Here is a 72089-nt window from a genome sequence, read left to right as displayed (position 1 = left end):
AGGAAGAGGTCGCGTAACTCCTCCCAGGAGGCCACAGAAGCCGCTGGCAAGTGGAGCAGCCACATACGCGGGACGCCGGTGAGGGCCATGGGCAGCCAGTTTGCCATGACCTTGTCGTCGCCTTCGGCCTTGAGGACGGCTTCTTCGTATGCTAGCAGGAAGGCCTGCGGGTCGGCCGTGCCGTCATAGCACGGTGGTATGTCCGGCTTGAACTTGTGCGGCCACTACACCCGCCGTAAGGCGGGGGCCAGGGCTCGGAGCCCCCCGGTCTCCGTGCTGGCGTCGACAGCTGGAGCGGGCGGTGCGTTGGCTGCCATGAGGGCAGAGCGTGGTGTTGATGGGGAACGAGTCGACGGAAGGGAGAGCTCCGATGCACCCCTACCTGGCGCGCCAAATGTCGGATGTTGGGTTCCGGCAGACCCTTGAGGTTCGAACACTTGGGTGCGCACGAAGATCTCTCCCCTACCGATCTACGCTCGATCGCCTCGTGAGATCTAGTCTAGAAACGATGAACAACTCAAGGAACACGAGATTTATACTGGTTCAGGCCACCATTGTGGTGTAATACCCTACTCCAGTGTGTGGTGTGGTGGATTGCCTCGGGGGCTGATGATGAACAGTACAAAGGGAGAACAGCCTCGTGAGAGGTGTTCTTGAGCTGGTGCGATGAACTGCTTGGGTGAGCTTGATCGCCTCTCTCTCTCTAGGCTTTCCAAGGTCTGGATCCGCCGCCTCTCTACAGTGGTGGCTAGCTCTATTTATAGAGGCCCTAGGCCTCTTCCCAAATATTGAGCGGGAAGGGCGGCAACAACGGCCATTTTGAAGGGGAACATATAGTACAAGTTATCCTGACTAAAGTTGGTCTTTGGCTGCCAAAAGCACTGGTGATGATGCCGTCTTGGGCTCCACGGTGACCTCCATCCTGCTGCTCCACTGGTCTTGGTCTCGTTGCACTGAAATGGCAACCTTTGCCTGATGCCTCGGTACTCCATGTCTGTGCTTGCCCCCTTTGCACAAAAGAGGAAACAAGGACACTGCACAGGCCAGTGCCCGCCTGGCGCCCGCCTGGTCTCGATCGTCATGGCTTGCGTCACGAGCACATCGCAAGGTACCCTGCCTTGATTTCTCCGCCTCCTCGCGAGCCTGCCCGATGAGGCCGTCCCTGAGGAAGCCTTGCATCGTCCGCCCCGTGAGGCTTGGTCCCTCGCGAGTGTCTTGAGTCTTGTGCTGATGAAGATGGGCCGCGCTGGTCCACCACTCGAGCCACGCCGCGGGCTGCAGGCAGGCAAGTCTGGGGACCCCCGTTCCCAGAACGCCGATAGGCGCGCCCTCCTGCCTCGTGGCCGCCTTGACTGCTTCTTTACATCCACTCCAAGTCTCCTGGATTGTGTTTGTTCCAAAAAGATCGCTCCCAAAGGTTTCATTCCGTTTGGACTCTGTTCTATATTCCTTTTCTCCGAAACACTGAAATAGGCAAAAAAACAGCAATTTGGGCCGGGCCACCGGTTAGTAGGTTAGTCCCAAAAATATTATAAAAGTGTAAAGTAAACCCCATGAACATCCAAAACGGGTAATATAAAAGCATGGAACAATCAAAAATTATAGATACGTTAGAGTCATATCATGTATGTTAAGTGGTTAACTAGTGGTGATTATTACTAATGATGGTGCCACGTCGGCTGTCGCTGGAGTTCGGCTGGCGGCGACCAAAAGCGCGGCGGTAACTTGCCGGACCTGCGCTAGAGGCGGCGGATGGACGTGCGGAGACCACCGGGACATAACCCGTGCTCGCCCGCATCCAGGGGAGCAGGTGGGAGGCTGCGGTGACTGGAGCTCACCGGAAACAAACTCGCGGCGGCGGCCGGAGTTTGGTTGCCCGCGGGATCGGCATGTGGTGCACGGGGAGAATGTCGGTGGGGTGATATGTGCTACTGGGAGCGTGCTGAGCATGATGGAGTGCTCGGACATGAGCTCCAGTGACTAGCGCGGCGGCGGCGACATGATCGGTGGGGATAAGGTCGCGGGCACGACAGCCAGTAGGGCCATGGCGCAGGAAAACCCGCTAGGGAAGAGGGGAAATGAGGCGGAGCTCACAACGCTCTTGATGAGAAGGTAGTGGCTTGGGGTAGACGTCGGAGAGGACGGGCGATCACCGGCGATCTCGGGCGGCCGAGGTTGAAGACGGCGATGGCGACAGTGATGCAGGTTGTTCGGAGATGCTTGGCTCGGCGGAGAGCTTCAGCGCGAGGAGGCAGAGCTCGGGGACTCGACCGAGGGTCGATGGAATGGTTGTGGCTATGGCAACGACGAGCCGGTGATGACACCGCTCGGCCATGGCAAAGAACAGACGAGGGAGAGGCGAGGGGGAGAGTGAGGGGGGTCGACCAGATCGGGACGACAGCAGCGACATCACCCAGTGCATCGCGCTGGCACGGGAGGATAGACATGTAGTTCGCGTGGCATGCAGAGCGCGCGCACGCGTTTGGCACGCGCCTCACCTACTGGCACGAGGTGGACGGCAGCTAGCACAGGCCAGTGGGTTGGGCCGGCTAGAGGAGTTGGGCCAGGTAAGTAGGCTGCCAGGTAAACTCTCTCTCTCTCTCTCTCTCCCTGTTTTTCCATTTCTGGTTTTGTTTTCTATTTATTTATTTCTGTTTTGATTTAGTTCCTAAAGCAAATCATTTTTGTAGCTTCTGAAAATTATCATGTGGCCTGATACAAAATATTCAGAGCCACTCACAAGTTTTCAGAATTATTGTAGTTATAAAAGTATTTATAGGAATTTATATCTCCAATTCAAATAAGTATTGGTTTAATTCAAAGACCAAAAATGTCCTGGAAAAATGTGGATCATCTTTGGTTAAGGTTTTTACCTTTTTCCGTAAATCATGGACATTTTTAACGGCATTTTGGGTTCATTGAAAATATTTTTGGTTGAACCTATTTGAATTACTTTGGTGCTAGGGTTTGGTCATCCCCCATTTCAAGTTTCAATTAATTTTGCACATGGTGCAAGATGCTAATGCAACTAATTGCAATCAATTCTAGGGCTATGACAACTCACCCCCACTAAACAAGAATCTCGTCCCGAGATTCAAGACGTGAGGTAAGAAGACAGAGGGGACACAAAGCTGGCACAATCTTCACGATCCAGGTTGCACTTCATAAGAACGTTGATTCGATCATCATCTTTGTCTCGATGTCTTGCTCTGAGAACTCCATCCAACATGACAACGAGATGAAAGGAAAAACTCTAGAAGAATTGGTCTTCTCGAAGATCGAGCAACTGACGATCAACTCACAGAATGAGACATGGAACACCTCTTGAGCTGAGACACGAAACACATATGAGGAGCGATGGAAAAAACCGATGATGAAGGTTCATGTTGGTAGGCAACAATTCCATGCTTGAATAAGATGGAGCATGGTTTCAAGATAGCGATGAAATAATTGCTATCAGTGTTCTGGGAACGGGGGTCCCCAAAATTGCCTGCCTGCAGCCTGCGGAGTGGCTCGTGGTGGCCCAGTACGGCCCATCTTCATAAACTCAAGCTCAAGACCCTCGTGAGGGTCCAAGCCTCGCGGGGCAAATGACCCAAGGCTTCCTCAGGAACGGCCTCACCAGGCCGACTCGTGAGGAGGCAAAGAGATCAAGGCAAGGGTACCTCGTGAGGTGCTCGTGACGCAAGCCATGACGATTGAGACCAGGCGGGCGACGGCCTGTGCAGTGTCGTTGTTTCCTCTTTGGTGCAAAGGGGGCAAGCGCAGGCGTGGAATACCGAGGCATCAAGCAATTACCATTTCGGTGCAACGAGACCAAGATCAGCAGAGCGGCAGGACGGAGGTCACCGTGGAGCCCAAGGCGGCGTCATCGCTAGTGCCTTTGGCAGCCGAAGACCAACTTTAGTCAGGTACTTGTACTAGATGTTCCCCTTCAAAATGGCCGTTGTTGGCGCCCTTCCCACTCAATATTTGGGAAGAGGACTAGGGCCTCTATATATAGAGATATCCACCATAGTAGAAGGCATCTAGATCTCACCTACAGCCAACAGAGACGGAGCAATTCCTCTCCAAGCACATCACCACAAGAACACCCCTCGCGAGGCTATTCTTCCTTTGTACTGTTCATCATCAGCCCCTAGGGCAATCCACCACACCACACACTAGATTAGGGTATTACACCACAATGGTGGCCCGAACCAGTATAAACCTTGTGTCCCTTGTGTTGTTCATCGTGTAGCTTAGGTTCGCATAGCGAGTTAGTGACGCTCCAAGCATAGGGATACCTTCCCCCAGCCTTTATGGTTCCGGTTCGAGCCGGACTGGCCACCTACAAGGGTGGGAAGCAGGCGGAGAGCGTCCCCAATCCCTCCAAAGGAGAGCGGGCATGCTTCGTCCCCTACCTAATAAGGGGACTCGGATTTCCCATACATCCGTTTCTGCGGGGGCTCCTGGAGTTCTATGGACTCCAACTTCACCACCTCACACCTGCCTCCATCTTGCACATCGCGGGCTTTGTAGCTCTTTGCGAGCTGTTCTTGGGCATCAAGCCCCATTTTGCGTTGTGGAAGAGATTGTTTTGCCTCGTACACCATTCTCACGAGGGGTCAATATATCAAGTGGGCGGAGCCAAAATATGGCGCATCACCGGGACCGGATAACTATCCGGAACCCCGAAGAAGGCGTCCGAAGACTGGCCTTCGAAGTGGTTCTATATGGAAGACGCCCCGCTGCCGGATCCAGTTCGGATCGGCCTCCCGGAGTTTAGCAACGCTCCTATGAAGAAACGCCTGAGTTGGCGCCCACGGAGCCCTCAACGGGAGGATGATAGGAGCATCCAATATCTGATGGGCCGGATAAGGTTACTGGCCCATTCCGGATTGACCATGATTGGAGTCATGGCCACATGAATTATGCGAGGGGTGCAGCCGCTCCAATATAGGGGCCACCCCATGTGGGATTTCAACGGGGAGAATGACGCCACCCGTCATGGCCGCAAGGGGCCGGGATCGGCCGCCGATCTAGTGAAGATCCTGTCCGGCTTGTACAAGGGGGAGAAGGAGGAGTTCCTCCGCACGAGTCCATTGAATGGATTCTCCATGAATAACCCTCGGAGCTGGGTAAGCGGACGTTTATATATCTGATCCGTGTTTTCAAAGATAAGTGTCTTACTTTATGATTTCGACGCAGGAACTGCGCCGGGATGTGGAGGGCATAGAAAACCTGACTCCACAACCCGAGGATCCGGGAAGATCCCTTGATCCGGCCTCCGGGGAGGATCCGGACATAATGGTGGAACTGATTGACGGGGTGTTCCACCAACTCAGCATAGACAATGCTCTAGTCGCCATTACGGCTGACTACCCCGGTTTATCTCCGGCTTCCTAGGTGAGTACGACCGAAGTCCTGACACCATTACTTTTTTAATGCTTATTTCTGACCTCCGTGTACCAACGGTGCTTCGCAGGAGGTGCCCTTACGGCGGGAAGCCCAGCCCGCGGCAACTGACTAACCAGGGTCAATGCGGCCCAACAGGCGGAAGAGGAGTGCGGCGCGAATCGAAACATCACCGCAAAGGTATGGCGCACCATTATCTTTAAGGGAAAGACTCCTGGGAGGTATATTAATGCTCATGATTCTTCCAGGAGAAAGAGCGCTCGCCGGACTGTGCCCGGAGAGGTTGCCAACCAAGCCTCCGCCAGCCAGGCTCCAACACCTGGTCCGGAGGGGGAGGCGAGCGCAAGGCCCGAGCCGGATGCTCCTCCAACGGAGGATGCCGACAGGTTGTCCGCCACCAGGTCTGAGGTGGAGAGCGCCATGAATCACAGGCGCTGTCGGACGGTTCTTCGTGACGCGTGTTTCTCCCCAGAGGCGTTGAATGCCTTTAATGCGGGAGACGTGCACCTCCGTGTTGCTCAAGATGGTTTAACCAGAGCCATGGAGCAGTATGTGAAAGACATACGGGTGAGAAATTTTAATAGTTATATATGCCAGTAGCCCCCAAGACTTAAAATAGTTAAACTAACTGATTTAAGGATCATTTGTTATGCAGGATCTTACGGAGAAGAATACCCACCTGTCCCAGGAGCTTCAAGAATGCAAGGCCCAACTTGAGGCCGCACTAGCCGCCGCCGGGGGAACCACAGAGACCTCCTCTCGTAATACATATTTCGAAAAGATAAGTAGTTTATGAAGTGCGGCGTGTGCGTTTAGTCTGACAATAATATTGTAGAGGGTGCCGGACTAGATCCGAACAAGCAACATCTGCTGCGCCAGCTGAAGGCCGGTGAGAAAGTGCTTATGAGGGTGCAGCAGGAGAGGAACAAACTCCAATATGCCAACACCCAGCTGGGCAAAGAACTAAAAGATGTTCGGGTCCAGCTGTCTAACTCCGTAAAGGAGAATCGGCGGCTTCGTCGCGGCATTTATAGTAAGTGCTTGAGCAAGCTCTTTTGAAAAGAAGAGTTCGGCGAGGAAGTCGATTGACAGAAATGTGTCTGTAGGTGTGCTCACGGGTCGTCCGGCGGAGGAAATGCCTGGTTCCACGGGTGACCTTCTTCCCGAGCTGCTGCAACTGCACGAACATGTCCTGCAGGTGATGAGCGGCGTCGTTCAGGCCTTATGGCCTTCCGCCTCCCTACGCGAGGGTTTTGGAGGGCTTGCTGAGAAGCTTCAGGGAGTACGGCATCGCTTCCGTCTGTGGAAGATATCGGCCTGCCGTCAAGGCGCCAGGGAGGCCTGGGCCATGGTGAAGACGCGGTACACGAAGGCTGATCCAAACCACATGGCCGAGGTCGGACCTGTGGGGCCCGATGGGAAGGAGATCCCTGTGAGCCTGATGTACGGCCAAGTAGAGTTTGCCGCGAAATATTCCCAACGGGACTGTAAACTAGACAGCCTGTTAGATGGGATTGAAGAGGAGTACAATCAGTCAGTTTGACGATGTAATTGAAAATGACATGTAGAATGCCTTCTAGCCGGATTGTAGACCGTTTGTCTTTGCAGACCTTTTCGCTTCAACCTCGGGACCCAACAGTCCGGAGTGTGTCCGAATACCCTCACGGTTATACAAAAACCGGGGCATGCATGGAGATCAGGCATAGGGGTCATAAGTGCTTTATCAGACAAGTGCCCAACTAGCTATGTTATATTACATGGTTAGTAAGAAACATCTTCCAGGGAGAATAGTTCCGTTAGGGGTTCCTTTCCCTGGGAGGCATGCCCTAAAGTGCATGTCCGGACTGCGAAAAGAGCAGAAAAAGCATCTGGGGGCAGATAAATAAATAAGTAATAAATCATCTTTCAAGTCACCGACCGAATATTCCCTTAAGAACGCTAGCCTTCAGCTTCACCCAGTCTGAGGTACACATCCGGCTGACCCGGCAGTAACAATCGCAGAGGTGCTCCCTTTACCTCCTAGCGGAACAATCGGGAATGTAGGGGTAAGCACAGGAGCCAGGCAACCCAGCTTGGCCAAAACTTAAGTCATATCGATGCATATAATGGTGAGTAAAAGGTACATGCGGAAGTATGACACATGTGTTGGGCATGAAGCCCGTATACATAAGCTTCTGTTAAAGAAGCCCCCAGGTATAACGAGTGCGAGTAGCACATCAAGTGTGTGCGAACAATGCGCAGATCAGCCCTTGAAGGCTTTTACTGAAAGAGGGAGGAAAAAGGAGGGAAACCAAAGACAGCGAAAAAATATGAAAGGTGGACGGAGGAAGGAGACGAACTCTGAGTCCGGCGCTAGGCGTAGAATCTTCGGAGACGGGCTGCGTTCCATGGGTTCGGCTCGAGTCGGTTGTTAGATGCGTTGCGTAGACGGTATGCACCGCCGGTAAGGACTTGGTCGATGATGAAGCGACCTTCCCATTTGGGCTTGAGTTTGTCCTTTTTCTTGTCCGGCAGGCGTAGAACTAGCTCGCCAACATTGTAAGTTTTGGCCCGTACTTCTCTGCTTTGATATCTTCGAGCCTGCTGATGATAGAATGAGGAACGGGATTTTGCCACGTCGCGCTCCTCCTCTAAGGCGTCCAAACTGTCCTGCCGATCCAACTTGGCTTCTCTTTCTTCGTACATGCGCACGCGAGGTGAGTCATGAATTATATCGCAGGGCAAAACTGCCTGTGCGCCGTATACCATAAAAATGGTGTGAATCCGGTAGTGCAGTTTGGCGTGGTCCGCAGCCCCCAGAGTACGGAGTCGAGCTCCTCTACCCAGTGTGTGTTAGATTCCGTGAGGGACCGCACTAATCTGGGTTTAATGCCGCTCATGATTAGATCATTTGCTCGTTCGACTTGACCGTTAGTTTGAGGGTGATAGACTGAAGCGTAGTCGAGCTTGATGCCCATGTTTTTGCACCAGAGTTTAACCTCGTCGGCCGTGAAATTCGTGCTGTTATCAGTGATGATGCTGTGGGGGACGCCAAAATGGTGTACTACCCCGGATATGAAGTCTATCACAGGTCCGGATTCTGCCGTTTTAACCGGCTTGGCCTCTATCCATTTGGTGAATTTGTCCACCATGACCAATAAGTATTTTTGCTTATGGGTTCCCCCTTTAAGGGGTCCAACCATATCAAGCCCCCAGACCACGAACGGCCAAGTGATGGGTATAGTTTTGAGGGCGGTGGGTGGCATGTGGCTTTGATTAGCAAAGAGCTGGCAACCGACACATCGTTGGACTAAGTCCTGAGCATCTGCCCGGGCTGTCGACCAATAAAATCCTGTACGGAAGGCCTTGCCTACAAGGGCCCGGGCTGCGGCGTGGTGCCCGCCGAGTCCGACGTTAATTTCAGCCAGGAGATTTCGCCCTTCCTCTTCGGAGATACACCTTTGAAGGACTCTGGTTGTGCTTTTCTTATAAAGTTCTCCCTCATGGACCTTGTAGGCTTTGGATCGCCGAACTATGCGGCGGGCCTCATTTTGGTCTTCGGGAAGTTCCTCCCTAATTAAGTAGGCTAAGAATGGTTCCATCCGCGGGGCAATTACTGCCATTATTTCGTGGGCTGAAGGTGTTATTTCATTGGCTGAGCCACCGATTGTGTCAGAATGTTCCGTGTTGGGTGGTGCAGTTGGTTCCGGGTTGTTATTTCCGGACTCCTCTTCCGATAATACGGATGACTTAAAGAGCCGCTCTAGGAAGATGTTTGGAGGGACAGCGTCGCGTTTTGCGCCGATGCGTGCCAACACGTCTGCTGCCTGGTTATTATCCCGGGCTACATGGTGGAATTCGAGTCCTTCGAACCGAGCTGACATTTTTAGGATGGCGTTACGGTAGGCTGCCATTTTCGGATCCTTGGCGTCAAAGTCTCCATTTACTTGGGATATTGCGAGGTTTGAATCCCCGTGCACCTCTAGGCGTTGAATACCCATGGAGATTGCCATCCGGAGACCATGTAGAAGGGCCTCGTATTCGGCTGCGTTGTTGGAGTCTGTGTACATTATTTGAAGTACGTATTGGACTGTGTCTCCGGTTGGGGACGTCAAGACGATGCCAGCCCCCAAGCCAGCCAACATTTTGGAGCCGTCGAAATGCATGATCCAATTGGAGTATGCGCCGTACTCTTTAGGGAGTTCGGCTTCGGTCCATTCGGCGATGAAGTCAGCCAAAACTTGCGACTTTATAGCTCGCCGTGGTTTGTAGGTTATGTCAAATGGTAAGAGCTCAATGGCCCATTTTGCAATCCTGCCCGTCGCGTCGCGATTGTTTATAATATCGTTCAGAGGTACTTCGGAGGCCACCATTATGGAACACTCTTGAAAGTAGTGTCGCAGCTTCCGGGATGCCATGAACACCGCGTACGCTATCTTTTGATAATGTGGGTACCGGGACTTGCATGGAGTTAAGACAGTGGTGTCACATCCCCAGTTCAGGCCTTGCTTGTTTTTGCTTTAGCCTCCTTGCATCATGTTTAAATTTTATGAAATTTGAAATGGGGAAGACAGAACCCCCAGAACCCTCTGAATCCAATTAGGGTTTACTAAAAATATTTACAATGAACCTGAAGTGCCCTTCTAAAATGTTCATCATCTTTGCCTTGGTCTTAAACCTCTGACAAAAATGCTGCACAATTTTCTAGGTCATCCTAAGGTCACTGAATTAAATCATAAGTATTTGAATTTGGACATTTAAATTCTATAAAATATTTTAAATGTCCAAATACTCCTAAACTGAAATGTTCCATGTTGGGTATATTCTATACATTGGGCATGCACAGTTTGGTGATTTTTGAAAGTGCCTAGATATTTTTAATAAAGCCGCAAAGATTACAAAAAATAGAAAACAGAAATAAGAGAGAGAGAGAGAGAGAATAACTTACCTGGCACCACCAACCGGCCCAGCTGGCAGCCCACCTGTGCGGCCCAGCCCACCTGGCCCCTCCCCTGTCGTCTTCCTCCTTGCCAGGAGGACGAGCACATGGCCGCAGCGCGCCGGCACGCGCCCCGGCCACCTCCACCCTGCCTGCCTGCGTCCCGACGCCTAGACACCTCCAACGACGCCACGCACCCCCCTGGACCGCTCTCACTCTCTCCTGTGGCGATTTTCCTCTCTGCATCTCCCCCCCCTCCTCTGTTCTCTCCACCGAGAGCCGCCGTCGCCACCGCTCACCATTACCGCGGCCACAGCCACCGCCTCACCTCCCCGACGCGTCCAAAACTTCCGCCTCGACCTACTCTTCCTCCTCACTGCGCCAAGCGACGCCGGGAGCCCTGAAGTGACGCCGACGCCGTCGTCTTCAACCTTCGGCTCCGAGATCGCCGGAGATGCTCCAACGTCGTCCAAGCCTTCCCCGAGCTCGTCGACCCCTCCGTTTGATCCACTGTGAGCTTCCGCTCCGAATCCCCCTCTTCCCCGCCTTGATTTCTTGCTGTAGCCGTCGCCCCCTTGAAGATCGAACCGCGCCGCCGCCTGAGCCCCTCGTCGTCGTGGCCATAGTCACCGTAGCGCCCAACCGAGCACACCCACGTCCTCACCGCACCGCGTAGAAGCCGTAGGTGCCAACCCCGCATCACCACGGCCGTTGTAGCCTCGACCCCGAGCTCAACTGAGCTCCGGCAGCCGCCACGGCCGACGCCGATGAAGATTCCGGCCACCCCAGCTGCCGCCGCCTGTTGCTTTGGATGCTCGATAGCCCAGGCTACGCGTAGATGTCCTCCGCCGGCCATTTGGTCGCCGGAGGAGGAATCCCGATGCCCTCCGCCGTCTCAGCCTCGCCGGCGACTCAACGCCGGTGGTTTAGCCCCGGTTGACCAGGGGATTTGACCTCCCCTGGGTCTATGACATGCGGGCCCCGCCCAGCTAATTAATCTAGCTTAGGTTTAAATTTAATTAGTTTAAACTAGGTTAGTGCTAATTAAACTAGGTTAGTTTAGTTAGTCACTGACACATGGGTCCCATAGGTCAGGTTTGACCTGGACCAGCCATGTTGACTCTGCTGACGTCACCCCAACACACTACTGACGCAATTAATCATTTTCTGGAATAAAAATAATCTAGGAAATTCCAGAAAATAGTTTAAACTTCTAAAAATCATAGAAATTCAACCGTAGCTCAGAATGAAATAATTTATATATGAAAAATTATCAGAAAAATACAATCTATCCATCTGTACCATTTTCATGCATGTTAGAACAACTTATCGCTGCAGATTAGCACAAATCACACAAATGGCATTTTAATATCCACATATGGAGTTTGAATTTGAATCTTGGATTCAAACCAACTTCATTTAATCTGGTTGCTAGTTGCATTAGCTCAAACCACAGCATATTGACATGTCATGATCATGCATCATATTGTGCATTGCATTGATTGTGTTTCTCCTTTGTTTGTTGGTGTTTGTCCCATCTCAGTAGACGACGTACCGACGATGAGTTCGATGACACCGATGAAGAACTATATTATCTTCAGAAGTGCCAGGCAAGCAAAACCCCCCTTGTTAATTCCGATAAAATCCCACTCTCTCGCTCTTGCTCTATTTTATTGCATTAGGACAACAATGATTCATCTGTTACTTGCTGCGGTAGCTGAACCCCTTTATCCTCTGCATGACCTGTCATTCCACAGTAAATAGATGAAACCCACTAGCATGAGTAGGAGTTGTTTGAGCCCTGATGTGCCTACCCATTCATGCTTGTTTGTCATGCCTGCTACTGCTTAGAGTTGAGTCGGGTCTGATTCATCGGGGATGAATTGGAATGTGGTGAACATGTCCTACTGTTGAGAGCTAAGTGTGTGAACACGATTTGGTAAAGGTAGCGGTGAGAGGCCATGTAGGAGTACATGGTGGGTTGTCTCATTGCAGCCGTCCTCAGGAACTGAGTTCTGTGTTTGTGATCCATGAACAGCTACTACCACACATTGGGTTCCGGTAACTCAGCCCCTCTCGGCTTATAAATCAACTTGATCTCTGTCCAGGAGTTGCAATTAGTTTCTGGTGTTTGTAGGTAGTGTTAGTAGTCTACCAAGTGGCACCCGGTACAGGTGGGCTTGGGACAGACTAGGCACAGTGGCACGGTGTACCAAGTGGCACCTGGATGGTGGGCTTGGGAACCCTGCTCACATCGTTTGGGGCCGTGAGCGACACCCCGGCCGGATCTCCTTGCGGATGGAACCCGAATAGGCGATAAACCTGGACGAGAGACTTATGTGGTTAGTCAGGTCGTGGTCGACACCCTCGCTGGGCTTCCGCTTGAAGGTTGCCGAGTACATGTCGTGTAAACAGCGGTAAGTGGTGAGAGCGTGTGTGAAGAAGTACACCCCTGCATGGTTAACATTATCTATTCGAATAGCCGTGTCCGCGGAAAAGGACTTCTGGGTTGCCTGTACAGTTCATAGACAAGTGAAAGTGGATACTCTAAAATATGCAAGATAAGCGTGAGTGCTATGGATGGCGTTCTCGTAGGGAGACGGAAGCGGATCCATAGTGGTGAATTGATATGGTGAATATGTGGACTCGTGTGCGCCACCTCAAAAGAGTTACTTGCAGTCGTAGTTTAGGATAGCCACCGAGTCAAAGCTAGCTTGCTGCAGCTAAACCCCACCATCCCCTTGTTGATAAGGATGCATATGTAGTTAGATTTGATGTAAGTCTTGCTGGGTACATTTGTACTCACATTGCTTAATTTATGTTTTTGAAGAGAGACTTCAGTCTCGCTAGTAGTACCGCGTGGACTTCGACGTTTAGCTTGTTACCTCAGCTACGATCTGGTGCCCTCGGCAGGATCTGGTAGATAGTCAGGCTTCTCAGCCTTTTTCATTTGTAGATGTCTGTACTCAGACATGTTAAGCTTCTGCTTGTGCTTTGACTTGTATGCTCTGATTGTTGGGTCATGAGACCCATGTTTGTAATATCTCGCTCCTCGGAGCCTATTGAATAAAATACTTGAGTCGTAGAGCCATGTTGTGATGCCATGTTGTATTTGCACATATCGAGCATATTGTGTGTATGTTATTGAAATGCTTGGTATGTGTGGGATCTGACTATCTAGTTGTTTATCCTTAGTAGCCTCTCTTACCGGGAAATGTCTCCTAGTGTTTCCACTGAGCCATGGTAGCTTGCTACTACTCCGGAACACTTAGGCTGGCCGGCATGTGTCCTTCTTCGTTCCTGTGTCTGTCCCCTCAGGGAAATGTCACGCGATGAATTCCGGAGTCCTGTTAGCCCGCTACAGCCCGGTTCACCGAAGTCCTGCTAGCCCAGTGCTACAGCCTGGATTCACTCGCTGATGACCGACATGTTCGTTGTTGGGTCATGTATGCATGTCCCTGTAAGTTAGTGCCACTTTGGGTTCACGACTAGCCATGTCAGCGTGGGTTCTTTGTCATATGGATGCTAGCGGCACTATCATATACGTGAGCCAAAAGGCGCAAATGGTCCCGGGCCAGGTAAGGTGGCACCCGTGGGAATACCGTGCGTGAGGCTGCAAAGTGATATGATGTGTTACATGCTAGATCGGTGTGACTTAGGATCGGGGTCCTGACAAGTGGATACGTAGTACACTGGTTTTTGAAGAGGGAATTTGTGCCCTTCTGTTTCTCGTTCGACGACGAGTATCGCGCTGACAACTTGATGTGTTGCCGCGATATATAATAACATCGGTTCGCCCAGGTTGGGCGCGGCCAGGACCGGATTTGTTGCCAATATGGCCTTAATTTCTTCGAGTCCGGCCGTGGCAGCATCCGTCCATTCGAAATGTTCGGTGCGCCGGAGGAGGCGATAGAGGGGCAGTGCCTTTTCTCCCAAACGGGAGATGAAGCGGCTTAGAGCCGCCACGCATCCAGTTAGTTTTTGTATTTGTTTGAGGTCTTGGCTGGGTTTGCTTCAATTCCTCTACCGGATACAATGAAGCCCAAGAGCTTTCCGGCTGGTACGCCGAAAACACATTTTTGTGGGTTGAGCTTAATGTCGTATGCTCAGAGGTTGTCGAATGTAAGCCTCAAATCGTCAACTAGAGTTTCGACGTGTTTGGTCTTAACGACCACATCGCCTATGTATGACTCCACTGTTTTGCCTATCTGGGTAGCCAGACATGTCTGAATCATGCGCTGATATGTGCGCCGGAGTTTTTGAGTCCGAAGGGCATTGTGTTGAAGCAGAATGGTCCGTATGGAGTAATGAATGCCGTTGCGGCCTGGTCTTTTTCCGCCATCTTGATTTGATGGTATCCGGAGTATGCGTCGAGGAAGCACAATGAATCGTGCTCTGCGGTAGCATCGATGATTTGGTCGATGCGGGGGAGGGGGAAAGGATCCTTTGGACAGGCCTTGTTAAGGTCTTTGAAATCGACATAAAGGCGCCATAATTTGTCCTTTTTTGGTACCATTACCAGGTTTGCTAGCCAGTCCGGATGTTTTATATCTTTGATGAATCCGGCTTCTAAGAGTTTGGCTAGCTCCTCTCCCATTGCCTGTCTTTTGGGTTCGGAAAATCGCTGAAGAGCCTGTTTGACTGTCTTGAATCCTTTTAGGATGTTTAGGCTGTGTTCTGCCAGCCTGTGTGGGATTCCTGGCATATCTGAAGGGTGCGAGGCAAAAATGTCCCAATTTTCCTGAAGGAATTCTCGTAGTGCGGCTTCTACATCAGGGTTTAATTGTGCCCCAATGGAGGCCGTCTTTGTGGGGTCCGTTGGATGGACCTGGAATTTGACTATTTCGTCTGCTGGTTTAAAAGAGGTGGACTTAGATCTCTTATCAAGTATCACATCGTCCCTATCCACCATGGAGCGCGGCACAGTGAGTTCCTCTGCCGCTAGGGCTTCGGATAGTGCCTCTAGGGCTAGTGCGGCTGTCTTATTTTCGGCGCGGAGTGCTATATCTGGATCACTGACAAGAGTGATGATTCCATTGGGCCCAGGCATTTTAAGCTTCATGTACCCGTAATGGGGTATAGCTTGGAAAATTGTGAATGCCTCTCGCCCTAACAAGGCGTGATATCCGCTGCCGAATGGGGCCACTTGGAATGTGACCTCCTTGGACCTGTAATTGTCCGGTGAGCCGAACACTACATCTAGTGTGATTTTTCCTGTGCAGCGTACTTCCCGACTAGGGATTATTCCTCTAAAGGTTGTGATGCTTCGCTCAATGCGGCTCCAGTCAATTTCCATTTTTTGGAGGGTTTCCTCGTAGATGAGGTTTAATCTGCTGCCGCCATCCATGAGTACCTTTGTAAGACGAAAGACGTCCACTATCGGACTGAGGACCAATGCGGCTGGTGCTCGGGCTGTTCGGAATTTAGGTTCGTCGCTGGCATTGAAGGTGATAGCCGTGTCGCTCCATGGATTTGTTGTTGCTACTTGGTAGACTTCGGCGAGGCTATGGATTGTTCGTTTCCGCATATTATTTGATGCGAAAGTCTCTAAGACCGTTAATACCGTACTGGTACTGTTGGGCTAGTTACCGGGGGCTAGAAAACCTTCGCCACTTTTGGCCACCTGCTGTAGTGTCCAACATGCTCGAAGGCTATGTGTTGGAGTGGCGCCCTCTGTACTATGGATTTTAAAGGGTCCTTTGAGCCATCCCTCCAGTACGGTTCCGTGCCCTTTAGGGGGTTTTTGCTTTTTGGTTTTTAACCCAGGTGCTTGAGTATGACGCACCCTTTTATTTCGAACTAGGGTTGTGTTCAGGGCCGGATTGTCCCAAAACCTGGTTTCGGTTTTCCAAGCACTCTCCATCGCACAGTATTTTTGTACTATGGTCACCAGGTCGGCGAAGCATGTAACTTCGCGACGACTTATGGCGTTCATGATTCCCTTGTCCATGCAATTGTTGCAGAAAATTGAGATTGCGCTTTCCTCACGATAGTCCTTTATCCTGTCCATAACCAGGAGGAATCTGGCCCAGTAATGATGTACTATTTCATCGGGCTCTTGCCGTATTTGAGATAGATCGCTTATGTTTGGGTGGGCGGGCGGAATTAAATTCGGAACCCCGCCCAATCTGAGGCTCAAAGGCCGAGAAGTTTCCGGATTTGGAAGCTTGGATTGCTGGATGTTATCCAACAAATCTGGTCCGATGCCTGACTTTAGGTTTAGTACTTGATTGACGTCCGTCCCTCCGTGGGAATCCGGCATGGAGGGATCGGGAATCTGGACATAACTGGTCTTTAACATAGAAGAAGAGTCGTCGCGTTGTTCCTCCACCACAACAACGTGGTGGGTAGCCTGGGGAGAGTTAATTTCTCTCTGATCGGTTTTAAGCCCAATCTGATCGTAGTCTGTAGCGACTCCCAGGGCAGCAATGTGATCCAAGAGCTCATTTACAGAGGAGAGCTCCATCGGATCTAGCTGCTCGGCGAATTCCGAGTTGACGTGAAGATCGCTTTTGATGACCTGAGAGGTCATTGTCGGAGCGGCGGCCGAACAGACGGTCATAAGAAAACCGCCCAGCCGGATAGTTTGGCCGGTGGCCAAATCTCCCTTGACGATGGCGCCGTCTATAAAGACGGGAAAAGGCATCCCTCCTGATTGCGACGGCACTGAGGAACTCTCAATGAAAGCACCAATGTCGGTGTCAAAACCAGCGGATCTCGGGTAGGGGGTCCCGAACTGTGCGTCTAGGCGAATGGTAACAGGAGACAAGGGACACGATGTTTTACCCAGGTTCGGGCCCTCTTGATGGAGGTAAAACCCTACGTCCTGCTTGATTGATATTGATGATGTGGGTATTACAAGAGTAGATCTACCACGAGATCAAGGAGGCTAAACCCTAGAAGCTAGCCTATGGTATGATTGTTGTTCGTCCTATGGACTAAAGCCATCCGGTTTATATAGACACCGGAGAGGGCTAGGGTTACACAAAGTCGGTTACAATGGTAGGAGATCTACATATCCGTATCGCCAAGCTTGCCTTCCACGCCAAGGAAAGTCCCATCCGTACACGGGACGAACTCTTCAATCTTGTATCTTCATAGTCTTGGAGTCTGGCCGATGATGATAGTTCGGCTATCCGGACACCCCCTAGTCCAGGACTCCCTCAGCAGGCTCCCTCCCCTTAGGAGGAGGGCACTAGGGGCTGCAGGAGAGGGGCCGGGAACCAGGCCCCTCCCCACGGTGCGCAGAGCAAGGTGTTCCTCGGAGGTCGGCCCTCTGCTGGAGAGGTGTCGCAAGGCCTGCCCCCGGCAGAGGACCCGTGGTCGTCGGGGGAACCGCTGGCCTCCCCTTTTCCCCATTGGCGTCCTCCTGGTTTTCGGTCGCCGTCAATGGTGGTCAAGGGTGGCGCAAGGCGGGGCCCTCATCTGGCGATATGAAGCAAGGCCGGTACCTCTGAAGAAGGCCCAGTGCCTATGAGTTGGGGTTGTACATGCCCCGGAGTCTTTGGAGAGCTGCCCTCGGGCCTCGGGGGCTCCCTCCCATGCCTAGTGGCAGCACTTAGCTCCGCGCTGGTGAGAAGACATTGAAGACTACACTAGATGACGGACGCGGCCTTTTGTTTTTGCTTCCTCTTGTGTGGTCGAACTTTCTCGCCTCGAATTTAAGTTGAAGTTGAATTTGTGTTTGCGTATGCGGGGAGGGGTGGCTTGTCTTGTTCGCATGCTTTCTCGTGATCTGGTTTTTGCTCAAGTTGGAATTCACACTAGCTGCCTCCCCCTCCCGAGCCCCTCGCGGGCAGGGCCGGGCCCAGCACACACGCGCATGCCCTCCTGCGGCCGGTGCTCGCTCTCGCAAGGCTCTTGCCGCATGGTCAACAGGGCTCCCGAGGGACCCTCGGAGAGTCACCACAAGCCTACACGAAGCTCGTCTAATATAAAGGTAAAATCATAGCAACCAACTCGTCGCAAAGCCCATAACATCATACGGGCGCCCATCTGGTGCCGTCCTTAACAACGCGTGGACAACAATTCTTTTTACATGAGGGGCTTACCCTCCCAAAATGCTCTTACAACCTTCAGGGCCACGCCCGAGCTTTTCTGTGCAGGATAAACAATAGGGGGGCATAGGATTAGTCGGACATGTCGCTCACCGCATCCTCTTGGTCGCCTCCAGAAGCGTCGCTGGCAGCACTGTCACTGTCGTTGGCCTCACTCTCGCCATCGTTGGCACCATCTTCGCTGCCGTCCACCACATCGCCTTCATCAGCAGCAACAACCACCCCGTCATCATATGAGGTAAAGGCCCGGACAAGTGCATCCACGTTGTCCTCCACCCACTGCGCCAGGTCGCCTCAGATGGCCTCGGGCATCGGGGCGATGGCGGCATCGAAGTCAAAGAGAGGGTCGATGTTCTGAACATGGCTGAAGACACGGGAGAATGCCCGTGCGAGCAGACCGCGGCTCCTCTCCTCGACAAGCTGACGAGCCCTCTCAGAGCGGTTCTCCAGATGCGTCACCACGTCAGTGAAGAACCGGAGATTATACGCGTAATTGGTCACGTGAGGCTCCTCAGCGGCCGCATCACAGATATTGCCCAAGGCCGCGTTGGCCCTTTCCCTGAGTGTTCGGAGCATGGGGCCATGAATGTGCTCTAGCATCTATCGTTGGCAAATCTCATCTTCGTTCTGTCGTGCAACGGACTCAGTGTCATCAACCCTCCATTGGAGAAGAAGCAGCTCGGTGCGGGAGGAGGCCAGCTCATACTGCGCCGTGACTAAAGCGGCTGAGGCGGCCTCAGCATGCTGCATTGCTTCGGTCAGCTTGGTCCTAAGAGCGGCAGTCCTGCCCGCAGCCTCGGCCTTGATTAGCTCCAACCTCTCCTCATACTCGCGCTCAAGAACCGCGCGAGCTTCCGTCACACGGCGGTCGATCTCTTCTTGGATCCGAACCTCCCGCATGACAACATCGTCTTCTGCCTGAGTAACCTGGCGCTCCCTCATCTCCAACCGTTCAAGATCGAGGTTGTGCTCGGCAGCCTCCAGCATCAACGCTTCCTCACACTTCTAGAGATCCTCCTCTTCGGCGGGCGCCCCTTTCAGCGACGCAAGGGCAGCTTGGTGCAGCTCCACTTGCTGCTCCAGGGAATTGCACCAGGCTTGAAGCTCCCACGCGCGCTCCTCCGCGATCTCGCGTCATCGGTCTGCCTCTTGAGCCTCCTCGATGGCTCGGGAGCAGGCCTTTCGCGAGGCCACAAGTGACGCTTCGGCCTTCGCATTGTCGAGATCACGCCGGTGGCGCTCAAGACTGACGGCCACCTTCATCTTGCACCGCTCCTCGACCAGCCACAGACCTTCGGCTTCAAGGCACGCGTCTACCTTCGCGAGCTCTCCATCAAGTTGGCTCATCGCGTTCGTCGCCTTTCGGAGAAACTCTCAGCAAATGGCGCTGCGCTCCCGCGCATGCCTGAGCACGTCCTCAATGTTGTCCTCCACCATCGACATCGGCAGAGGGTCCTGAAGAGGTTCGCCCCTTCTCGGCAGGGGGCTGGGGGCTGGCGCCCCCACGGTCGCTGGACGGGCCCCGCGAGGGATCCAGCCCGGCGCTGATCCACCCCTAGAAGAGGAGCCGAAGATCGACTTCAACCACTCGCCGTCCATGATTAGGGGAGGACCCCGGGGCAAGCTGGTTGCGCATCGGGAAAGCTCACGAAGGAAGAGCGGCGAGCGCACAGGCTCAAGGTACACCAAGGGTCGGCCCACCTCTCCAGACGAACTTGTGACAGGGGTGGCGCACAGGCTCAGGGCGCTTAAGGTCAGCAATGAAGATGAAGCCTGAGGAGGTGGCTTATCGGTCGGCTCCGCAGGCTCAGCTGAAGGGATCCTGAAGGGCCACAGTCAGCAAAGGGAACAACGAATGAGGAATTACAAGAAGGAGGGACTTACTCGTCCATGGCGAAGTACTTCCTGTGCTTCAGCGGGCGGAAGGGGCGATCACTGCCACCTGAAGCCTCCTTCCTCTTGCGGAGGGCGTCGAAGTCTATGCGGAACCGGCCCAAGATCTCGACGTGAGGGCCGGCGCGAGGCATGGATGAAGAAGCACCAAGGCGACTTGCATCAAGGGCGCCAGACTGGGAGGAGCGATCAGGTACCACCCCTTGGTGGCCTGCCGAGGCCTCAGGAGTTTCGGTCTCGGGAGCCGCAGGTTGCATCCCCTCATCAGCTACCACCTTAGGGCAGGTTTTGCAAGCTCCGGAGGATGACGCCTCAGGAGCCCCGCGTGACATTGGCGTCTCGACACCAGACCCACTAGCTCCCGGTGATGCTTGCCTCCCTGCACCACCTCTTGGGGCAAGATCGACGTGGGCGACGGGGGGAGGAGCCACGGCAACTGGATTCTCGCGGGGCCCCACGAGGTTAGCTAGGCGCAACCCCCACTCGTCGAAGCGGGGCATCTGCCTCACGAACTCGACCATGCCTGAGCAAAGATACAAGAGGGCACCCCCATGTCGGACCCTGCCTGGAGAGGGGTCGCCAGTCAAGACTTTCAACACCTTCCTTAGCGTTTCAGGCGCAAGATCCCCCTCCTGGAGCCTCATGTGGTCTTGATCCCCAGTCAAGGTCCACATCGGACGGGAATGGCGCTGGAGAGGAGCAATGCGAGACTGGAGGTACTCCTTCACCACCTGGGACGCCGTCACGCCAAGCGTCCTCAACCTCTCAAAGCGGCACCAGATAAAAGCGAGGTGGGGGCTCATGAGCTTCTCGTGACCCCCAGCCTGGATTGGGGATAGCAGGCAATGTCGGGTGCATGAGCAGGGGGCTGGGCACCCCGACATCCACGTATAGCCACCATTCTCGGAACCCGCTCATGGAAGGTGGGAGGCCAAAGTCAATCCCCGAGGCGGCCGTCTCTGGCACGGCTTCGAAGCTCACGCACCCCGAGCATTGAGATGGGTCAGTCAGGCACAGGGAGAAGAAGTGGCGCAGAAGAGCAACGGAAGGGGGGATGCCCACCATGGGCTCGCAGACAAAGGCAAAGACAGCAAGAAGAGTAATGGATTGGGGACCGAGATGCATCATATGGATCTGGTAGTGGGAAAGCACCACATTGAAGAAGGCAGAGAAAGGGGGAACCAGGCCCGCCCACAGGGCGTCGGTGAAGAATCGAACCTCCATGACGATCCTGTCGAAGGAGGCGTGGGACCCGGGCCAAGCTGTCGTCCTTCTGCACTCATTGAAGCTGGAAGCAAGGGTGGAGCAGACCTTGTCCAAGGCTTCCAGATTAAGTATCAGTGACTGGTCGACGGTGGGTGCAACTGCCGGGAGCGAGCTGGCCGAAGGCGCGGGCTTCTTCCCCATCTCCTTTTTTGTTAGCGCCATGGCAATGGAAGAAAGGCAGAGCTCAAGATGGATTGGAGGCGGAAGAAGGGGCTCAAGAAAGAAAGGGGAACCAGAAGCGCGCGGGCAGCAAGGAGGGAATAACCGTGTACAGTTTCGTGGCCGCCTAGCCAGGCGGATATTGGGGGAGCATGGGGAAGCGAAGACGCCCATGTCCAATCAACTGCCACGCGGCGACCAAGGCCGCAGGCTCTTGGGTCCCGCGGTGCTCCGCACTTGCCCGTTCGCTTCGTCACTAAGCCAAGTCCGAGAACGCCTTAGGCCCGGGGGCTACTGTCGACATTCTGGGAACGGGGGTCCCTAGACTTGCCTGCCTACGGCCTGCGGCGTGGATCAAGTGGTGGCCTAGTACGGCCCATCTTCATCAACTCAAGCTCAAGACCCTCGCGAGAGGCCAAGCCTCGCGGGGAGGACAACGCAAGGCTTCCTCAGGAACGGCCTCACAAGTCTGGCTCGCGAGGAGGCGGAGAGATCAAGGCAAGGGTACCTCACGAGGTGCTCGTGACGCAAGCCATGACAATCGAGAACAGGCCGGCGCCGGCCTGCGCAGTGTCCTTGTTTCCTCTTTGGTGTAAAGGGGGCAAGCATAGGCATGGAGTACCGAGGCATCAAGCAAATGTTACCATTTCGGTGCAACGAGACCAAGACCAGCAGAGCGGTAGGAGGGAGGTCACCGTGGAGACCAAGGCGGCGTCATCGCCAGTACCTTTGGCAGCCAAAGACCAACTTTAGTCAGGATAACTTGTACTAGATGTTCCCCTTCAAAATGGCCATTGTTGGCGCCCTTCCCGCTCAATATTTGGGAAGAGGGCTAGGGCCTCCATATATAGAGATAGCCACCATAGTAGAAGGCATCTTGATCTCACCTAGAGCCAACAGAGATGGAGCAATTCCTCTCCAAGCACATCACCACAATAACACCCCTCGCGAGGCTGTTCTTCCTTTGTACTGTTCATCATCAGCCCCTGGGGCAATCCACCACACCACACACTGGATTAGGGTATTACACCACAGTCGTGGCCCCAACTAGTATAAACCTTGTGTCCCTTGTGTTGTTCATCGTGTAGCTTAGATTCATAGCGAGACGTTGTGACGTGGAGCGATAGGGGGAAGATCTTCGCGCGCACCCTAGAGTTCGAACCTTAAGGGTTTTGCCGGAACCCGATATCCGACAAATGCCATGATTCCATAACGGGGCACCTTACAGGAGGTGGCTTGTAGGATTATTCCCTTAAGTGGTAAAAAGAATCACTTTTGATAAAAAGATCATTGAAACTCTTTATATCAGCCTAAGGCAATCACAATCGATCATTTGAAGGAGTTGGAAAGATTAGCATACTTAGACTAGAATGGATGATGTGGACTACCTTGTTAAAGACAACACAATGGATGATTTTTGCTTATCATCGGAAATGGATGGGACCCATTGTAGGACCACTTTTGAAGATGATCCTGAACAGCAATTACTAAGAAGGGCAGCCCATGGGAAATTGGCACAATCGAGGGTGAAAGCTGGGAACAAAATGCAAATGTTGGGAATGTTCCAACCATCATATCTACCTGAGATTCAGATCTGGTTGGTGTCAGGATATCAACATGGCTGGAAAAGAAAGTTTGCAACACAAACCTACGAGATGACGTTATGAGATTTTTGGGAAATGAACTACGATAGCAAGCTCCAAAACTTGATCTAGTTCTGCTACACACATGTGAACATGATGTCTCAGACAAGCATGACCACATAGTAGTCTTACAACTAAACACTAACGAGTTCTGGTACGGAACCATCATTAATGATATCGAAGTCTCCACGCATGGAAGTCCAAAGAATTCACCTTAGAACAGACTCCCTTATCTTGAACCAATTAGTCAGTGGCTTGGTGTGCTAGGGATACATATGGAATGAGGATGATCTGTCTATCAAACCATAGAATACTTCGCACATGCATGACTGACTTGGGACAATTCCAAACGAAACAAAACAACTTTCTCGAACTCGTGGTGGCAACTTACAATGAATGCACATGAGCTTAGAGGAAGTCGCTTCTTATATCAAGACATCTACTTCATGATCTAACACAAAGATGATGCTTACAAAAGTTTTCAACGCTAGCTTTAATGTTCAACATGAATCATGGAGGAGATAAACATGTTGCCGATGGGTTCGACAACAATTCATCAAGGCTTCCAGATAGAAGGAATTCCAATTAAGTGAACACTATGATGGCATTGGTCAGACTCAAAAGATATAACTGTGTATGCTCGAGGAAACAACCACAAGTAACACAGCATTACGCACATTGTTGGTTCTGATTTGATTTGATGATGGACGATACTCAAACCAAAGATTTACAATAGCTCCAACAATTGATCACAAGGACCAATCGATGAGGATATCATCCTTCTACAACGTACATACAAAATATATCCCTTGGAAGGAATTAAGTCAGGCAAGCTTTTATCTCCTAACTCTCCAAGTTGTTGTTTAGCTTAACCAACTAGATCAGGGCATCCTACACAGATTCTTGGAGAAGGGGTGGTTTATGGAAAACCAACTTGATTACAAACTCAACATAACGGTCAGGGACAACCTGGTGATACTTCTGAGAAGATATTTGGAAAATCACGAACCACTGATATATTGTTAAGCCCGATAACAGTCTTGCTCTTCAAGGCAAGAAGACATGATCAGAAGGGCAAGGGATTCAATCCTAACTCAATGATCTAAGAGTGCACCAGAAATAAGGACAAGGTAGCACGATCAATCCTAGAATAATGATTTCATAACCAACAGGCTAAGAATGATATTATTTTCCTTTAACTACCAAGGAACATGGTTCCTAGGAGTATTGATTTCATACATCATAGTTCACTTGTTGGCATTCCGGTTGTGACAAGATGGGACCGAGGAATGAATAATGATGACAAGAAGTATCACTCCAACAAGAATTCATAAGAGTTGGTGCAATTCTCATGACATTCTTGACATAAGACGGTAATACTCCAGGGTAGAACAGAACAAAAGCTGGATTGGCATTCCGATCTACAGAATACAACTGTTTTGAACCAATCCCAGATATGGATGAGTACTGGAGTTTTGTTTCTACTAGTCATTCTGGAATAGAGTGTCTTGACGGACCATAAGAATAATAGGTGTGGATGAACACGAATGCACACATACTCTTGACTATCAATTAATAGACGATGGTCAGAAAACAACTAAAGAGGGACAACTCAAGGAACATATGATTTTTCTGAGTTGTGGATGCATAAATTAGCATGTCAAACAAGGATCAACATATTGCTTCCGGATAACTCATGCAGAAAGGTAGGACTGGTAGAGTCACAATATAGAATGGGGAACTCATCGAGAGCCACTAAAAAAAGACACATGCATGGCATTTTGGGCCGAATGAAAAAAATATTGGTCATGCTTATGACACTTCTATGACGATAATTGTGACAAAACCCGGTATCATCATAGATGTGGTCGGCTCCTACTTCTATGACAAAAAACCATGACAAAAAATGGGCTTTCCATCCTGGGCGGCCCGGAGACACACCTGCATGACATTCTTTGGGCCATCCATGACGGAAAAATTGTGGTAGAAGCGAGGGCGAGGATAATTTCGGGGAGTTCCCGGTTATGGTGGGTGGTCGGGGCCGAGCGATGCATGAAGGTTTGCGCGCTTATCTTGTACACATATGTGCGTGTGTGTGAGGCATTGCACTCTAACTGAACCCGAGTGAGGCGTTGGCTCTAACTGAACCTGAGCGACTGCACTAGCTACGTTACTAAACCCCGATCGATCCCTTGTTGTTAACTGAACCCGAGTGATTCCTTTGCTACTGCTGCTAACTAATGTCGATCGAAGCTGACTCTTGATGAACAGTTCCTGGTAGGGATTGGATGAACAAAATCTGCAGTAGTAGAGGCCGTTGCGGCTGGATGAACAAGATCCCGATCGAGGAGGTGGGGGTGGATGAACAGTAGTAGGTGAAGGGACCCCATATGTGGAGGGTTGGTTGAACAGTAGCCGGTGGAGGTTGGATGAACAGGACCCCATGGAGGGCTGGATGAACAGTGGCCAATGGAGGCTGGATGAACAGGACCCCGTGGATGAACAGTAGCTAGTGGAGGCTGAAGGAAGTCGACGATTGATGAATAGTAGCAGGTGGAGGCTGGAGGAAGTCGACGGTCGATGAACAGTAGCAGGTAGAGGCTGGAGGAAGTCTACGATGGTGAACAGTAGCCCGTGGAGTCCCGTTTTGCTGTACGCCACACCCCTCCCGATGAACAGGACCCTGTTTCGACGTTAGGCGCTCCAACACAAGCTCGTTTCCTCCGTTTTGCGGTATGCCACACCCCTCCAGATCAACAGGACCCCGTTTCGACCGTACGCGGTCCCAGAAGGCCCGTTTCCCCTTATGTTGTACGCTAGACCTTGTTTCGGCTGTTCCTTCCAAGCCGGTTGGCTCCCAATAAACACGACGTATTCCGTTGCCTCCTAATGAACACGACGCATTCTGTTGCCTCCCCATGAACATGTCGCAGTTTCTGCGTTCCGACCTAGCCAGTTGGCTTCCGATGAACGGGACGCCGTTGCTGCCGTCCATGGCCTCTCCATGTACAAAAGCCTTGGCTGTATGTTTGCGCGAGTACGCGTTCAAGACCCCACCCGTATGTACGTACGTGGCCTTTTTTTGGCATCTGGTTGTATGTGCATGTACCTGGTTTGGACTGGAGTGCCTGAACTGCTACCGCTCCTTACTCGACCACGGTTCATCGTGGCAGACAGACCGATTGACCGGTATGTACACAGACAACACTACATACGCTTCGATCGGGTGGGTCCCATCTGTCAGGTTGGATAAGGACGCACTTCCTTGCATGCGAAGATATAGCTGGTGGGTCCCAGCTGTCGGGGGAAGAATCATTTTCTTGCCCATAATAAGGACGCACTTCCTTGTGTGCGAAGATGTAGCTAGCGGGTCCCAGCTGTCAGGGGGAGATAACATTATTTTTAGGATTAAAACGATGCAGTTGCATGCATGCGTCCATGGGCATGGTGCGTCACCACTGTCACCTCTCCATGTAGAGTCATCTTCCGATGACTCTCGTTTGTTGACCATGTTGACCACATTGTGCAGAGCGCACCAAGCCGGTGGACGATGGCGAGGCCCCACACTGGAACGCCCCGAAGATGGGGCTGACACGACAGTGGAGTCGCAGGCGGAGAGGAGTGGGAAACTTGACTAGTTCAGGTGCGGGGTGGGCCTACACTCGGCAGAGAATAACAGGAGGTTCGGAGGAGTGGAGGGATGGCCTGGCTGTCAGTGGGGTAGCATTTCGCTGCAAGGCGCACAAAACAGCGCTGCTGGATGTCGGAGGCTGGAGCAGGCGGTCCCGGCAGTGCTGGGGGAAGAAGACGAGAGATTAAAGAAGAATGACGGCCGTTGGATGTGAATCCAACGCCTTGATTAGGCTTGGACCTTTGTATTTTTTTGTGAAAGTTCTTAGGCTTCGACCTACTGGCCCACATGTCAGCCAGTCCATTTGTTTTTTTACTCCATTTGGTGGGCTGAGTGAAAAAATGATGTAGTGCCTATGCAGCTCGTTTATATATTATGGTAGAATTTAAAGCCCTTTTGCATTTTTCTCAAAATCCGCGGACTTGCTGGGATGGGTGAAAATATCATGTTGGGCTGGACGAAGAAATGTTTTAAAACATAAAAACATGATTGCACATCTATTACTGCATTGGTCAGTAAAATCTTTGCAAGCTTATGTACGCAGGAGTTAACTTGCCAAGTTATATATAAACAATTATTATTATTAATTTGTAAGAACTTTCGATTTACAAAATAAAATATCATTTTAATTTGATGAGTTAACAGGACGTGGGGTATTATTATTTTTTAGGCTAGACGTGGGACAGTTGAGTTGGTTCTAAGGAAAAGTACTGGGAGAAAACTCAGATTGCATCAAAAAAGAAAGTGGGGGAAAATTCAGATATAGGATTAATGAAAATGAAAAATAAAGGAAGTGGGAAGGTCTATAAAATGGTTGGACGAACGACAAGTTTAACGGAACCTTATGTTGTTTGTATTATATATATGTAATAAAATAAGATATATATATATATATACTTTTATAGAAGGGAAAACATAGGTTCAGTTTTGCATTCTTATAGAAAAATAGAACTGAGATGTGCGTCGTCTTGAAAAAACAAACATAACTTGGGCTGCTGAAGTTATAGACAAGCTAGGCTGGGAGGCCCAGAGGCCGCTTGATACTTGTTGGATCCAAAAAATATTGAAACATCTCGTGGGCTGCACATGTTAAACAACAAAACCTAGGCCATGGACCTGGAGGGTCCGAGACTGTCTGCCTCTCGACGAACAGTCGTCTCCGGATTCCACTTGTTTTGCTGACCATGTTGGGAACAACAGTCGGCGGCGCCGTGGCGACAGCACAAAGGTTGAGGATGACATAGAGACCTCGGACCGAATGAACCGGAGCAGGGGAGGACGCAGGCGAAGGGGGGTACGAGGGTTGACTTGTTCGGGTGCAGGGTGGGCTGGTGGAGCTACCGCCGCCGGACAATGTGCGGGAGCAGAGGGATGGCCTGGCCAACACCATAGGCAATGATGGGTCACTGAGGCATGCGTGACAGCGCCGCTAGCCACTGTATAGGAAGAGGACAAAAGATTGAACAAAATATAGAAGTACAAATGGATATTGTCGGTGTTCTGGGAACGGGGATCCCCACACTTGCCTGCCTGCGGCCTGCGGCGTGGCTCGAGTGGTGGCCCAGTACGACCCATCTTCATCACCGCAAGACTCAAGACCCTCGTGAGGGGCCAAGCCTCGCAGGGCAGACGACATGAGGCTTCCTCAGGAACGGCCTCGCCAGGCAGACTCGCGAGGGGGCGGAGAGATCAAGGCTGGGTACCTCACGAGGTACTCGAGACGCAAGCCATGACGATCGAGACCAGGAGGGCGCCAGGCGGGCGCCGTCCTGTGTAGTGTCCTTGTTTCCTCTTTGGTGCAAAGGGGGCAAGCACAGGCGTGGAGTACCGAGGCATCAGCCAAAGGTTACCATTTCAGTGGAACGAGAGCAAGACCAGCAGAGCGGCAGGACGGAGGTCACCGTGGAGCCCAAGACGGCGTCATCGCCAGTGCCTTTGGCAGCCGAAGACCAACTTTATTTAGGATAACTTGTACTAGATGTTCCCCTTCAAAATGGCCGTTGTTGGCGCCCTTCCCGCTCAATATTTGGGAAGAGGACCAGGGCCTCTATAAATAGGGCTAGCCACAACAGAATCTGGATTCGATCTCATCGAGTGCTCATTAGATCGAGAGGCGACTGAACTCATCCAAGCAGTTCATCGCACCAGCTCAAGAACACCTCTCGCGAGGTTGTTCTTCCCTTGTACTGTTCATCATCAGCCCCTGAGGCAATCCACCACACCACATACTGGGGTTGGGTATTACACCACAATGGTGGCCCGAACTAGTATAAATCTTGTGTCCCTCGTGTTGTTCATCGTTTAGCTTAGATTCTTGCGAGGCGATCGGACGTGGAGTGGTAGGGGGAAGATCTTCATGCGCACTCCAGAGTTCAAATCTTAAGGGTCTGCCGGAACCCAACATCCGACATTTGGCGCGCTAGGTAGGGGTGCACTGGAATCTTTCTACCGCTGTTTTGTGTTCGATCTTCCGTCGTGTCCATGGCTGACGCTCGCCGGGCTCGCGCTGAGCGTCGGGCTGCTCTCGCTGCCCGCGTCGCCCAGACGGCTCCCGTCGGTGGGTGTCCTCGTCGTTCCCCATCACCTGCCGCCAACGTCGCCACTGGCCCGGTGGGGAACGAGCAGCAGGCCTCGTTGCTGCATCCTTCGGTGCGGCGGGAAGGCCGCACCGCCACCCCGTCGTTGACTCGAGCTGGTTCATCGTCCCACGCCCGTCGCGCCCCCACGGACGCGCACACCGCGTTGCTCCTAGCGCATGAGCTCCTGCACTACCGTCCCGTCGACGACCTCTACAGGGAGTGGGTCGCTTGCATCACCGAGCTCGTCAGCGCCATTGGGGGCTCCCCTACACCATCCCTCTCGCTGCCTCGCCCTCCGTCCTGCGCAGGAGGCGCAGATCAGGAGGTGCCTCCGCACCTCCTCCCCAAGGAGGCGCCCTGGCTCCAAGGTGTGCGGCCCCAGGACGAGATCCATCGCATCTGGCGCCCGCACAACAAGAAAGGAGCTGCCAAGAAATCCCTCATCCCCAAGAAGGTGCTCGTGTGCTCCCGGCAACGGCGTGCCATGACCGCATCCTTGCGCCACCACGTCAAGACCCCGTGCTGCTCCAGGCAGCGGCGTGCGGGAATCCCCAGGAGCAAGCCCCGCATCAGCAAAGAGCTCCGGTGGCCACCGCAGGCTGCCGCGCCTTCACCACCGAGCTATGCAGTGTCGCCTGGCCGGGCAAGTTCAAGCCTGACCTACCCCCTCGCTACGACGGCACCGCCGATCCCGTGGAGTTCCTACAGCTCTACGAGCTAGGCATCGAAGCCTCCAACAGGGACGAAAAGGTCATGGCGAACTGGTTTCCCATGGCACTCAAGGATGGTGCCCGCACCTGGCTCCTGAACCTGCCTCCTGGTAGGATCTCCTCCTGGGACGAGACGCGCACTCGCTTCATCGCCAACTTCCAGGGCACTCGCGACCGTCTGCCGGCCGTGGGTGACCTGCGCCGCATCAAGCAGCAACCCGGAGAGACCTTGCAGAAATACATCCAGCGCTTCAACAGCGCTCGCCTCAAGATTCCCAAGGTGACCAAGGAGGCCATCATCTCGACGTTCTCTAATGGCGTCCGCGATGTCAAGATGAAGGAGGAGCAGGAAATCCACGAAGATCTGTGTACGTCTCTGGAATTGTTCAACCTGGCGACCAAGTGCGCAAGGGCCGAGGAGGGATGCCTCTCCCTTCTCGAGCTTCCGGCAGCAGACCCAGAAGAGAAGAAAGCCAAGGCCAAGGATGTGAAGCGCAAGGAAGCAACTGTGCTCGCAACAGAGCCGGACATGAAGCACGGCAGGGACTAGCCGGAGTCATCCAAGGGCAGTTGATACTGTGTGTACCATGATCTCCATACCCACAACTCCAGTGAATGCCAAGAGCCCAGGGCCGTGTGAGAAGGCCGCGTCGGTCGACATCCCGAGCGCAATGATCGGGGCTACGACCGAGGCAGAGCAAGAGGTGGAGGACGATGGGACGACCATGGCCCTCGCCAAGGGTGGCGTGACCGGGCTCGCGAGGACCGCTGGCTGGACCAGCCTCGCAAGGGGGCTTGGACAGATTAGCCTCGTGAGTGTCGCCCGCAAGGCAACACAGGGCTTCCTCCTCTGCCGCCACCACCAAGAAGGAATGACGACCATCATCAGGACGAGGGGGCTGGGGGCTTCCAGGAGCCACGTGCAATCGCTTGCAACTTGGGTGGCGCTCAGGCCCCAGCCTCTTAGCGCATCTTCAAGCAGTTTGCTCGCGAAGTGAATGCAGTCCTCCCCAAGCTTGAGGCCACGTGCCCTCTCAGGTGGTCTGCGTGCGCCATCACGTTCAGCTCAGCGGATCAGCTCAAGTGTGCGGCAACGGCAGTTGTCCTCCCGATGCTCTTCTCCCTAGTTATCAGCAATGTGCAAGTTACCAGGACCCTCATCGACGGCGGAGCAGGGCTCAACGTCCTGTCCATCGAGACGTTTAACAATCTTCAAGTTCCATACGATCCGCTTCAACCAACCAAGCCCTTCTCAGGAGTCACTGATGGTTCCACTGTCCCGATAGGGCAGGTCTGCCTCCCTGTCACCTTTGGGCAGCACAACAACTATCGTACTGAGCTCATTGACTTCGACATCGCCCACATTCGTCTACCATACAATTCCATCCTTGGGTATCCCGCCCTGGCCAAGTTTATGGCAGTAACTCACCATGGCTACAACGTCCTCAAGATGCCAGGAAGTGGCGGAGTCATCACGGTCCCCTGTGAAGAGAAGGATGCGGTGTTCTCTCTCGAGCGCGCCTTCCAAGCCGCGTCAATCGAGGACCCAGAAAGCAAGAGTGGGAACCTTCCTGAAGCGGCTCCCAAGAAGAAGAAGACATCACCTGGCTCAAGGCCTCAGGAGGGAGGCTCCTCCGGAGGCGCCACATCCGGACATGCACCCATCCAAGGGGCACCACCCTCCATCGCATAGGGAGGCGCGCCTGGCGCCCTCCTCGGGCAAGGCTCGGGGGCTCTCTCTTGGGGAGCCACTGACTTTGCCAAGATCACAAGGGAGGCGCTCGGGCAACACTTGGAGGAGTGCTTCGTGGCACGTTTCCCTTAGGAAGGCGTAAGGCAAGGAGGGCCCAACCCTCAGGAGTTCATCACCAAGGTCGCTCAGGAATTGCAGGAATCGAGAACCATGCTCTGTAATCGCCGCCTGCCCAGTGTACCTCCCCATCCAGGCAAGGATGGCGGGCTGTGCGTCTGCATCGACTACCCAGGGCTCAATCGAGTCGCGCCTTAGGAGTGCTTCTGGCCTTCGCGTGTGGGGCGTTGCGCGGGTCCACCGCATAGCTATGTTTGCATGCCCTTCGGCCTACCGAACGCGGCTGCTACCCACTAGCGCCTGATGAGGAGCATCCTAGAAGCTCAGGTGGCCAAGCATCACGCGCTCCTGGAGGAAATGGAAGTGGACCTCGCTGAGCCGCCCGGGCCTCCTGAGCCTCCCGAGGCTCGGAGCCCCGAGGGCTTGTGAGGATTGGCTTCTTTACCATGCTTCGTCAGCTACTCCGACACTCGCTCTTCAATGGTATCAGGGGACTTCTCTCAAGTTTCGTTTCAGCTAGGAGCACCCTCAGGGCTGCATCATTCCCAGGTCGCGTGGGTCTGTCCCCGCGGCATGTATCCATTCTGCTTATGTCTTCAGCTTACCTTGTTGGGGGCGCCCCTCGGGCTGCATCATCCCCAAGCCGCTTGGGCCTGACCCAGTGGCGTGTTCCTTTCTCTTCATCTATCTAAGTTGATTTGCTTCTTCATGCTTAACTTGCTTGAGATAATCGCCTGCTCGATTGACACCTACCTTTGGAGCCGCTCGCTCTGGCACGGCGCTTGCGCATGGGTCCGTCCCCGCAACACCGACAAATCTGAGTGGTCGAACTCTGGCCGCGGCAGCCCCGCATAGCGCTACCTCACCAGGCCCTCAGTGCCTCAATCACTCCCTCGGAGCAACCAATGGCTGGCTGGCAATCGTAATGGCAAACCTTGTTTTACTCATGCTGGTGTACAGAATCCGCCTAAGGAATAGCGCGGGGGGCGTCGTGAGCTCCCTCTCTCTCTCTCCCGTATGATCTGCTCGTGCGTTAAAAGGGGGCGCCTGAGCATCGCGACTCATGGGCTCTTACTGGCTCTCCAGCCCTCACCCCTGGCCTTGACCCACGGCATCGCGACCTGTCATACCAGCGGCGGCTGAGCTCGCTCGAGGGCCGGGACCTGAGGACGTAGAGCATGAAGGAAAGTGCGGGGAAGAAGGGAGAAGCTCACAAGGGCCTGACCCAGCGACACCCCAGCTGCCGGCGCACGGGCCCGGCACCTCGCCGAAGAACTACCCCAAGCTCATGAGATAAGTCACGCCTCAGCAAAAGCTAAATCAATGCGACGCTAAACCCTCGCCTAGTGTAGCTCTATCACGGCGACATTGCCTTACTTTCTTGCCCAGCGGAGGCTGCTTGAGAGCTAAAGGGGACCTCTCGAGAATTGCGCCTCGGGGGCTCTTGCTGGACCTTCGGCCGCTCACCTCCTGGCCTTGACCACGGCATCGCGACCTGGCATACCAGCGACGACTGAAGCCTGCCTGGGGACCGGGACCTGTCAGTGTAGAGCACCAAGCCCTCGTGAGGATAGAAAGGGGGAGTCGAGCCGAGACAGGGCAGGCATCTCGCATCGCTCCACAATAAGGATAATATTCACAAAAGACATGGCAAACGCCTTACATACCCCCGCGGGGTGTTTCTTCGATTCCTCGCGAGAAACAAAAAGGTGCTAATCCTAAGGAACGCTAACTACGCACGCCTCCGCAAGAGAGGCCATCATCAACACTGGGCCGCCAAGCGCCGGCGCCAACCCCATCCAGATTAGCTGCGTCGGCGGCCAGATGCAGCTGCCCTGCTCCGAGCGCGATGCGAGCTTGGGGGATCAAAGCTGTCGTCGCTCGTCTCCGGAGTCACGTGAAGCTTGGGAGAGTTTTTGGACCCTCCGTCTTCTCCACTGCTGCCTGAGGAGCTGCCGGGGAAGTGGTTGGCAGGCCTGACCCTCGCCACTTCGATGCCCCGGCCACCTTCCTTGGGGAAGCACTCCAGTCGGCGTCCTTCCGTGTTGAAGACCATGAAGAACATCAAGGAGGCGCCATTGTATTCAAGATGGATTATGAGGGCACCCCCTGTCCTGCAGACCCGGGCGATCTCGCCCCAGCCCCGGGTCATGTAGACCTTGCCCGGACCAACGACTGCGACCTCTACTCCGGTCGCAAGGGTGCTGCAGTCAGCATGTTGCAGCTAAAGCTCCAGAGACCCACTCGGCAGCATCTCGAAGGCGAAGGAGGGAGGAAGGCAAATCCAAGAGCGTGGAGGCATAGCGGCGTGCAGCACAAGCTCGCGAGAGGAGCCCTCGACATGGACTCCAGGGGTGACGACGCGCACGGCTGTGACTTGTCGGTGTTGCCGGCGGTGCCGCTCAGCATCTTCTTCTCCAGGGCCATCGGCCCGGCCGTACAAGGGCAGCGAAAACCCAGGCGGCGGCCGTTCGTACCAGGGCCTCGACATCTCCTGCCATGCGACCACATCGCAGCGGCCGGGGACAGGCCGCTTCTTTGGCGGAAGCGGGTTGGGATCCTCTTGGGGGACCTTCCCCTTCTCTTCCGGTGAAAACCGGCGGATCGGCGCCATTGGCATAGAGTGGAGCAAGGGCGAGGAAGAAGAAGAAGGAGAGAAGCAGGAAGAGATGGGCTGCGAGGGCTCTCGCCCGTCCGTACTTATAGTCCGGAGGAGGCCAACCGTCGGCCTCCACAATCACACATAATCATGACCCATTTCTGCATGCAGGGACTTGTCAAGTCGAGCAGTTGCCAAGGCAGCGTGTGGAAGCGGAGACGCCCACGTCCAATCAACCGTCACGCGGCGCCCAAGGCCACGGGCTGATGGGGCCTGCGACGCTCCGCACTTGCCCCTTCGCTTCTCTACTAAGCCAAGTCCGAGCGTGCCTTGGGACCGGGGGCTACTGTTGGCGTTATGGGAACAGGGGTCCCCATACTTGCCTGCCTGCGGCCTGCAGCGTGGCTTGAGTGGTGGCCTAGTACGGACCATCTTCATCAGCGCAAGACTCAAGACCCTCGCGAGGGGCCAAGCCTCGCGGGGCGGACAACACAAGGCTTCCTCAGGAACAGCCTCGCCAGGCAGACTCGTGAGGAGGAGGCGAGATCAAGGCAGGGTACCTCGTGAGGTACTCGTGACGCAAGCCATGACGATCAAGACCAGGCAGGCGCCGTCCTGTGCAGTGTCCTTGTTTCCTCTTTGGTGCAAATGGGGCAAGCACAGGCGTGGAGTACCGAGGCATCAGCCAAAGGTTACCGTTTCAGTGCAACGAGACCAAGACCAGTAGAGCGGCAGGATGGAGGTCACCGTGGAACCCAAGACGGCGTCATCGCCAGTGCCTTTGGCAGCCGAAGACCAACTTTAGTCAGGATAACTTGTACTAGATGTTCCCCTTCAAAATGGCCGTTGTTGGCGCCCTTCCTGCTCAATATTTTGGAAGAGGACCAGGGCCTCTATAAATAGGGCTATCCACCACAGAATATGGATCCGATCTCATCGAGTGCTCATTAGATCGAGAGGCGACTAAACTCATCTAAGCAGTTCATCGCACCAGCTCAAGAACACCTCTCGTGAGGTTGTTCTTCCCTTGTACTGTTCATCATCAGCCCCTGAGGCAATCCACCACACCACACACTGGATTAGGGTATTACACCACAACGATGGCCCGAACCAGTATAAATCTTGTGTCCCTCGTGTTTTTCATCATTTAGCTTAGATTCTCGCTAGGCGATCGGACCTGGAGTGGTAGGGAGAAGATCTTTGTGCGCACCCTAGAGTTCGAACCTTAAGGGTCTGCCGGAACCCAACATCCGACAGATATGTGGTTGGTCCCATATGTCTGTGTATGAGTCCTGTTGGGTCCACCTGAGAAGGGGAATATGTTGGGAAGAAGGAGATTCAAAGCACGGCAGCCCAGTGAACTAGTTACATACATAAGAAAATAGCCACTAAAAAGCAAATAGGTTAATGGGTTCTTAGACGAAATATTTCAGACAAAATAGATAATTACGACACATAGGCTAATGCATGAAACACTGAGATGATAAAGTTTCATAAACAGATAAAGTACATCCTCTAGACCTTCCTAGCACACTTGATCATGACGTTGCGGCTGTCTGTGTACTTGTCGGTTACGGGAAGCACACACGCCCTCATGTCAAAGATCTGCCTGTACATGTCGTAGCATGCGTATGCGTCCTTGGCCACGTAGGTTATGTAGGCTAGATTCAGAGGTACCTCCTATGTGTTCAGGTCCTTGGTATCGTTGTCTTCTTTCATGTTGGCATAGCAGGGGTCGATGTTGGTATCAGCGATGTCAACCACGGAGTCCTTCTCCTGCCCATTGTCGATGATCTTGTATTGCTTCTAGATGTCAACAAGCTTGTTGCACCAGATGGCCGAATCATCGCATTCTTCCTTCTCTCCAGCGTAGCGAAGGTGCAGTCGGCGCTACCGATGAAACAGGCAAATGCTCCAGAAGCTCTGATGGCCCTACAACAGTGGTGAAAGTGCAACTAATCCCTGGGTGGTTTTGGTAATTCTTAACAACATATAGCTCATTGAACTAATGCTCTTTCAAGATGATAGAAAGTTCAATGATTGGCATGGCATGAACTAGAGATGTGGACCCCGCAAAATGCTAAGGACACATATTGGCAACAAGCTCAAGACTCTACATTTTCTTTCTAGTGATCCAAGATCACATTGAGTCCATAGGAAAGCCAATAATATTAAAAGGGGATGAGGTGTTGCTTAATGGCTTACTTGCTCAAAATGCTTAGTGATATGATCCAAAACCCTCAACCACTTTCTCATTTCCACATATGTCCTAAACCTAAAAGTCAAACTCGGCCCCACCGATTTGATCTATCCGGCGCCACCGAGTTCATTTGACATAGCCACTGCCACAAACCCTAATCAGTTTGGTTTCACTGAGAGGGATCTCGGTCTCACCGAGATGGGATTGCAAACTCCATGTTTCCCTTCGTAATGTTTCGGTCTCACCGAAATGAGCGATCGGTCCCACCGAGTACGTAATGCAAACTCCATGTTTCCTTTTCGTAAAGTTTCGGTCTTACCGAAATGAGCGAATCGGTCCCACCGAGTTTGCCTGACCAACTCCCTGTGTGCCTATTACTGAAATCGGTCCCACCGAGTTCATTTGATCAGTCTCACCGAGATTAAGTTATGCCCTAACCCTAGAACATCGGTCCCACCGAGTTGATCTTATCGGTCCCACCGAAAAGCCTAACGTTCATATTTTGACTTGAATTGGTCTGACCGAGTTTCACCATTCGGTCTCACCGAGTTTGAGAATCAATGTGTCACGGTTAGATTTTGTGTGGATGCTATATATACCCCTCCACCCATTCTTCATTCGTGGAGAGAGCTATCAGAATGTGCCCACACTTTCAGTACTCATTTTCTGAGAGAGAACCACCTACTCATGTGTTGAGACCAAGACATTCCATTCCAACCACAAGAATCTTGATCTCTCGCCTTCCCCAAGTTGCTTTCCACTCAAATCATCTTTCCACCATAGCCAAATCTATGAGAGAGAGTTGTGTGTTGGGGGGACTATCATTTAAAGCACATGAGCAAGTAGTTCATCATCAACATACCATCTATAACCTTTTGGAGAGTGGTGTCTCCTAGATTAGTTAGGTGTCACTTGGGAGCCTCCGTCAAGATGTGGAGTTTAACCAAGGAGTTTTAAGGGTAAGGAGATCGCCTACTTCGTGAAGATCTACCCAAGTGAGGCAAGTCCTTCGTGGGCGATGTCCATGGTGGGATAGACAAGGTTGCTTCTTCGTGGACCCTTCATGGGTGGAGCCCTCCATGGACTCGCGCAGCCGTTACCCTTCGTGGGTTCAAGTCTCCAACAACGTGGATGTATGATAGCACCACCTGTCGGAACCACGCCAAAAATCTCTATGTCAACATTGCGTTTGCTCCCTCCAAACTCCTCCTCGTTACCTTCATATGCAATGATTTACATTCCACTTCTATACTCTTAGAATTGCATGTGTAGGTTGATTGCTTGACTAGTCCTAAGTTGCTAAAATATGTCAAGAATTAAAATTGGGAAAAGGCTACGTTTTCATTTGGTCAACTAGTCTAATCACCCCCCCCCCCTCTAGACATAGTTTCGATCCTACAAGTGGTATCAAAGCTTTGGTCTCCATTTGCCTTGATTTCTATAGCTTTGGTGATCATAGCCTTGGTTTCACAGCCTAGGAGTATGGCGTCTAGCGAGGGAAATTACCATCGTAGAGGTTGTGGGAGTCCTGGATTAAGGGGTCCTCAGACAGCCAGACTATATACTTTGGCCGGACTGTTGGACTGTGAAGATACAAGATTGAAGACTTCATCCTGTGTCCGGTTTGGACTCTCCTTTGCATGGAAGGCAAGCTTGGATATTCGGATGTGTAGATTTCCTTCTCTCTAACCGACTCTGTGTAACCCTAGCCCCCTCCAGTGTCTATATAAACCAGAGGGTTTAGTCCGTAGGACAAGAACAATCATAACCATAGGCTAGCTTCTAGGGTTTAGCCTCTACGATCTCGTGGTAGATCAACTCTTGTAATACTCATCTCATCAAGATTAATCCAGCAGGAAGTAGGGTATTACCTCCATCAAGAGGGCCCGAACCTGGGTAAAACATCGTGTCCCCTACCTCCTTTTACCATTAGCCTTAGACGCACAGTTCGGGACCCCCTACCCGAGATCCACCAGGTTTGACACCGACATAGGTGCTTTCATTGAGAGTTCCACTGTGCCGTTGCTATAAGGCTTGATGGCCCCTTCGATCATCTTCAACGATGCGGTCCAGGAGGAGGTTTTCCTCCCTAGGCAAATCTTTGTATTTGGCGGCTTCATACTGCAGGCCAACTCACTTGGCCATCTAGAGCAGATCGATAGCTATGCCCCTGGCCGTCAGGTCAGGTTTGGAAGCTTAAACTATACTGCCGACGTCCGCAGAGACTTGATCTTCGACGAATTCGAGCCCATGACGGGTGTGCCTAACAATCACGACGGAGACGACCTTGATCTGTCATCGGTCAGTATTCCGGAGTTCGCACCCGCGTTGGCACAGGGAATCAATCCAGAGCAGATCGTGCCTTCCGAGGACGGGTGGATGGACCTAGCCACGAAGGTCGTACACTCATCGGCGCCCGAGCCGAACACCGAACCCACCTCATGTGAGGTTGGTGTCATCGGACCCTCGAACTCCTCCCCGGTTGCAGGATCCGAACCGCGTGCGTCTGTGCCTATCGAATCAGATTGGGCACCCATCATGGAGTTCACCGCCACGGATATTTTTCACCACTCACCCTTGGGTGATGTGCTGAACTCATTAAGGTCTCTGTCCTTGTCAGAAGATTCTTGGCCGAACTATGACCGGCTCGAGTGGGAAGCGGACGACGAAGAAATTCGTTCCCCAACCACCACCCACTTCATAGACACTGTCGATGACTTAACCGATACGCTCGATTTCTACTCCGAAGACGTCGACGGTATTTACGACGACACAGGAGAAGAACAGGAACAACCGCCCACTAGGCACTGGACTGCCACCTCATCATACGATATATACATGGTGGACACACCGAAAGAAGGAGATGGTGACGATACAACGAAGGATAATCCCCTCGATAAGCCACGAAAGCGGCGCCATAGACGCCGCTCTAAATCCCGCCACAGTAAAAACAGCGATAACAGCGCAAAAAATAATAATACCCCGGTTGATTCCAAAGGAAACGACGACCCCATGGACCCAGCGATGGAGCAGGATGAGCCAGGGGACGGTGAAAACAGTACGGAGCCGACGTCAGACAACGCCGATCCCGAGGGTAAAATTCAACAACCTGTCTCCGGAGAGGAGAATAGCCCGGACGATCATGCACTCATCATCCCAAAAAAACTCTTGGAACAAGAGAACCTCCATAGAAGGCTTATCACCACCGCGAGGAGCCTAAAGAAGCAGAAGCAAAGGCTTAAGGCCGCGCAGGATACACTCAACAGCAAGAGGAACAAAGTGCTCGACACTGGAGAAAAATACGGCGACGATCACCACACAAAGAGCTACCCAAAGCGCAAGATGCTGCCCGAATTTGACGATGAGGCTGTAGAGCCCACCCAGCCGAAAATGACCGATCAGCCAGACCGACCGCCTCGTGGCCGTGACAAGACGGCTAATGATGCCGCCCACAAGTCAGCACACAATTTACGTGAGCTCCTTGATAGAAAGTCTGGTATGGCCAGATCCATCTACGGATCTAGAAAACGCGCTCCACCATAGGATCAGAACTACCGAAATGATCACAACGATCGAATACCATCTTGGAATCAGAACCAAACACAACAACCGTCGACAGCATGCCACGGCACAACTAGATACAGGGGTGCCACGCATCCCCTGTGCTTCACCGATGAGGTACTGGATCATGAATTTCTGGAAGGATTTAAACCCGTGAATATAGAGGCATATGACGGAACTACAGACCCTAGGGTCTGTATCGAGGACTTTAGCCTTCATATCCATATGGCTCGCGGAGACGATCTCCATGCCATCAAGTATCTACCCCTCAAATTAAAAGGACCAGCTCGGCACTGGTTGAAAATCCTTCCCGAAAACTCAATTGGAAGTTGGGAAGAGCTCGAGGATGCTTTCAGGGCCAATTTTCAAGGGACTTATGTCCAGCCTCCGGACATTGACGACCTAAGTAATATAATTCAACAGCCCGGAGAGTGAGCCCGCAAGCTCTGGAATAGGTTTCTTACTAAGAAAAATCAAATAGTCGGCTGCTCGGACGCCGAGGCTTTAGCGGCCTTCAAACACGATGGCAGCCTTAACAAGCCTTATGACCCGCTTTTGCGCGGGCGAGGATAGCTGGCTGGCCCGTAGCTGCACCAGCGACCCGAGCACATCCGAAGTCAGGGATGGCAACGGGAAGCCGCGACGCAACAAAAACAAGCGTCGAAAAAATAATGACAGCCCAGAGAATACGACAGTCAATGCCGAATTCAGGGGCTCTTGACCTGGTCAACGGAAGAAGCCATTTAAAGGCAGCAGAGATGGACCGTCCAGCCTAAACAAGATTCTAGACAAATTGTGTCAGATTCACGTCACCCCCAAAAAGCCTGCAAACCACACCCACAGAGAGTGTTGGGTTTTCAAATAGGCCGACAAGCTGAACGCCGAACAAAAAGGGAGGGAGACGCCAAGTGAGGACGAGGCTGAGCCTCGTCAGCCGAACACTGGAGGACAGAAAAAAATTCCCACCAGAAGTCAAAACAGTAAATATGATTTACGTAACTCACATTACAAAGAGAGCGCGCAAACGCGCACTCAGAGACGTATACGCTGTTGAGCCCGTTGCCCCCAAATTTAATCCCTGATCGGCCTGCATGATCACCTTCGATCGCAGGGACCATCCGACTAGTGTCCGGCATGAAGGATCGGCTGCATTGGTGCTTGACCCAATAATTGACGGACATCATCTCACACGAGTCCTCATGGACGGCGGCAGTAGTCTAAACCTTATATATCAGGACACTGTCCACAAAATGGGATTAGACCCTTCAAGGATCAGCCTTCGACATGGAGGCCCACTGTACGGGCTCTCTAGTACTAGAGGTTGTATTTGGTTCCCCCAACAACTTCAGAAGCGATGAATTAACCTTCGACATCGCTCCATTCCGGAGTGGCTATCACGCACTACTCGGATGAACGGCCTTCGCTCGTTTTAACGCAGTACCGCATTACGCCTACCTCAAACTTAAGATGACCAGTCTACGCGGCGTCATCACAGTTAGCGGAAACACAGAGTGTTCCCTTCGCGTGGAAGAATATGTGGTGGCTCTAGCAGCCGAACACTGAGCGGTCCCTCCAACCAGGACTAATGGCCGGTCGTCAAGACCACGTACACGGTTAGACGAGTCCGGTGCTCCACCTAATGTATCAGCCTAGTTGGGATTTCCCCACAAAAGATGCTAGGGGCTGCTCGCAAAAAGAGCCCGTAGTTCGGCTCGACCCTATCAACAAAAATAGCATATTGCATTTTCATGATTCATCCAGATTAACGAACACCTCACACGAAGTCTTTCACCTGGGTTTTTTCTTTTACAGATGATCATCGTGCTACACCCTTCCAGGATATGGCACAACAGAGATAAAGGCGCAGACGTGCAACAGGGCCCCGCACAAAGGTTTCGCTTTAGATTAAGACCCTGCGTAAACCTTTTTAACATCTCTTGTTGCTTCTTCCCCTCCGGAAATTTTATACAACCGGGAGGGATACTGGCATTTTCGGCATTTTTGTCACACCCGACTACTGCTCATACCTGGAAACTCAGGGCTCATTGTTGAGGCTGTTATTCAGTCCAACACACATTATAAAGTCCGAATACCTTAGGGAGTGTTCCGCGTCGCGAGTTTGGCCTTATATGCATCAGCTCCGAATCATGTCTTTGGTCAAATGTTGGGTTTGCCCGGCTCCCGTGTTTTGCTACCTTACGTTCTGTTCTATCGGCTAAGGCTGCACCGGGAGAACTACTGTGATTGTGCCCCGGTTCACCTGGTTGAGCACCTTAGTAGAGAAAGTCGAAAACTGACTGTCATGATATAGCGCGAGACTGGTCAACCACTCGATGACCCAACGAAATCTTCATGATTCCTCCGCATTAATGAAGGACTGGTTTCCCGGTCACATACATACCCACACCATATCCAGCTGAACGCGAAAGTACCAGGGGCTATATAGTAGCCCCACCGTCAAACTCCTATGGCTAAGTGAAAGTGTTAAAGCTATATAGTCCGTGTCAGGACCCCGATTCTATGCCACACCGATCTAGCATGTAACACCTCATATCACTTTGAGTCCTCACGCACGGTATTCCCACGGGTGTCACCTTACCAAGCCCGGGACCGTTTGCGCCTTTTGGCACACGTATATGATGGTGTCGCTAGCATCCATATGACAAGAACTCGGGCTGACATGGCTGGTCGTGAACCTGAAGTGGCACTAACTTACAGGGACAGGCATACATGACCCAACATCGAACGTTTCGGTCATCAGCGAGTGAATCCGGTCTGTAGCAGCTGGGCTAGAAGGACTCCAGTAAACTGGGCTGTAGCAGGCTAACAGGACTCCGGTAGACACCGCATGACATTTCCCCAAAGGGACAGACACAGGAACGAAGAAGGACACATGCCGACCAGCCTAAGTGTTCCGGAGCAGTAGCAAGCTACCAGGGCTCAGTGGAAGCACTAGGAGACATTTCCCGGTAAGAGAGGCTACTAAGGATAAACAACTAGATAGTCAGATTCCACACATAGCAATAAACATTACATGTACGCATAACATGCAAGTATGTGCTGTACAACATGGCATCACAACATAACTCAACAACTCATATAGATAAAGGCTCGGAAGAGCCACCATGGTATTTATTTCAAACAGGGGTCACATGACCCAGCATTCAGAGCATACAAGCAACAAGCGGAAGCATTACATGTCTGGGTACAGACATATACAAATGAAAAAGGCTGAAGAGCCTGACTATCTACAACATCCGATCAAGACTGTAGCTGAGGTACAAGCTACTCGTCGAAGCCCACGGGAACACTAGTAAGACCGGCGTCTCTGCTGCAAAAACATAAATAAAGCAACATGAGTACAAAGGTACTCAGCAATACTTACATCAGATCCTATCATACATGCATTTGTATCAAGAAGGTAATGTGGGGTTTAGTTGCAGCAAGCCAGCTTTGACTCAGTGGCTATCCTGTTCTACGACTACGAGAAACTTCTTTGAGGTGAGATGGCGCACACAAGTCCACTAATCACCATACAATACACTACTATGGATTTATCCCCGTCTCCCTACGAGAAGGCCATCCATAGCACTCACACTTGTGTTGAGCATTTTAGAGTATCCACTTCAAGTTGTCTATGTACCATGTAAGCATCCAAGAAGTCCATAACCGCGGACCCGGCTATTTGAATAGATCATGTTAACCCTGCAGGGGTGTACTTCTTCACACAAGCTCTCGCCACTTACCACCATGTACACGTCGTATATCTCGGCAACCTTCAAGCGGAAGCCTGGCGAGGGAGTCGACCACGACCGGACTAACCACACAAGACTCTAGTCCAGGTTTATCGCCTATTCGGGTTCCATCCGCAAGGAAATCCGGCCGGGGTGTCACTCACGGCCCCAAATGATGTGTGCAGGGTTCCCAAGCTCACCTCGCCGGATGGATCTATGCTTGGTACACCGTGCCACTTGTGCCTAGTCTGTCCCAAGCCTACCTGGCCGGCTGCCACTTGGTAGACTACTAACACTACCTACAGACACCAGAAACTAGTTGCGACTCCTGGACAGAGACCAAGTTGGTTATAAGTCGAGAGGGGCCGAGTTACCTGAACCCAGTGTGTGGTAGTATCGAGTCATTGGACAACATACATAGAACTCAGTGCTTAAGGACGGTTCCAGTGAGACAACCCACCATGTACTCCTACATGGCCTCTCACCGCTACCTTTACCAAATCGTGTTGACACACTTCACTCTCAGCACCAGAACATATCATAACACTCTAATTCATTCCCAATGAATCAGACCTGACACACTCTATGCAATAGCAGGCATGGCATGGTAGGAACACAACAATGGCTTCAATCAACTCCTACACATGCTAGTGGGTTTCAACTATTTACTGTGGCAATGACAGGTCATGCAGAGGAATGGGTTCAACTACCGCAGCACAAAGTAGCAGTTGAAACGTTGTTGTCCTAATGTAATAACTGAGAGCAGGAGCGAGAGAGTAGGATTGTATCGGAATGAACAAGGGGGTTTGCTTGCCTGGTAGATCAACAAGGAAGGCACTGCTCCTTAGACAGGTACTCTAGAACGGTCTCCGGAGCAGGACCTATCGAGAAGGAACGGTGTCGGCAATCAATACACAAGCATATGCAACAATAAGATGCATGAACATGGCATGTAGATGTGATGTGGTTTGAACTAATGCAACTAGTATTCAATTTGAATGAAGTCTGTTTGAACCAAGGGTTCAAATGCAACTCCAAATTAAGCTCTTATAAATGCCATTTTAGTGTTTCACTTATACAGTAGTTATAAGTTGGTTTGTCATGCATGAAACTAGTACAAATGGATAGACTGCATTTTTCTGATAATTTTTCATATATAAATTATTTCAATCTGAGCTACGGTTGAATTTCTATGATTTTTTGAAGTTTTAGTAATTTTCTGGAATTTCCTGATTTAAATAGAATTAAACGAATTCCAGAAAAGGATTTACTGCGTCAGCCTGGCGTCAGCGTGACGTCGGCGAGTCAACGGCCAGCCAGGTCAAACCTTACAAGTGGGGCCCACTGGTCAGCGAGACAGGGGTTAACCCCGTGCTGACCTGGGCTTTGACCCGCTACGGGGCCCGCTGTCAGTGACTAGATGGGGTCCAGCTGGCGGGGATTAGCGCTAAGCACCCTGCCACGTCGGCTATCGCCAGAGTTCGGCCGGCGGTGACCAAACCCATGGCGGCAATGCGTTGGACTTGCGCTAAAGGCGACGGGGGCGGCTATTAAGGGCACTGGGGCGTAGCTCGGGCTCTCTCGCATCTAGAGGGGCAGGAAGGAGGAGGAGGGATGGCCGGAGCTCGCCGGAGTGGAGCTCGGGGCGGCGGCCGGAGCACGGCTTCGAGCGGGAGCGGGCTGCGGGGCACGGGGAGGCCACTAGAGGGGCTCTGCAGCACCCTCATGGCACCAGGAGCACGGTCGTGTGCTCGGGTGCGACTAACGCAAGCTAGAATGACGGAGGGGACATGACCGGCGGCGAGGAGCTATGGGCATGGAGGGGGAAGGGGGTTACAACGCGGGAACAACTAAACTGAGAGAGGGGATGGGGCAGGAGCTCACTGCGGTTCCGATGGAGCCTTCGGTGAGCTCGGGGGAGGCCGGACGCGAGCGGAACAGCGGGGGCGATCTCCGGCGGCCGGAGGCAAAGATGGCGATGGTGACGACGATGGAGGCCGTCTGGAGGTGCGTGGCTCGACGAGGAGGGAGAGGGAGGCGCGGCGGTTCTTCTGTGCTCAGCGGCAGGGCGAGGGGTGGCCGGTGGCCGCGGTGGTGCTCGTCGGCGGCGGCGGGCGCGTTCAGTGAAGTGGGGAACAGCGAGGGAGAGAGCAGGGGGAGAGTGAGAGAGGTCGGGGCGGCGTGTGGCGTCGCGCGGGGCATCCAGACGACAAGGGGAAGAAGCAGGAGGTGGCGGGGAGACGTGGCCCCCGGCCGGACGCGTGGCCGCGCGCGCCGGCGCGTGCCCCTTTCCTCCTGGCGCGAGGAAGGGGACGACTGGCACGGCCAGCTGGCTGGGCGGCCTACTGGGCCGCTGGGCCAGGCCAGGCCGCATAGTTCCAGGCTGCGGGTAAGTCCAGGTACTTCCTCTTTTTTCTATTTGTTTTTCTTTCTATTTTCTAACATTTTTTTTTGATTTAATAAAAAATACTAAATCATTTTATTTACTTCTGTCAATTTTTGTAGGAACTAGTTGGACTCCTCCAAAACTCCCTACCAATTAACAGAATTTTTGGACATATATTATACATATAACAATATATAACCAAAGCAATTAATTTGGATTAATTCCAAATGCCCAAAATGAATACTTATGAGCTCTTAAAAATATTGGTTTGATTTTTACCTCTGTCCAATATTTTCAGAGAGCAATATGAGCATTTTCTTGGACCTTTTTGGAGCACTTTTTATTTGGGTAATTTTAGAGATGATTCTGAGGGTTTCGCAAATCCCCATTTCATATTTAAATGGAATTTAAACATGATGCACACATAACTAGCTAGTCTAGGTCATACCAGAACTAGGAATGTGACAACTCGCCCCCACTTGAAAGAATCTTGTCCCGAGATTCCGGGGTCGACGGAAAGAAAGTGGGGTACTCCAGTCGAAGACGATCTTCCCGCTCCCAAGTAGCTTCTCTCTCGGAATGATGAGACCACTGAACCTTGAGAAACTTGGTGTTATGACGTCGAGTGACACGCTCTGCTTGATCAAGAATGCGAGCTGGATACTCTCGGTGTGTGAGGTTATCTTGGAGATCAAGCGTTTCATGGTCCACTCCGCGGATAGGATCCGAGAAGCAACGCTTGAGTTGAGAGACGTGGAAGACATCATGAACTCGAGAAAGATGTGGGGGTAGTTCCAACTGGTAGGCAACCTCTCCTCGTTTAGCGAGAATGCGAAAAGGACCAATGTAACAAGGAGCCAACTTGCCCTTGATACCGAAACAATGGGTACCCTTGAAAGGAGTAACCCGAAGGTAAGCTTTGTCGCCAATTTCATAAGTCATATCCTTATGATGACGATCATACTACCTCTTTTGACGAGACTGGGCTTTTTTCAGATTCTCACGAATGATGCGAACTTGCTCTTCTGCCTCCTGGATCATGTCCAGTCCAAAGAATTGTCTTTCACCGGTTTCTGACCAGTTCAAAGGTGTTCAACATCATCGTCCATAGAGAATCTCAAAAGGAGCTTTCTTAAGACTGGATTGATAGCTATTGTTATAAGCAAACTCGGCGAAGGGAAGACATTTCTCCCAATCCATACCGAATGAGATAACACAAGCTCTAAGCATGTCCTCGAGAATTTGGTTGACCCGTTCCACCTGACCACTTGACTGAGGGTGGAAAGCGGTACTAAAGGAAAGATGGGTTCCCATGGCAGTTTGGAAACTTTCCCAGAAATGAGAAGTGAAAAGACTACCACGGTCTGAATTGATCTCTAGTAGAACACCATGAAGTGACACTATTCGAGAAATATATAAGGCAGCGAGCTGAATAGCAGTGATACTCTCTCGAATAGGTAGGAAGTGCGCCACTTTGGAGAGACAATCAATGACTACGAAGATAGCATTATTCCCTCTCTTGGTCCTGGGAAGGCCGGTGATGAAGTCTATACCAACTTTATCCCATTTCCATTCAGGAATAGCTAAAGGCTGAAGGGTGCCACCAGGTCTTTGATGCTCTGCCTTAACGCGATGACAAACGTCACAATTAGCAATGAAGTCGGCGATTTCTCTCTTCATCCTAGTCCACCAGAACCTCTGGCGTAGGTCCTGATACATCTTAGTACTACCGGGATGAATCATGAGAGGGGATTCATGCACCTCTTTAAGAATCAAGTGCTGCATCTGCTGACTCTTGGGAACCACCAAGCGGTTCCCAAAGCAAACAACACCTCGTTCATCCATAGAGAAACAACCAGCTACTCCCTTGGAGATATTTTTCTTGATTCGGGAGATTCCCGTATCATGCTTCTGGACTTCTATGATACAATCCACAATAGTAGGTTTCGCCACCAAGGTAGAAAGGAATCCGTGAGGAGCAATGTGAAGGTTAAACTTACAGAATTCCTCATGGAGAAGTGGTTGGCCTTGCTGCAACATGAGATTGTTGCAATAGGATTTATGACTTAGCGCATCAGCCATGACATTGGCTTTGCCTGGGGTGTAAGTAATCCCTAGATCATAATCTTAAATCAACTCCAACCAACGTCTTTGCATAAGGTTCAAATCTGGTTGGGTGAAGATATACTTGAGACTCTGGTGATCGGCGTAGATCTCCCAATGTTTACCAAGAAGGTAATGTCGCCAGGTCTTGAGTGCATAGACTACGGCTGCAAGCTCTAGATCATGTGTAGGATAATTCTCCTCATGTGGATGCAACTGTCGAGATGCATAGGCAATCACATGACGATCCTGCATAAGAATGCAACCTAGTCCCTGTCGTGAGGCATCGCAGTAGATAACAAAGTCTTTAGTGAAATCCGGTGGCACAAGTATGGGAGCAGAAGTCAGACGTCCTTTCAATTCCTGAAAACTGTACTCACACTGTGGGGACCACTCAAACTTTTTATCTTTCTTGAGAAGTTCCGTGAGAGGTTTAGCCACTTTGGAGAAGTTTTCAACAAAGCAGCGACAATAGCTGGCTAGACCAAGGAAACTCCTAACTTGTTTAACTGTTTCAGGTGGAGTCCAATCGAGAATGGCCTTAACTCTCTCGGGATTGACAGCAATGCCCTTACCAGATATCACATGGCCTAGATAGGTCACTTCTGGCAACCAAAATTCACACTTGGAGAACTTGGCATAAAGGCGGTGCTCTCTGAATTTTTCTAACACAAGTCTAAGATGTTCGGCATGCTCTTCCTCGTTCTTCGAGTAAATAAGAATATCATCGAGGTAAACCACGATGAACTTATCTAAGTACTCCATGAAGATCGAGTTCATCAAGCGGGAGAATGTAGCTGGAGCATTGGTTAGACCGAAGGACATGATGATGTACTCGTACTGGCCATAACGAGTGACAAAGGCTGTCTTGGGGATGTCCCCGTTTTTGATCTTGATTTGGTGGTAACCTAACCTCAAATCCATCTTGGAGAAGACTGAGGATCCAACAAGCTGATCATACAGGTCGTTGATCCTGGGGAGCGGATATTTGTTCTTTATTGTGACCAAGTTAATGGGACGATAATCTACAACCATCCGGTCCATACCATCCTTCTTCTTGACGAAGAGGACAGGGCAAGACCAAGGAGAAGAACTAGGACGGATGAAACCCTTTTGCAAGGACTCATCAAGTTGTTTCTTAAGCTCGGCTAGTTCTAAGGGTGCCATCTTGTAAGGTCTCCTAGAGATTGGAGTGGTTCCTGGGATAAGATCTATGACGAACTCTACATCTCTGTCAGGTGGAATGCCTGACAGTTCCTCTGGAAAGACATCCGGAAAGTCATGGACTACCGGGATATCTTCAAGGTCAGGGAGAGGGCTGGCATTAAGAGAATAGAGCTGACGCCTTGCAACTCTAGTGGAGACAGTGACTATCTTGCCAGATGGGTGTGTAAGCTGAACAGACCTGGTGTAACAATCAATCTTGGCATAATGAGCTTTCATCCTGTCCATACCCAAGATGATGTTAATATCTGTAGACTTGAGGGCTATAAATGATGCAAGGAATAAAAGTTTGTCTACAAGGATTTCGTTACCATGGCTTACACTAGAGGTTTGCCATTTAGATCCAGGAGTTTGAATGAGTAGCGGGGAGGGCATATCAAAAAATGACATGTCGTGCAAGCGGGCATAGCTTTCAGAAATGAAGGAATGAGACGCTCCAGTATCGAACATAACCGATGTTGGATGACAGTTGACAAGGAGTGTACCAAGAATGACATCTGGATCACCATGAGTGTCTTTAGCTGAGACGTGATGCACACGTCCATGTTTAGGGGGAGCTGACTTGGCACTGATCATCTTGCGTGATGGCTTACCACGGCCAACAGACTTCTCGGGCTGGGATGGAGCAACACCGGTCTGAGTGCAAATACGGGCAATGTGGCCTGGCTCTCCGCACTTGTAACAAATCTTGGAGGTAGGACGTGGACCCGCATTGGCAGGCAGTCCACCAATAGGCCTGGGTGGAGCATACTGCTGAACTGGATGAGGTGCCATATAAGATGGCCTTGGTGTATATCCGAGTGGAAGAGCGGAGTTTGGAACCCAAATCTAGCGCTTTTGAGAACTAGAACCGGAGGAAGATCCCAAATCACGGGTGTGCTTACGAGACTCCTCGTAAGTGAGCTGGGCTATATCTGCAGTAATGGCCTTGTTCACAAGGGCCTGGAATGTATCACAATGATGCAGGTGGAGATCACGATGCAACTTGGGGTTGAGACCCTTCCGAAACCTAGCCTGCTTCTTGGCGTCCGTGGACACCTCTTCTGTGGCACAGCGGGCGAGGTTCTCAAACTCTCTACTATAAGCATCAACAGCCATCTTACTCTGGGTGAAACTACAGAAGTCTTCTCTCTTGCGGTCAATGAGGGCCTGGGGAATGTGATGCTCGCGAAAAGCCTCAATGAAATCCCTCCAGGTAGGAATCTGGCCAGCTGGAAGCATAGCCTCATAGTTCTGCCACCAAAGACTAGCAGGACCTTCCAGATGGTATGTGGCATAGGTGACCTTGTCATCTTCAGCTACGTTCGCGGAACGCAACTTATGAGTGATGCTACGGAGCCAGTCATCTGCATCGAGTGGCTCAATGGACTGATGGAAGGTAGGTGGGTGCAAGCGAATGAAGTCATGAATGGTTGCAGACCCTTTGAACTGGTGTGCAGTGTTCTCCTCGATATGTGCCAACAAGCGGTTAGACTCACGCTTGTTCCTCTCCATCTCTAACATGAACTCTGTCAACGAAGGTTGATCGGGAGGATCCTCATCCCTACCATCTCCGTGGTTCTGGCTACGAGCAACAGAACTTCGCTTAACTGAAGACATCCTGAGAAACGAAAACCAAGGACGAAATCAACATCAACTATAGGATATAGAACGTAGGATAAGGAAATTAGTAACTCTCAAACTCCTAGGGCAATTCCGGGAGCATAACGGCAGTAGAATGCACAAAATGGGACATCCTGCTAAAATGGAGTAGTACAACAACTCAACATCACCACTCAAGGTTCTAGGATAGTACTAAACAGGCTACACCGGAAGTACTCGAAAACTGGGTATGACTCTGATCAACCAATCCTATGGGACTACAGAGTAGTAACATGTGATCCTGATAAACGGAAGAGAAAGCCTAGTTCCTTAACCCCGTAGGAAAGATAGGATGACTCAAGTCAGAAGGCCATGGGGTATAAGGAGTAAAAAGAGCCTTACGTTCCTTCCCACAATCAATTCCCTTACATAACTAGAGAATTTCTAGACTCAACTTCGACCAGTTTGGCTTGGTAATCCTACAGGCAGTCAGGCTCTGATACCAAAGCTGTCAGGACCTTGATTCTATGCCACACTGATCTAGCATGTAACACCTCATATCACTTTGCGGCCTCATGCACGGTATTCCTACGGGTGTCACCTTACCATGCCCGGGACCGTTTGCGCCTTTTGGCACACGTATATGATGGTGTCGCTAGCATCCATATGACAAGAACCCGAGCTGACATGGCTAGTCGTGAACTCGAAGTGGCACTAACTTACAGGGACAGGCATACATGACCCAGCATCGAACGTGTCAGTCATCAGCGAGTGAATCCGGGCTGTAGCAGCTGCGCTAGCAGGACTCTGGTAAACCGGGCTGTAGCAGGCTAACAGGACTTTGGTAGACACCGCCTGACATTTCCCCGAAGGGACAGACACAGGAATGAAGAAGGACACATGCCGACCAGCCTAAGTGTTCCGGAGCAGTAGCAAGCTACCAGGGCTCAGTGGAAGCACTAGGAGACATTTCCCGGTAAGAGAGGCTACTAAGGATAAACAACTAGATAGTCAGATCCCACACATAGCAATACACATTACACATACGCATAACATGCAAGTATGTGATGTACAACATGGCATCACAACATAACTCAACAACTCATATAGATAAAGGCTCGGAAGAGCCACCATGGTATTTATTTCAAACAGGGGTCACATGACCCAGCATTCAGAGCATACAAGCAACAAGCGGAAGCATTACATGTCTGGGTACAGACATCTACAAATGAAAAAGGCTGAATAGCCTGACTATCTACAACATCTGATCAAGCCCGTAGCTGAGGTACAAGCTACTCGTCGAAGCCCACGGGAACACTAGTAAGACCGGGGTCTGTGCTGCAAAAACATAAATAAAGCAACATGAGTACAAAGGTACTCAGCAAGACTTACATCAGATCCTATCATACATGCATTTGTATCAAGAAGGTAATATGGGGTTTAGTTGCAGCAAGCCAGCTTTGACTCAGTGGCTATCCTGTTCTACGACTACGAGAAACTTCTTTGAGGTGAGATGGCGCACATGAGTCCACTAATCACCATACAATACACTACATGGATTCATCCCCGTCTCCCTACGAGAAGGCCATCCATAGCACTCACACTTGTCTTGAGCATTTTAGAGTATCCACTTCAAGTTGTCTATGTACCATGTTAGCATCCAAGAAGTCCATAACCGCGAACCCAGCTATTCGAATAGATCATGTTAACCCTGCAGGGGTGTACTTCTTCACACACGCTCTCGCCACTTACCACCATGTACACGTCGTGTATCTCGGCAACCTTCAAGCGGAAGCCTGGCGAGGGAGTCGGACACGACCTGACTAACCACACAATACTCTAGTCCAGGTTTATCGCCTATTCGGGTTCCATCCGCAAGGAGATCTGGCCGGGGTGTCACTCACGGCCCCAAATGATGTGTCCAGGGTTCCCAAGCCCACCTCGTCGGATGGATCCACACTTGGTACACCGTGCCACTTGTGCCTAGTTTGTCCCAAGCCCACCTGGTCGGCTGCCACTTGGTAGACTACTAACACTACCTACAGACAACAGAAACTAGTTGCGACTCCTGAACAGAGACCAAGTTGGTTAATAAGTCGAGAGGGGCCGAGATACTAGAACCCAATGTGTGGTAGTATTGAGTCATTGGACAACATACATAGAACTTAGTGCTTAAGGACGGTTCTAGTGAGACAACCCACCATGTACTCCTACATGGCCTCTCACTGCTACCTTTCCAAATCGTGTTCACACACTTCACTCTCAGCACCAGAACATATCATAACACTCTAATTCATTCCCAATGAATCAGACCTGACACACTCTATGCAATAGCAGGCATGGCATGGTAGGAACACAACAATGGCTTCAATCAACTCCTACACATGCTAGTGGGTTTCAACTATTTACTGTGGCAATGACAGGTCATGCAGAGGAATGGGTTCAACTACCGCAGCACAAAGTAGCAGTTGAAACGTTGTTGTCCTAATGCAATAACTGAGAGCAGGAGCGAGAGAGTAGGATTGTATCGGAATGAACAAGGGGGTTTGCTTGCCTGGTAGATCAACAAGGAAGGCACTGCTCCTTAGACAGGTACTCTAGAACGGTCTCCGGAGCAGGACCTATCGAGAAGGAATGGTGTCGGCAATCAATACACAAGCATATGCAACAATATGATGCATGAACATGGCATGTAGATGTGATGTGGTTTGAACTAATGCAACTAGTATTCAATTTGAATGAAGTCTGTTTGAACCAAGGGTTCAAATGCAACTCCAAATTAAGCTCTTATAAATGCCATTTTAGTGTTTCACTTATACAGTAGGTATAAGTTGGTTTGTCATGCATTTTTCTGATAATTTTTCATATATAAATTATTTCAATCTGAGCTACGGTTGAATTTCTATGATTTTTTGAAGTTTTGCTAATTTTCTGGAATTTCCTGATTTAAATAGAATTAAACTAATTCCAGAAAAGGATTTACTGCGTCAGCCTGACATCAGCGTGATGTCAGCAAGTCAACGGCCAGCCAGGTCAAACCTTACAAGCGGGGCCCACTGGTCAGCAAGACAGGGGTTAACCCCGTGTTGACCTGGGCTTTGACCCACTGCGGGGCCCACTGTCAGTGACTAGATGGGGTCTAGCTGGCAGAGATTAGCGCTAATCACCACGCCACGTCGGCTGTCGCCGGAGTTCGGCCGGCGGCGACCAAACCCGTGGCGGCAACGCGCCGGACTTGCGCTAAAGGCGGCGGGGGGCGGTTAAGGGCACCAGGCCGTAGCCCGGGCTCTCGCGCATCTAGAGGGGCAGCAAGGAGGAGGAAGGGTGGCCGAAGCTCGCCGGAGCGGATCTCGGGGCGGCGGCTGGAGCACGGCTTCGAGCGGGAGTGGGCTGCGGGGCACGGGGAGGCCACCAAAGGAGCTATGCGGCACCCTCGTGGCGCCAGGAGCACAGCCATGTGCTCGGGTGCGACTAACGCGAGCTAGAACGACGGCGGTGACATAAACGGTGGCGAGGAGCTACGGCCATGGAGGGGGGAGGGGGTTACGGCGCGGGAACAACTAAACGGAGAGAGGGGGACGGGGAAGGAGCTCAATGCGGTTCCGATGGAGCCTTCGACGAGCACGGGGGAGGCCGGACGCGAGCGGAACGGCGGGAGCAATCTCCGGCGGCCGTAGGCGAAGATGGCGATAGTGAGGATAATGGAAGCCGTCCGGAGGTGCGTGGATCGACGAGGGAGAGGGAGGCACAGTGGTTCTTCTATGCTCAGCGGCAAGGCGAGGGGTGGCCGGTGGCCGCGGTGGTGCTCGTCGGTGGCGGCGGGCGCTTTCGGTGAAGTGGGGAACGGCGAGGGAGAGAGCAGGGGAAGAGTGAGAGAGGTACGGGCGTCGCGTGGCGTCGCGTGGCGTCGCGTGGCATCGCGCGGGGCATCCAGACGACGAGGGGGAGAAGCAGGAGGTGGCGGGGAGACGTGGCCCCCGGCCGGACGCGAGGCCGCGCGCGCCGGCGCGTGCCCCTGTCCTCTTGGCGCGAGGAAGGGGACGACTGGCACGGCCAGCTGGCTGGGCCGGCCTGCTGGGCCGCTGGGCCAGGCCAGGCCGCACAGTGCCAGGCCGCGGGTAAGTCCAGGTGGTTCCTCTTTTTTATATTTGTTTTTCTTTCTATTTTCTGACATTTGTTTTGATTTAATAAAAAATACTAAATCATTTTATTTACTTATGTCAATTTTTGTAGGAACTAGTTGGACTGCTCCAAAACTCCTCACCAATTAACAGAATTTTTGGACATATATTATATATATAACAATATATATCCAAAGCAATTAATAACCGGATTAATTCCAAATGCCCAAAATAAATACTTATGAGCTCTTAAAAATATTGGTTTGATTTTTACCTCTGTCCAATATTTTCAGAGAGCAACATGAGCATTTTCTTGGACCTTTTTGGAGCACTTTTTATTTGGGTCATTTCAGAGATGATTCTAAGGGTTTCACAAATCCCCAGTTCATATTTAAATGGAATTTAAACATGATGCACACATAACTATCTAGTCTGGGTCATACCAGAACTAGGGATGTGACAGTCCGATTGCCTGGTTCGCGCGCTATCACCTCCTTAACGGACCAAGATGTTGGACCAAGTGTGACTACGCGTTTTCTCGAACACCCCCGCATTATATGCGTGGGGACTGAAGCCGACGACCGCAAACTTTTAGGATATATATACATAAACGGCCGCACAGGAGGCATTATAATACTTTTGGGCGAAAGTATATAAAACAACCTTTATAATCAAAATAGCATTGTCTTTACAATCGCGATACATGTCATTCGAACATGGCACTCTTTGAGCACTGAGCCTCTATTAAACGGGCGCCTTCTAAGACTTCTTCGAAATAGTGCTCGGCCGGGTCCTGGCCGTCCGCCGCACTCCGGGTTGCAATAGCGGTGGCTTCCATCCTAGCCCAGTATGTCTTAACATGGGCAAGAGCCATCCGCGCACCCTCTATGCACGCCGACCTCTCACATCGTCGATATGCGACACAGCACCAAGGAATTGTTGCACTAATCCAAAATAGCTGTCCGACCTTGGCCCTTGTGGCCAAAGATGATCCAAGACAGACCTCATAGCAAGCCCGAACAACTTGTTCCTCCTCCCGGCCGTGGCCTCCCAGGCCCAGCGTGTCGTCCCCGCCTTCGGTCCAGATCCGCACCGCGCCAGCCCAGCCGGCCTCGCCTCGGCCTCCTTCCTCCTCTGCTGGGCCAGGCCCAAGGGTGAGCCGACCCCAGCGCCCCCTCCTCTATTTTTTTTCTCCTCATTGTTGGACCTACCTCAGATTCGGCCCGTGATGTGTTTTTCAGCGCCTGGGATTTTTCCTATTTTTCCTGAGATTGTAGTTTTGCAGAATAGTCCCCCTAGTTCATGCATTTAATAACTAATCAACCGTGCATCCTTTGTAAAAACTTTGTATATGAAACTTGCTTAAATTTATGTGTAGATTAATAATATGTCACTTTCACCCATGTTTAAAATGTTTAAAATGATGTTTGTTTAAATTTTGCTCCTATGCCATGTTAACATGATTTAATTCATAACTAAATAACCGTAGCTTCAAATCTAACAAACTTTAAATGTAAATGGGGTAGAAAAATGCCTAGTTTAACATGGTGACTTTACTTTGCATGTTTAAAAACTATAAAATTATGTTTAGGTCAGAACAGTACCAAACCTAATATATGCATATGAGGAGTTTCCGGAATTGTTGTTCGTTGCTTCCGGCCTCATTTAACCTTGACTATATAGGTAGTTTACATTTGCTTCACCTCTTGCCATGTTAATCAACATTTAATATTGTTGGGTACATAAACAAGATCAAACTAAATAATTGATGTGGTGCTCTGTCAATATGCATCCCGATGCATATTGAGCTCCACTTAATTTGTAGGATTGTTTGTGCATTTTGCCATGCCGTGCCTCTTTAACCGGACATGCATCATACTCGTTTGTGCTTCATGCCATGTTGATGTGTTTGTTGTTTACTATGTTGTTTGCTTCTTTCCGGTGTGCTTCTTCGGGTTGTTTCCGACAACGTCGCGTTTGTGAGGAACCGTTCGTCTACGTCCGTTGGTCTTCTTCATGGACTCGTTCTTCTTCCTTGCGGGATTTAAGGCAAGATGATCATACCCTCGAAATCACTACTATCTTTGCCATGCTAGTTTGCTCGCTCTTGCTATGCCAATGCTTTGATGCCTACCATTTGCTTGTCAGCCTCCCAATTGCCATGTCAAACCTCTAACTCACCATGTCCTAGCAAACCGTTGATTGGCTATGTTACCGCTTGCTCAGCCCCTCTTATAGCGTTGCTAGTTGCAGGTGAAGTTGAAGATTTCTCCTTGGTGGACAGGATTTTGGTTGGGATATCACAATATATCTTATATAATTAATGCATCTATATACTTGGTAAAGGGTGGAAGGCTTGGCCTTTTGCCTGGTGTTTTGTTCCACTCTTTTCGGCCTAGTTTCCGTCATACCGGTGTTATGTTCTCGGATTTTGCGTTCCTTACGCGGTCGGGTGATTTATGGGACCCCCTTGACAGTTCGCTTTGAATAAAACTCCTCCAGCAAGGCCCAACATTGACTTTTACCATTTGCCTCACCACCACCTACTTTTCCCTTGGGAGTCGCTCTCTCGAGGGTCATCTTTATTATAGCCCCCCCCCCGGGCCAGTGCTTGTCTAAGTGTTGGTCCGAACCAGAGCCACTTGCAGCGCCACCTCGGGGAAACTCGAGGTCTGGTCTTAGTTGTACGTAGTGTTCATCCGGTGTTGCCCTGAGAACGAGATATGTGCAGCTCCTATCGGGATTGTCGGCGCATCGGGCGGTCTTGCTGGTCTTGTTTTACCATTGTCGAAATGTCTTGTAAACCGGGATTCCGAGTCTGATCGGGTCTTCCTGGGAGAAGGTCTATTCCTTCGTTGATCGCGAGAGCTTGTCATGGGCTAAGTTGGGACACCCCTGCAGGGTATAATCTTTCGAAAGTCGTGCATGCGGTTATAGGCAGATGGGAATTTGTTAATGTCCGGTTGTAGATAACTTGACACCAGATCCGATATAAAACGCATCAACTGCGTGTGTAACCGTGATGGTCTCTTTTCGACGGAGTCCGGGAAGTGAACACGGTTGTTGGAGTTATGCTTGACGTAAGTACTCCAGGATCACTTCTTGATCATACTTTTATCGACCGTGCTTTGCCTTCTCTTCTCGCTCTCAGTTGCGTATGTTAGCCACCATATATGCTAGTCGCTTGCTGCAGCTCCACCTCATACCTTTTTACCTTACCCATAAGCTTAAATAGTCTTGATCGCGAGGGTGTGAGATTGCTGAGTCCCTGTGGCTCACAGATACTTCCAAAACCAGCTTGTAGGTGCCGATGAGTCCGTGCAGATGACGCAACCAAGCTCAGGAGGAGCTCGATGACGACCTTGTCCTTTGTGTTGTTTCGTTCTAGTTGATCAGTAGTGGAGCCCAGTTGGGGTCGATCAGGGACCTTTGTCACATTTGGGGTTCTTCTTTTATTTTGGTTCCGTAGTCGGACCATGAGTGTATTTGATTGATGTAATGTTTATTTATGTAATGGTGTGAAGTGGCGATTGTAAGCCAACTATGTATCTCTTTCCCTTATATATTACATGGGTTGTGTGACGATTACCTCACTTGCGACATATGCCTTCAATGCGATTATGTCTCTAAGTCGTGCCTCAACACGTGGGAGCTATAGTCGCATCGAGGGTGTTACAAGTTGGTAATCAGAGCCTTCCCCAACCTTAGGAGCCCCATTGCTTGATCGTTTTTAGTGGCCGAGTTGTGTCTAGAAAAATGTTTTGAGTCATTTAGGAATTATATATCGGAGAGTTTAGGAATTCTTTTTACTCCTCAGTCCCTTCGTCACTCTTGCGAGGCATCCTGACGTAGAGTTTTGACTCTTCTCTTCTCAAATTTCACTAAAAAAATTTAGGATCACGCGGGTATCTTGGAATCGTTCCGATGGTTTTATGATGAGATCATTGTCTTGGTGCCTCCTGTCAGGGGTTTTGTGGAAGTGTCCCGGGGAGTTGAGCTCTGAGGTGTTGTCATCATAATTTTATCGTTGCAATTCTGGAATACTTGAGATATGTTCGCCGACATCGAAAATCTCTTTTATGCAGTTCGTTGGTGAGATAACCTCGACGCCACCCAGTACTGGGGCGGGAGTTCGGGAGTATCGCCATAACTTGTATAACGGATGCTTTTCGAAGGTTGAGGTAGATGATTTCCAAAGGTTTCTTGGTTATGTGTTGAAGGATGGATACAGCTGGATGTAGGATTTGCTAGTTTGGGTGAGATATTATGCTTCCCCTGTATCCCCAACACCTGATTGCATAACTGGAAAATTTCGGGAGTTTCATAGGTGGGAATTCAAGTAGCTCTTAGGATATCTTTTCGACAGATGTATGATATGAAATTGGGGTTCGACGTCTAGTGGTTCGCCTTTCCACGGTCGTTTTTACAGTGGTCTCGTTGTGTCTTAAAGAACCCTTGGCTATGCTGGTTCGGGGACACTTTGTATGTCATGTGCACTGCCTTGTACATGATGGTGCTGTACACTCGAGCCCGTGTGGGCCCCACCACAAAAACTTCGGACGGAATCTCTATCATATGTTTGTTCCGGCTTATTCTGCAAGCCAACCCTTTGTTTTGTTTTGAGTTGTGGTATTCGAGTTGCTTCGAAGTCAAATGTTGATTCCATACCTTTTCCAAATGTTGTTCTCATATTCCTATGTGAATACTAATCCTTCTCGATCATCGAGATTGTTTTTGTCAATCCTTTTTTTTAACCGGTGTGCTTCTCTTCAAGTGGATACGATCATTTGAACTTCCGCAAGATCAATGATCAGTTCTTCTGAACGGTGTTTGTTTCATCCGTCTCCAAGTTGCCTTTGTTTTTCCCACCCACCCACCCTTTTTCTTCGAGGACTCGGATTTCTTTATCAAATATCCATTTATTATGGAGGTCCCTCCATTCTATTTCCTTCATGTTCTTATCCGGTGATTCTCATGAAGTTACTAACGGAGTTTCTAGTTCATCATTCTTCGTTTCTTTTATCTTCTCCGGTGGTTTCAAGTCAAGCTTTTGGTGTTGATCATATCCCTTTCCTCGTTTTCAATGCTTGTTCATACCGGTGCACCTCTTAATCTTTCACTTCTCGCTTTTCATTTGTTCTGGAGTGCTCAAGATATCTCGGAAGACTTGTGTTTCCATTCTCAATCCGTTCAAGATATTTCGAGGTTGTTATCTCATTCAAGCCATTTAATTCAACCGGTGCAATCCCCCCTTTCAATCAATTGTTCAACGGTGTTTTCTTTTGAGTGGGCCCTAACCCACAGGTCTTTTCCCAGGATCTTACCTGACTCTTCTTATTTTACCGGAGCTATTCTAAAATTTATTTCGAAGTTTGACGTAAGAATGAATTATCATCAGTCAAATGCCTTTCGCCAAGATCTTTCAAATTCTTCCCATAGTTGGCTCAACCTCTTCGCTTTTGATTCTCCCGGAGTGTCTAAATAATTCATGGTGGTGTTTCTCATCGTCTTTCTTGGATTTTGAAGACCGAAGAAGAGTTTTTCCTCCTTATCTTATCCGTTCTCTCAGAGACTCGTGGTTCTAGCTTATTGTCATCCTTTAATAATTATTTTCGATTGTGAGAATTCTTTTCAACTATCCGGAGCAAATTCAAGAGTCTTCTCAATTTCTTATCCGGAATCCATCTTTTCAAATATTACTCATTCTCAACCTTCAACTCTTGTTCTCCAAATCTTACCGGTGATTCGTTCATATACCCTCTAGTCAGCTCATGATCTCTTCGTTCTCATGGCTCTAAATTCTCTCAAGCATCTTCATTCATTTGCTAATTCTTCCCGGTGTCTTCCTTGTCTTTTCTTTGTTCATTTTTAATTCTTACCGTGGTTCTTTCAAGATCTCTCTTCCTTGTTCATCATATCAATTCATTTGTTGTTCCAATCCTACCGGTGGTTCGTTCAAGATTTTTCTTCTTTCTTATCATATCAATTCATTCGTCGTTTTCCAAATCCCACCGGCGGTTCATGGAAGACCTTTCCAAGTTGACACTATATCTATCTTAATCCTTTCAATGAGAATAAGTAGTGTGTCGAATCCTTTGTTTGTCATCAATTTAATTGGTGAAGGATAAACATAATGTAATTCTTATTCTTGTTTCATCGAGTTTATTCAATTCCTGTTTTCCGGAGTGGCTCATCATACTTTTCTTAGTTTCAAATGCTCATCTTTTCTTTCCCGGAGTTCCAAGCTCTAATTATCATTCCAAAGATCTATATAAATCTTTACAAGGTTTCACCTTGTATTTTCAACTTCTCTTTCTTTTCGCTTGATCATTCTTTTGTTACCGGAGTTTCTTCATGGAGGCTATACATGATGGTTCATCAAGGATTTCATTCCTTCTTGAAGTTTTCATCGAGATTCTTTTAAGGAGCTAAAGCATTCTTCATCTCGCATTCCGAAGTGCATTTTCTTTCTACCGTATCATTGGAGGTGGTATTATGTCATTCTTGATAATTTCCCTTCGTGCTTCGTGTTTCACAAGTTATCAAGTATGAGATATTTTAAATCCATCAACCTCTTCGTTGGAGTTATCTCGGGTTATATTTCACCTAAAGCCTTCCCTATGGCTTGTTGCTATCTATGTTGGTTATAAATGACCCAAGTTATTCATCTATCCTCCCGGTGAATTAAGCTCCTCATCTCCTTGTTGTTATCAATCTAATATATCGTTTTCATTAGTGGCAGAATTTCACCTCATAGTTTTGAGATGTTTTCCATAAGCCCACTACAAACTTATTGTTTTCGTTGTTGGTTTTCCAACAACTCCGTTCTAGCTTTTGTTGTAAGCGTGCTCCCTCGAGTTCTGTTTCCCTTCGTTCATCCCATTCCATTCTTACTTTTGTTCCAGAGGCATTGTGATGTTGCTCTCTTCGACCCATCATCTTGTTTTGTCTAGTTCATGTTGAATTCTTTCCATTTACAGTCGGAGTGCTGCTCAAATTATATCAGTCTTATTCCTTCTCTATCTTGTGTAACCGGAGTGTCGTGTCCTCTGCTCAAGTTCTTTTCACCGTATCAAGTCTTGCATAACTTCTCAACCGGAGTGCTACCCGAAGTTGTTTTCCCTTGTTTCTCTTTTCTAACGGAGTGCTTTCCAATTCGTTCAACTCTGTTGTGTTCTTTCTTTCTTTCAATTTGTTCAACCTCTCAAGGTTCGTGGTTTCACTCGTTTGTCAGAGAAGCAACTTAGTTTACCTCTTCTCTTTCTCTTCCGTTTTCCCTCCGGTGCCATCCTAGCTCTCGGGACGAGATCCTCTCGTAGTGGTGGAGTGTTGTAACGCCCCGGATACAACTTTTCATATTTGTAACTCCGACTCTTGCCTTTTTCCGGAGATGTGATTTATTATTTCCTCCGTGGTTGGGTTTTTGTCTGTTGTTTTGCCTTTTGTTCTTGTTATGCATCTCGTCTCACAGCATCATGCGCATTGCATCGGCATCGTTTTCATAAAACTTGCATCCGAGCATTTTCCCCGTTGTCCGTTTTGCATTCTGGCGCTTCATTCTCCTCCGGTGGTCATTTCTACCTTTCTTTCTTGTGTGGGGATTAAAAATTTCCGGATGGTACTGAGACTTGTCAAGCGGCCTTGGTTTACTACCGGTAGACCGCCTGTCAAGTTTCGTATCATTTGGGCTTCGTTTGATACTCCAACGGTTAACCGAGGGACCGAGAAGGCCTCGTGTGTGTTCCAGCCCAACACCCTTCCATTTTGGCCCAAAAACCCACCTAACTCTGCTTCATCATCTCGATCGTTCGATCACGATCGCGTGGCCGAAAACCGCACCTCATTTGGACTCTCCTAGCTCCACTTATGCCTATAAATAGCCCCTCCTCGAAATTTCGGATCATTTCGCAGTCTAAACCCTAGATCCACTCCTCCCCGCGCCACCGGACGCGTCCATGCTGCACCGGATATGTTCGCCCCCGCGCGCCACCTCACTCAAGCCAATCAGAAGACGCCACGTCTCCCCGCTGCCGCTTCCCCTCCACTCACCGCGCGCCACATGGCACTGCGCTGCCCCACTTCGCCGCCGGGCCCGAAGAGCCCACAACCGGCCCCCGCGGCCCATCCAACGCCGCCGCCCGAGCCCACGGGGAGGCCGGATCCGTGCCGCCCGGTCCTCCCTTGCACCGCCGCACGCTGTCTCGACGCTAGCCGCCCGACGACGCCGCTCGCCGAAGTTCGTCAGCCTCGCCGGCCCCTCTCCGCCGCCCTTCTCCTCCGCGTCGCCTGGCCTCGTCGCCGTGAGCGCCGCCGTCTTCGCCCGGATCGGATCCGGCTTCGCCGGATCTATCAGGGTCCGCCCCGCCTCGCCTCGAAGCTCGCCAGAGCCCTCTGCTTGCCGTCGCCGTCGCCGCCATGGATCGGGGACCAGATCCCCGCTCGAAGACGAGATCCCTCCCCGCGTGGGCCACCTCATCTGCGCCGGCCCAGATGCGAGGCCCAGCTGGCCTCCTCCCGGCCGTGGCCTCCCAGGCCCAGCGTGCCGTCCCCGCCTTCGGTCCAGATCCGCACTGCGCCAGCCCAGCCGGCCTCGCCTCGGCCTCCTTCCTCCTCTGCTGGGCCAGGCCCAAGGGTGAGCCGACCCCAGCGCCCCCTCCTCTATTTTTTTTCTCCTCACTGTTGGACCTACCTCAGATTCGGCCCGTGATGTGTTTTTCAGCGCCTGGGATTTTTCCTATTTTTCCTGAGACTATAGTTTTGCAGAATAGTCCCCCTAGTTCATGCATTTAATAACTAATCAACCGTGCATCCTTTGTAAAAACTTTGTATATGAAACTTGCTTAAATTTATGTGTAGATTAATAATATGTCACTTTCACCCATGTTTAAAATGTTTAAAATGATGTTTGTTTAAATTTTGCTCCTATGCCATGTTAACATGATTTAATTCATAACTAAATAACCGTAGCTCCAAATCTAACAAAATTTATATGTAAATGGGGTAGAAAAATGCCTAGTTTAACATGGTGACTTTACTTTGCATATTTAAAAACTATAAAATTATGTTTAGGGCAGAACAGTACCAAACCTAATATATGCATATGAGGAGTTTCCGGAATTGTTGTTCGTTGCTTCCGGCCTCATTTAACCTTGACTATATAGGTAGTTTACGTTTGCTTCACCTCTTGCCATGTTAATCAACATTTAATATTGTTGGGTACAGAAACGAGATCAAACTAAATAATTGATGTGGTGCTCTGTCAATATGCATCCCGATGCATATTGAGCTCCACTTAATTTGAAGGATTGTTTGTGCATTTTGCCATGCCGTGCCTCTTTAACCGGACATGCATCATACTCATTTGTGCTTCATGCCATGTTGATGTGTTTGTTGTTTACTATGTTGTTTGCTTCTTTCCGGTGTGCTTCTTCAGGTTGTTTCCGACAACGTCGCGTTTGTGAGGAACCGTTCGTCTACGTCTGTTGGTCTTCTTCATGGACTCGTTCTTCTTCCTTGCGGGATTTAAGGCAAGATGATCATACCCTCGAAATCACTACTATCTTTGCTATGCTAGTTTGCTCGCTCTTGCTATGCCAATGCTTCGATGCCTACCATTTGCTTGTCAGCCTCCCAATTGCCATGTCAAACCTCTAACTCACCATGTCCTAGCAAACCGTTGATTGGCTATGTTACCGCTTGCTCAGCCCCTCTTATAGCGTTGCTAGTTGCAGGTGAAGTTGAAGATTTCTCCTTGGTGGACAGGATTTTGGTTGGGATATCACAATATATCTTATATAATTAATGCATCTATATACTTGGTAAAGGGTGGAAGGCTTGGCCTTTTGCCTTGTGTTTTGTTCCACTCTTGCCGGCCTAGTTTCCGTCATACCGGTGTTATGTTCTCGGATTTTGCGTTCCTTACGCGGTCGGGTGATTTATGGGACCCCCTTGACAGTTCGCTTTGAATAAAACTCCTCCAGCAAGGCCCAACATTGACTTTTACCATTTGCCTCACCACCACCTACTTTTCCCTTGGGAGTCGCTCTCTCGAGGGTCATCTTTATTATAGCCCCCCCCCCCCCCCCGGGCCAGTGCTTGTCTAAGTGTTGGTCCGAACCAGAGCCACTTGCAGCGCCACCTCGGGGAAACTCGAGGTCTGGTTTTAGTTGTATGTAGTGTTCATCCGGTGTTGCCCTGAGAACGAGATATGTGCAGCTCCTATCGGGATTGTCGGTGCATCGGGCGGTCTTGCTGGTCTTGTTTTACCATTGTCGAAATGTCTTGTAAACCGGGATTCCGAGTCTGATCGGGTCTTCCTGGGAGAAGGTCTATTCCTTCATTGATCGCGAGAGCTTGTCATGGGCTAAGTTGGGACACCCCTGCAGGGTATAATCTTTCGAAAGTCGTGCATGCGGTTATAGGCAGATGGGAATTTGTTAATGTCCGGTTGTAGATAACTTGACACCAGATCCGATATAAAACGCATCAACTGCGTGTGTAACCGTGATGGTCTCTTTCCGACGGAGTCCGGGAAGTGAACACATTGTTGGATTTATGCTTGACGTAAGTAGTCTAGGATCACTTCTTGATCATACTTTTATCGATCGTGCTTTGCCTTCTCTTCTCGCTCTCAGTTGCGTATGTTAGCCATCATATATGCTAGTCGCTTGCTGCAGCTCCACCTCATACCTTTTTACCTTACCCATAAGCTTAAATAGTCTTGATCGCGAGGGTGTGAGATTGCTGAGTCCCTGTGGCTCACAGATACTTCCAAAACCAGCTTGTAGGTGTCGATGAGTCCGTGCAGATGACGCAACCAAGCTCAGGAGGAGCTCGATGACGACCTTGTCCTTTGTGTTGTTTCGTTCTAGTTGATCGGTAGTGGAGCCCAGTTGGGGTCGATCGGGGACCTTTGTCGCATTTGGGGTTCTTCTTTTATTTTGGTTCCGTAGTCGGACCATAAGTGTATTTGATTGATGTAATGTTTATTTATGTAATGGTGTGAAGTGGCGATTGTAAGCCAACTATGTATCTCTTTCCCTTATATATTACATGGGTTGTGTGACGATTACCTCACTTGCGACATATGCCTTCAATGCGATTATGTCTCTAGGTCGTGCCTCGACACGTGGGAGCTATAGTCACATCGAGGGTGTTACACAACAAGTCTAATGGTGCTTACAAAGCCTCATGTGATGCTCCTACATCATCAAATGAGAAAGAAGCCTTCAATGAAGAATTGAGCTTAATGGTGAAGAAATTCAACAAATTCTACAAGAGTAGAAGCAAGTAAAGAAGTTCCAAGTCAAGGTCCTACAATGACAAAAGATCTTCTAGTCGTGAGCGAAATTGCTACAGTTGTGGAACACCCGGACACTACTCAAATGAGTGTACGGCTCCATATAAAAGAAGAGAAGACTCACCTAAAAGGAGAAGCAAAAGGGAAGAATCACCTCCAAGAGAGAGAATGAGTAGAGATGATCCCTATGAATGAAGAACCTCTCGAAGAATCAAGGATTCAGAAAGGAAGGACAAGTCATCAAGGAGCTACACAAAACAAAGACATCAAGCCCATGTTGGTGAATGGGTATCCGGCTCCGACTGCGACCACCACTTCGAGAGAAGTTATCACTACGACTCCGAATATGCTCAAGATGAAGGTGTTGCTAGTCTAGCACTTGTGTCAACCAACTCCTATGACATATTTGATTCACCAAATGAAGGAATTGGAAGATGCTTCATGGCTAAAGGCCCCAAGGTATCACACCCTGAGTATGTTGATTTCAATAGTAATGAAGATGATTTGCTAGGTGATGATGATTTACTTGTTGACAACTCTAGTGATGAATACTATGATGAAAATGCTATTAATCATGCTAATCAAGATGAAATGAATGACAATGGTAAGGAGATTGAGCGTCTAACTAAAGAAGCAAACACTCTTAAGCTAGCTCATGAAACTACTCTAGAAGATCATCGCGAACTTTTAAAAACTCATGAGAAGCTATGCTTAGAGAAGCTCAATCTTGAGCAAGAATATGGGTACTTAAAAGCCATCAATGATGATCTTCGGAAGAAAAGTTCTTCTTACATTGCCAAGCGTTTACTCTTGTCTACTTACATGCCACAAGTAAAATCTAGCAACAAGAGTAAGAAAGATTATTCTTCTAGTAGTAACAATAATCATGCTAAATCCAATATTGTTGCTTCTAGTAGTTCTCTTGATTCCACTAATGATTCTCTTAGCCAAGTTACACTTGAGCAAGAAAATAGCTTATTGAAGGGAATTATAGAGAAAGGTGTTTAAAAGAGCCTTGCCGGAAGTAAACAATTTGAGGAAATTGTACGCAAGCAAGGAAGGCACCGGAAGAATCAAGGTGTTGGTTTTGAACGAAAGTTCAATGCCAATGGAGTTGAGTGGGAAGAAGATCAATACCCCAAGATGAAGTTTGTTCCTCAACAAGAGAAGTATGATCCTACTTCCTTCAAGGGAACACAAGCTCAAGATGATCTTCCACCACAAGACCACAAGCTAAAAGGCAAGGACAAGCTTCAAGAGGAGATTGATGCATTTGAAGATGCTCCAAAGGCCTTGGTCAAGTGGGTTCCCAAGACTACATCAAGTTCTACTTCATCAAGTACAGCTACAACCTGAAGGATTCCCATTAAGATGATGTGGATCCCGAAGAATAAGAACTAGAGAGCTCTTGAGGGTGACTCCACCAATGTTCTTCACTCATATTCATTTTGGCAAGGACAAGTGCAAACAACTTCCACATCTTGCACTAGTTCAAGGAGTCACAAACCCTCTTGTTGTTAAGACAAGGGATAAGGTAATATAATGCTTTCATGGACATCATCATGTGTGTGCTTCACTCTATGTCTATGGATATCCTTGTTTGTTCCTTGCGGGACCCATGTAGGTATTAAAAGTGCAACTCACTCCTGTGGATTGCTCCAAATAATCTACATCAACAATGAGCGTCCACATCTTCAACACCTACATGAAGTCATCATCAATAAAACCCAAGGTTAGTTCATCCCTCTTAGGGGGGATATCACATCTAGGGGGAGCTTTACTCCAAGAATTGGGCTAAAGCAACTCTAATGGTGTGAACACAAAAATACTTTATGTAAAAGTGGTAACCCCACTTGTGCTTAAACGAGGAGTATGACCTATGATCAAATGTTCTCATTTGACTCCTAAGTCAATATACTCATATATAGATGACCTAGTCATCGCCAATTGCTTGATAGATGCTAGAGTGATTATGCATGCTTTGCCACATATTTCATTTGTCATTTTATTGTGTGAGCATGTTCAATGCATACTTTTCTCATTCAAGGACATGTATTTGTTGCTTTGATTGTTTGACTCTTCTTCTTTTGCCAAATGGATGGACAAGAATGCCTAAGAACTTCCTCTAGCTATCTATGCTTTTCTCATCTCAAACTCTATACATGCTACATCACAAAGTTTGAACAAGTCAAATTCGAACCCTCTGGGTGAGGAGCACTCGGAGTCACCGATTCGTCATAGACTTAAACTTGAAAAACCTCTCTGTGCATTTTGGTCTGACCGATTCATCCTTTTTGGTCATACCGACTTCACTGAGTTGATCTAGGTTTTCAATCTCGGTGCAACCGATTAGAACCTTTCGGTCACATCGAGTTGCATTTACTGCTTGTGATTCTGCATCTCGGTGCCACCAAGTTGTTCCACTCGGTCACACCGACAAGGTCAAGATATATATACCAATGGGTCAAATATTGGAAATTTCTTCGAAACCTTTTCGTCCGTGTGTGTCCTGTTCTTCCGACTCGGGTCTCCGGATCGTCCTCTCGTCGCCAGCGACCTCCCGCCGCTGGCCTCCATCACCGTCAACAGAAATGTTCACCTCAGTTGCCGCCGTAGCAAGCTCATCACCAAGTTAGGGTATGAGTTCGACTCTGTGCAATTCTTTACCTCTGATTCTTAGCACGAAGACAATGTCATGTTTCTTTGCAAGTATGATATCAATCTATCCAGAGAAAACTTCCTTTAGATTAGTTTTGATTCAAAATATAGGGTTAGGTTTCCGCCGAACTCATCTCAGACCGACCGAGTTGTAGAAATTGGTCTTACCGATTTGGCTTAGGCCATTGCAGTTGTAATTTTTGATCTAACAGAAACATGCAAATTGGTGTGACCAAGTTCAGGACTCTGTGAAACCCTAGCAATCTCGGAGTCATGGAACTGTGTCTCGGTCTGACAGATTCCACTAGTTTAGACACCAAAGTTGCTTCGCTGTCACCGAGTTTAACAAATCGGTAGCTCCGAAATGCTTTCCGTGGAAAACTAAAACTAAGTTCTTCACTCATTTGTTTTGCAAAAACTCTGCACTTTGTGATGCTCATCCACTCTATCTCATCTATAACTATTCACAGGGTCAGCTCTCAGTTTGAAGTGTCAGAATGTCTGATCAAAGTGACAGCCAGAACAAGTCTGAGGAGCCGATGGATCTGTGTGAGGCCACTAGTCCCTCTGGCAGCTATGATGAGGGGAGCAGGAGAACTCCCAGCAACCTGCCTAAGGCAACAACTAGGCAGAGAAATAAGAAAACCTCAGATTCAGAGGATGAGTATTTTGAAGTTGAGGAAGTGACTTCAAAAAAGAAGGTGCTCAAGAAAGAATATGGTGCTGCTGCTACCACCAAGCCAGGTCAGCACAAGAAAACACCTGCCAAGAGAGTGCCCATGTGTAAGGTCGGAGCGTCAACACAATAGACAATGGAATTTACTCTTGAGCCTAGAGAAGATGCTAATGGAAGGAATAGAAAAGAAAGGATCAGGAAAACTATTGCAAGAGTAACTGGAAATCCATCAACAAGGAGAGATTCTGCAGGAGAGGAAGAAGAAGAGGATGTTGCACCAGCACCCAAGTCACAAAAGCTGATGGGGGATGCCATCAAGTCTAGGGCTGCACCTTCAAAGCCCAAGACTGCCCCCAAAGCTCCAGCTCAAGCTTCCAAGCCTGCACCAAAGAGAAGCACAAGGAACATTCCTACTGCAGCGAAGGACAAGGCCCCAGTGCATGAGGTTGAAGAAGAAAAAGGATCACAATTCCATGGCCAACATGTACAAGGAGATACCTGACAAAGCCTTGGAGACACACACGCTAGGCTCAGTGTACTACTTAATGTCAGGATTGGCCACCATGACAACATTCCGAGGCACACCTTGTTGCCCAAATCAGGAGATCACAGGATGATCAGGAGGCCACTCCATGAACTTGCTTTAGCTCTTTGATTTTCACCAGAAGTTCAATGTCATGAGTTTGATTGTTGAGACCATCAAGAGAACAGCTGCTGACCAGAAGAGGTCATGTGGGTATGCTCCACACATGCAGATGTTGATAAATTCCAAGATGAGCAAAGGTGTCTACTTGTTGGACAAAGAGCACCTTCCCCTGAGGCCTGACTTTGAGGAGAACACTATTTTCATGAATGCTGAAGATCCCACATCAGTTGAGGCTCAAGAGAAGAGGCAGAAAGCAAAAGCCGAGAAGGCAGCAAAGATGCCAAGTACTGAAGAAGCTTCACAGGTTTCCTCAAGTCAAAGCAAGACCAACTTGGATATCTTATTCAAGCTACTTTAAGGATTGAAAAAGGATTGGCCACCCTGACTCAGAATCAAGAGAGCTTGGAGAGGATCATTGAAACAAAGTTCTATGATCTTGACTTGAAGGTGATAGAAATTCAAATAGCAGTTGAGCAGCTCCAAGAAGAAGCTGAGGAGAGGAAAGGGAAAGCAACCACTGAGGTGTTCCAGAGAGTGCCAAGGGCACAGAGATCTGCAGCAGTGCCTGTGTTAGACACAAGAGTTGCTGCATCAGCACTTGCAGCCATAGCTTCAGTTGCCCCACCAGTGGCAACTCCACCAGCTCCATCAACTTCAACAGATGCATTCATCCTTGGAGTCCTCTCAACGCCACCTCCTAAAGGTCAAGCTTAGAGAGTCACATAGCACTATGCATTTTCAAGATTTTTGGCAACCTGTTGCCAAGGGGGAAAGTGTATAGATCATAGGCTTCGTGTAACAGCCTGATTCTTGGCCCTTTCTTTTTCTTTTGATTTTCTGAGGTTTTTGCCTAAGTTTTCTTTTTCTGTGGCTTTGTGGTCTGGAAACTGAAGACGATGCCCTGTTCTTTGCCTCCAGAGTGACTTGTCATATCCAAATCCTTCCCTAGATCTTTCCATTTACACCTTGGACCAAATCCCACTATTCTTTTTATTGGGAATATTCCTTTTCTATTAAAGGAATTATCCTTTTTGCCCTAGGTTGTGAAGCAACCTATATTTCCCTCTCTCTTAAAATTCCCAAATAACTCCCATAAATTGTTTGGGTCATATCTTGCTCAAATATAGCAAAATTTTTCATTTGCCATGTTTATCATCATGCTCAAATAATTCATTTCCTATTCTGCCCTAAATGGCACATTGTGAAGCAAGTGCTATTTTCCTTTGCCCAATTGACCT

The sequence above is a fragment of the Triticum aestivum genome, chromosome 4B (genome assembly GCF_018294505.1).
Source record: "Triticum aestivum cultivar Chinese Spring chromosome 4B, IWGSC CS RefSeq v2.1, whole genome shotgun sequence".
Taxonomy (NCBI): Eukaryota; Viridiplantae; Streptophyta; class Magnoliopsida; order Poales; family Poaceae; genus Triticum; species Triticum aestivum.
The sequence above is the reverse complement of the archived record's forward strand: the minus strand, read 5'-3'. Positions refer to the sequence as shown.